Consider the following 72,089-nt stretch of genomic DNA (forward strand, 5'->3'; position numbering starts at 1 on the left):
CCATACTTAATTTCCTCTAAATTTATCTCCTTTTCCTTCAAGTCTACTATTACTTAAACCATGATGCTGCTAGGGGATGAGAGGAAAAGAACGGAAGGGAAGGGGAGTGGAGAGAAAGGGAGGGGGGCGGGAGGGGAGGGAAATCCATAGAAAGAGAGAAAAATAGTAGGGTCCTTTTTATTTAAAAAGGAGAGAAAACAGAGTGATATGGGAAGACAGAGGAGTTGGAACACTAGATTTTTGTCCCTTCAAAATTATATGTACTAGGCTCAGTTTGTGTGCCTTGCCAGAGCTTTACTCTGTCTTTGCTTTCTGTTTAGAGTGGCCCTAGCAATAGCTTGCCTTGTCCCTGTCATCATGGAGCCAAGTAGGTTATTGCTGCTGCCCTGTCCACTGTTAGAGATTAACTAGTTAAAAAAAAGATCATCCTATCTGTGCCCTGGATGATGTGGACCCATAGGACTGTGGCTTTCCCAACAGCTGATAAGAGCAATCCTGTGCTGGGAGTGTCTTAGGTTGGATTGTGGAGGAAGCAGACTCCGAGAAAGGGATTTGTATGCAGGAAGTTTATCTGGGGGGCTCCACCAAAACAAAATTGCTGATAAGGAATTGAGGGAAGCTTGCTTGCCAGACTGGGCATAGGGAAAAGTTTGAATTTCAGCCTAATCACAATAATGACCTAGGCCATAGGGAGCTCTGGGGCTGGGATGGTCCTTCAGAGATGTCCTGAATTAAGGGAATGGGAAGAGCCTTTGTTCACCCGTCTCTCATCAATCAGACATTGGATACGGGCTATCCCTGGGGAGGGGAATTACCTTAGAAAAAGTAGTTCCCTTTAGCCAAGGACAGGGGTTGGCCTGTGGGCCATAGCCTGCCTGCCTCCTTTTTTTTTGCAAATAAAATCTTATTGGCGCACAACTACACTTATTCAACTATGTATTGCCTCCAATTTCCTTCACACTACAATGGCAGACTTCAGTAGCTGTGGCAGAGACTAAATTGCCTGCAAAGCATAAAATAGTAACTATGTGATGTTTTACAAAAAAGAAAAGAAAAAAAATTGTTTACTGACCCTGGGCCTAGGGCAATTCCCTGAGAGGTATCACTATGAGCCATTAGAACCCAACATTCCTGGCAACTGGAGGAAGGAGCACGTAGGTCCTACACACCACATCATCCACTATAGGAAATTAATACCCCACAAAGCAAACTGGACTAATGAAAGATAGTGGACAGATGGGAGCCAGAAGATAAATTCTCCTTTCTTCCACCATAATGGACTGTTCTGAGATGTAATGGTTCTGACAGCCTTTTTGAAGATGTCTCATAAGACTAAGTAATTGCCTACACTTGTTACAAAGCAATGGCTAGTTTAAAAACATTGAATCCTTGAATATTTTTCTCCTGCCCTCCCTACTTTGGTACCTCCTTTCCCCTCACTCCTATTTTTTTTTAATTTTCTCTCTTCAATAAAGTTTAGCACATAAGCTTTTTGCCTCAGACTGTTTCCTAGGTAACCCAGGATAAGACTTGTAAAATCAAATATTTAGAATTTGGTATGGAACTAGTATAAGGTTAGAATTGTGGGACATTCAGAGGAATGAGGACATATTCTGCCTGTCATCTCATTCCCAATCTCAGGATACTTTTCAAAGATAACTCTTCTCCAACCCCCAAGTACCTATTGGGTGTAAACTTTGTCCTAAGGTTACTCTGAAGTATTAATACTTCTGCCTTTCTTGCTCCCATTTGCCCACAACCAAGATAGAATGCTTGTCCTTCTTCCCGAGGCTTCTGCTCCAGTTCTGGGAAGCATGTTTATTATATACGATATTCTTTTTACTTACCCTGAGGGTATTCCTGTTGATCTTTCAGGGTATCACCATTCACCTTGTGAGTTATAAAACCACCAAGGAAGAAAGAGTAGCTCTAGCCAAGATACAATTTTTAAGAAGACACACAAAACAAAATGGAGAAAAAGGGCCCTCAGGCTGTTCTGCACTTCTGAAGTATAGCTCTAAAAAATAAAATAAGCAGGCCACACACAAGGAAGCAAGCTAACTTTGTTTTGCTGAGAGGACTCTTTTCCTTGGGTTAATTCCAAGAGGGAACAGGCACCGAGTGAGTCACAGAAAAAGTAGGACAGAGTTTGCCTTTCAGGGAATGCAATAGTGTGGGCGTAACCACGGCCCCTCGAGGATGCTCAGCAGGCACGACTTCCTGAAGCTCAGGCTATGTCAGGTAGAAGCCTACCGTGCAGATCTCCCACGGCCATGTGAACTTGCTCCAGTTCTGCTCACATGCCTACCACAAGCTGAGTTTACAGGAGCTCAGCTTTGTGTTTAATCTGTCTTCTTGGTGAAGAGCTTGGGTGGGGCAAGGTTGGATCTATGGTTGATAAGGGAACTCCAAACCAGGAGTTATAGCCATTTGTGGGGCAGACAACATAGAAATTTAAGTGGCATGGGTTGAGAGCTGCTCAATGAGATGTCACCGAAAGGGTATCCAAAGTGGGTCCTGAGACCAATGTGTGGCACCAAAGGTGGAATATGCTAGAAGAGGAATTCAAGGAGGAGATGATCCTAATGGGAAAAGGAAAGTAACCCTGGATGGTACCAGGTACAGAAAGTCACTGCCCTTGGCTGGGTATTTATGGGCCTCGGTGGTTTCATGTGATTCAAAGGATCAGTGGCAGCAGAGACACTGTTCTAAAGTCACATCATAAATTTCAGGGAGGGAGATAGACTCACAATCTGATTAACTCATGATGTAGTAGTTATTTTGTGGCAGCTTTTTCTTCCCAGAAGCGAACTCTTTCTTCAAATGCAAACTGACCAGGAAACATAATAGATAAAGCAGATAAGAGAGAAGAAGCTATAGTTAAGATTGAAGTAGTAAAGATGAATTGGTTAGATATACCTCCTTCCACTCCAAAATCTGGGCCTCTGAGGCCTTTCTATGCCATTTCTAGTACTCCATGTGATATTCTTTGAAATAAAAATTCTATGCTAACTGAGAGCAGGTGAGTAGGAGTTTAAGGTAGAGCATTGGTGGAGTGGGATGAGGAACACAGTTCCCATTCTTCCTGCCACGGATGAATTGATAAGTTGGATATTCTAGAGTGCAATTTCTACCTTTACAGTGCCCATGGAGAACACGTGTAAGTGTTCATAGTTCTAGTCATTGTTTTGAAGACACTGACCATCTCAAATGCTGCACTTCAGTATCGTGTGTGTGTGTGTCTGTGTACAGTAAAAGAAAGACCTATTTCCTGCTTTTTATCCTCCAGATAAATTACTCAATACTTACATACCTCATCAGGACAAGACATCCACAGTGATGACCTTTGATCAATGCAGGATCTTAACATTTTTTCTGCATCATCAAAGACTAAATTATCTTCAAAGTGGCTTTAGTGCTAAATGCATTTTATTATATGTCACTTGTTTGAAAAACTGTCACTTTCTGTGAGATGTGGTTAGTAACGATCTACTTCTACTTAGTGGACATTTCGTTCCTAAGAGTGTAGATTAAAAAGAATGTATTTGTGCTTGTTAGAACATCATCTCACAGCTTCTCTGTCATCCCTAAGAACGCTCAAATCTCCTGTCCTTGTTCCCTTCTCTACTTCACTTGGTGAAAATTATATAGCATTTTATTTTGCTTCCTTACTTTGACCATGTTCTTTTTCATCTTTTTTTTCTGCTCTGGGCTTTTTAATCACCCATCTTTTTTCCCTTGTTGACAAATGCAACATATGTTTTCACCTAGTTACCAAAACCACCCACTTCAAAATCATACCCTTTGTCAAAATGAATCCACATGCTTAAGGAAATTCTTCAAAGAGCCCTCATATGTCTGTGTTTAATACTGACCTGTTGGCTTAGAGACTTCTATAGAATTGCCATCCTGGAATTTCTTTTCATTGCTTAGTTTATTGGCTCTCAAATCTTCCCCATATTTCTTATTCTTGAATTCTTTCTATTTTTGGTTTTGCTAAACTACATCCTCAAATAACTTATTTTTTTCAGAAGTATATGCAATTACTAAACTTCCTCAGGCCTTTCCCATCTAAAAATTTCTTTGTTTGGTTTCTAGAACTGGTTAATAATTTTCTGGGTTATAGAATACTATGCTGAAAAAATGTTCCTTCAGGACTTTGAGACATTGCCCTCATTGTCTTCTAGCATCTAATGTTTATAATATTAGTATCATTATGATTTCTTTTTCCATTCTCCACTGACATCCCACCCCCTAAAAGCTTTTGGGATCATGCCTTTGTCACCATCATTCTGAGATTTTAGTTATGTGACACAGTGGGGGCTTTTCTGGGTTTATTCTACTGGACATTTATAGGACTCTTAAAAATTGAAGATATGATTTTATGAAACTCTGTGAAGTTTTCTTCTATTATTTCTTTATTTTCTTCCCTCTATTTTCTTGCTCCATCTTCCTGGAACTCTGGTTATATAGAAATTCAACTTCCTGGATGTGATCTTCATATTTCTTAATTTTTATTGTATTTTTTCTTTCTTTTCTTGAGTATATTTAACATGTTCTATTTTTAATTTTCAGGAAAGTTTCTTTTTCTATATATGTTCCCTTTCATAAATTCTATTCTTATTTTATGTATGCAATATTTTCTCAAATATCTCTGAGGATTTTAAATAGCATTGTTTTAAACTATCTTCTTTTTCTTGAATTATCTTTTTCTTCTCGGGTTTTTAAAAAAAAAAATTACATTGGGTGATTCTATTGTGAGTTGGTTTTGTCAAATGCCACGTAATCCTAGATTATACATTTGAAGTTAGAAATGTAAGAACGCATTGCATTTTTTAAAAGCAGTTGTTATTGATTTCCTCTGGTGCTGTGTCAGTCTCCTTCTCTGCCTAAGAGGGAAGGTGTATCATCCGTGAAGGAGCTTTATTTTGGATGGTAAAGGGACAGAAACAAGAGAGGCAGGTTGAGTATCTCTCCTATTTTCAAAAGAAGAAGGCCTTTACTATATGGTACCCAGGAACTATACAAAGTCTGCAGACCATTCAATTCCTTTATAAGAGTAATTCTTCTGTTTGAAAGTCGAGATTGTCTCCCCTTATGGGGGTGTTGGGTGGCATACCTGTTGTAGCTATTTCTGAGATGGTATTTCCATTAGTCATTGTGAGTTCCACTTCATTTCCCACTCCACCTCTTTATACCCGATAACTCCTAGCTCAGAATCCCTCCATCTTCAGAGGCTATGCAGCTGCCTCTTCCCCTTCTGCTTTCTTCTGTGTCATAAGCTATGGCATCCACCACTGTTTCATCTGTCAAAATAACTCCTTATGCTTTCAGTCTTTCAGATACTTGTCAAAATCTCCGGTCAACCCCTGGCCCTTTATCCTCTCTTTAGTTCTGTATAGAAGTATTCTCTTTTATACTTCTTTACTGTCATTTCGGTGGGGTTTGGAAAGAAGAAGTAAAGTCTGCCATTCTGAAGAAGCCTGAATTAATTTTAGATAAACATTCTACTGAAGTTGGCTCCATGGCAAAGAGAATTATAGAAAGGAGTCAGGCTATTTATGCTAATTTTTATGTAGTAGTTTCATCTTTTAAACTCCCAGAAGTTCCCTTGATATTCTAAACATTAAAATTCTGGTTGACACACTCTATTACTAAATTATACATGATGTGAATTTAACAATCGTATGCAAATATTAATTGTTATTAAACTATACTGTGCAATTAAAATCTGTATGAACATGTTTACAAAGTTTATAGTTTACAAAGTATTCACATATATCTCAGTTGAGCATCATTATTAGCCTTTAAGGTAGACATATCAGGTTTTATTAGCTGCAAAATAGTGGTTAAGAGAATCAGACTGCTTTGTTCCCAGTCCTGGAGTGGCTACTTAACTTGCTGAAAACTATCTTAATCTTCTGTAAACTACTTAACTTTCCTTGTAATCAATTTTCTTATCTGTAAACTTAGATTAATATTAACTCTCTCAAAGGGTAAGGAAAAGAAATTATAATACCTGTAAACATGTAGAAATGACATATAAAAAGTGTTCAAGAAATATTCCATATTGTTATTGTTATTATTATTTTCTTTATCATTGTCTCATTACCTTTTACAGATGATAAAACCACATGGCATGAGTCAAATCACTTTTAGACTCAGTAAACTAGAAACAGATTTTGGATACAAATTCATGTGTTGTGACTCCAAATTCAAGTTATTTCCAGTACACCATATTGTTTCAGCATGTATGAGAAGATTAAAGATCTTATAAAGACTGTTTAAATTGGAGATGGTCATAAAATGATTTCTCCTGTCTTTAAACACTAACCAAAGATGTAAGGCTATACAAATCCTATGGATGAAAGTGAGGTATCTATTTAAAATGGACATTCAAGATATTTTATCTGTGCTTCCTTAAAATTAGTTTATTAAATCTTAGCCACAAAGTCTCACAGTTATTAAGCAAACATTTGCATTAGTTAACGGAAATCCTTGAGAATATGAACCAGACTGTTCATCTTTGCATTCTCAATGCAGTATAAACAAAACTTATGTAAAAGTTCAAGCTCAGTGATATTTGATTAAACTTACTTAAACAATGGGGCATTAGAAACAATACCAAACTCATATACTCATTTCTGTGTTCTTGGGCCCTTTAGAGGCATTTAATTTACAAAGGTGAGACTGTCACTGCGTGTACTTTTTAGGAAAGTTCATAGCATTACTTTTCTCTGGATCTCAGATGAGCTGAACTATCGACACATGAACACACAGAGGGTAAAAATTAAAAACAAACCAAAGCAAAAATCCCAGCTAGAGGCCCAAGTGATCAAAAACCTTCCAATGCATGCATTATCATCCACTACTAGTTACTCTCATTTCTGATCCTGAGAAGAGATTTGAGGATATAGGTTCTAAAATATCTTTGCTTTGTTTTTTTTTTTTTTTTTTTAATTTTTTTCCTTCTGCTTTTATGATGTGGACACACGCCAGAGTATTCCCACATATTCTTTCTGAAGCTTCAGGGCAGTGGAATCAAAGCCTTCCAGGGCAGGGAAGTTTTGTGTATGGCAGAAAGAAAAAAGATGATATATGAACAGGTTTGGACATTCCAGGGATATTAATGGTATCGCGTGAAAATAAATAAGTATTGCTAAATAGCATGCACATTTCTTTTATCCTTCTTCATCATATTTTTCAAAAATCCAATGTCACAGAGAAAAGATATGTTTTAGCAACAGAAGATGTAGACAGAAAAATTAGCGATAATTTTTTTTTTCTTATCACAAGGCACCAGAAAGGCACAGATTAGAGTCTTGGAGTTAATACACTAAAACCATATACAGTATAACATTGAAACTATGATAAACCTTCAGTGAATTTCACAGGTAACACAGGAGAGCTTCCAAATCATGATGCTAACTTGCATATATTTTCTAACAGATGGTGTGGTTGTCCACATTTTTAGGTGTGTTAGAAGGATTTTTCAGAATGTAGCTTACATCTATTTGGTGTCAATTGATTGAGATTGTCACAACTCGGTGTCCACATTGAGAGTTATTACAAAACAGGGTCAGATTAACTAGTGGACCAGAAATCCCAATACATTATTGATTATAAAAAATATTTGGGGTTCCTGCAGGACCTGAATTAAAGGCTGATTAGAGCTCCAACAGAGCTGACTGAGAAAGGACAGCCTTGACTCTTCCCAGTTCTCATGTCAAGAGTTGGGGAACAGAAGGTCCTACCAAAACAATATCTCAGTATGGCAATATTTAAGGTGGGTGTACTAGCCCACCTTAAATTTATTTCTTGCTACTGACTACCCTCTGACACTAGCTCTGTATAGTGTTCTCCCAAGAAAGAGCCGACAGCCAGACATAGCTCTAAAACATCAGCAGCTACAGCGGACGTCAGAAGTTCCATTTCTAAGGACTTGGCACAGAGGTTTGAGTTTGCCATTAGATCATACCTACTTCAGCATTTTGTTACTAGAGTTCCGTCAGAGGTTGGTTTCTTCGGGAAGCCAACTCTGAGTTGGAAATTAGCATACAGGAAGTTATTAGAGGGGGCTCTTGGGAGAAACACCAGTAGTAGGGAGGGGAAGGAAAAGGATTGCGCAGAGGGAGAATCAAGCTGCAATGAAGTCTCAATGGTAGATCTCAGCCAGCTCCACAGGGAAATCTGAAGCTGGGATGGCCTTTCAGAATTATCCTGAGCTGGGCCCAAATGAACAGGCGTCTTAAGGTCACACACTGATCAGTCATTGGGTTTGGGTCATCTCAGGAAAGGGACATAACCTTGAGCCAAGTGTTTCTCATTAGCTGAGGCAATCCTAGGGATGACGGAGGCTGACAGCTGAGGGCCATGTGCTGAAGGTACTCTCAGCAGCTGTAATACTAAAGGGGAATCTGACAGAGCAGGAGCATTGCCATTTTGGACAAGTACCACCATTTTAAGTTTCACCTTGATCAAAAACCACCAAAATCCAAAGAGCATCAGCCTAATGGCTAAGGTCAGCATGACCATAAACCACAAATAACATCTCCAACCAGAAACATTCCAAAGCCCTTCCCAACCAGAGACATGCCAGCCCCGAGATAACTTCCCCTCTGGCCAGGAAGATGTCAGTCTCAAGATAACCTCCCCTCTGCCCAAAGACATTCTAACCCTGCCATAAATGTCTCCCCGACACAGAAACATTTCAAGCTTGTGATAAGCCCTCTCACCCTAAAACCAATATATACTCTTAGTCCATAAGAGAGAATGCTCCTGACTGAAGTTGGCCAGAAGCCCCTCTCAGGTATATTTCTCCAAAATAAACCTGTCTTTGACTGTTGAGCCATTTTTCATATTTCTTTCCTCTTTCTTTAACTCTTACATGTGGTGCCAAAACCTGGGATGGGTGCTGGGGGTAGAGGCTCTCTTGCAACCCAGCAAACAGTGGACCATGGTAGCTCATCTCACTGGATCCTGAGAGTCTCAGGCCATCCACCCCATCTTGTCTCTCACTTCATTTTTCAAGCAATTTGCATGAGGAAGAAAACTAACCTGAAGGGCACTGCGAGGCTCTGGCCGGGGCTACTCCCCAGTGGGTCCTCAAAACCCTCAGGTCTAGGGAATCCACCTCTGACCACCTGCAATGGGTATTTCACTTTCTTTCCTCCTCCTCCCTCATCCTCCCTTCTCTCTCTCTCTCTCTCAATCCCTCATGCAGTTCCAGTCTAAGAGGCCCTTTGCCAATTCCAACAAGGACATCCAACATCAGACACTAATCCAGACAACTGGTAAGATCTGCCTTCCACTGGCTTTCTCACAGTACCTGGGAAAGTCAGGTCTGCAGTCCTGGTCCTCAGAGGACCAGTGGGACTAAGCTACAAGAAATCTTGGGGATACACAGTTTCTTCTCAGCTTGACCATCCTCTTTAGAAAGAGGACTCTGGGTCTCTGCCTTTTGTGTGGGGATGCCTAGAACAAAAACAGACACCCTCAGTTTCTGCTCACCAGTCCACATGGGTGCCAAACAATCCCACATTCCTACGTCCTCTCCACTGGGCTGTCTCCTTCACAACCTTGCCAAACTTGGCTTATAGGGAAGCATAAAGCCAAAGCGTTTAGTCCTTTATTGCAACACAGCCTGGCCCCGATACAAATTAGATAATGACAACCAATGGCCTGAAAATGGTACCTTTGACTTTCAAATTCTCGGGGACCTTGACAACTTTATAACCAGGAATGGCAAATGGCAAGAGGTTCTCTATATTCAGGCTTTCTTCTACCTTAGATCCTGACCCTCCCTGTGTCAAGCTTGCATCCCTCATGAAATCCTCCTTCTTAATGAAAACCCTCTCTGTGTCTCTCCTTCCTCTGAAACCCCTTCCTCCAAAACTCCTTCCCTCAAAACCCCTTCCTTCAAAATCCCTTTTGACCTGGCAGATAAACCCCCTCTGTACTCTCATCCCCCTGCATTCGCTCCTTGCCTGTCTGAACCTTCTGCTGCTGTGGCCCCTCCTGCCCCCAAGCCTTTAGCCCCAAACCCTGCTCCTCTTCGTTCTCCACCTGTTATCCATTCAACAACTACCAATCAAACCACCTCGGCCACTCCCCCTCTCTGGGAAGTGGTTGGGGTTGAAAGTATTGCTCATGTTTATATCCCTTTCTCCATGCCTGATTTGTTGCAGATCGAACAGCATCTAGGATCTTTCTCTGAAAATCCTTCTCACTATCTCAGGGAATTCCTGCATGTAACCCAATCCTTTAATTTAACTTGTCATGATATTTATATAATTTATATAATTCTAACCTCCACTCTCAGTCCTGATGAAAAAGAGCACATCGAGCTTTCATCTGAAGCCCACGCAGGTGAACTCCATAACTAAGCCCCTATACAAAATCCAGTGGCCAATGATGCAGTCCCCTGTAGAGATCCAGATTGGACTTATCAACATGGAGTCAATGGCATCAGGCAAAGGGACCATATGATTACCTGTCTCCTCACGGGCATAGGCAAAAATGCCCATAAGGCAGTTAATTATGAGAAACATAGAGAAATTACACAGGAGCCCCAGGAGAATCCTGCCCTTTTCTTATCACGCCTCACTGAAGCTATGCTAAAATATACCAATCTGGACCCAGAATCTAGAGAAGGGCAAACTTTTCTCCACCTCCAATTTATTTCCCAATCCTCCCCAGATATCCAGAAAATAATTACAAAACTTAGAGGAGGGTCCACAAATATCTCAGCAGGACCTCCTAAATGCAGCCTTCCATGTCTTTAATAGCAGAGATGAGGAACAAAAAATTTTAAAAATACAGACATCTCCGTTTAAAATACCAGATGCTCACCTCTGCGGTCCAAAAGTCAGTTACATAAAAGTCTCCCAATACCCCAAAGGGAAACTCTCTCACCTCTCTGGGAGTCTGTTTCTGACATGGCAACCCTGGACACTGGGCAAAGGCTTGTCCTAATCGCCAGTGCCCCACCAAAGTGTACCCAACTTGTGGTCTTTGGGGACACTGGAAAATGGACTGCCCCCAATAGGGACATCCTCCCCATTCAAGTATGGCTCATAATGAGGCCCCCCAGCCATCACAGGAGGAAATCTCTTCACTGCTGGCACTGACAACAGAAGACCGAGGGTGCCCAGGATCCTCCATTCCCACGTACAGTGAGTCCACGGAACCCAGGGTAATTGGGACGGTATCCAGTAAGATTATTTCATTTCTCCAGGATACTGGGGCGAGTCTATCAGTATTAACTAAATATCAAGGCCCATTAGAACGTTCATCCATTTCTGCTGTTGGCATGAAGGGCATACAAGAAACCCCATACAAAATGCCACCTCTATACTGCTCATTTCAGGGAGTCACCCTCACTCACTCTTTCTTGGTCATTCCTCATTGTCCCACTCCTTTGCTAGGAATGGACATCCTACACAAACTAGGGGGAATCACTCATTTATGGGCCCTACACCAAAGCCACAAAGCCACACTTACTTATTATTATGTCAAGAACAAAACCCTTCCTCAGACACTCCACATCAAATAGACATAAAACCCAAATTCCTCAACCAGGTAAATCCCATAATATGGAACATTGACTCCCCCATAATAACTACCCATCATTCTCCAATTCAAATTTCACTGAAGGATCTTAAGTGCTATATAGTAGTCCCACAATATCCCCTCAACCCTAATGGATTTCGGGGACCCAAGCCCATCATCTCCTGACTTTTGGCTCCCAATATTTTAATCCTTACTCATTCTTCCCACAATACTCCTATTCTCCCAATCAAAAAACGGATGGCTCCTATAGACTGGTTCAGGATTTGCAATAAATCCACTCTGTTGTTTTACCTGCTTATCCTGTTGTCCCAAACCCCTACACCCTCCTATTGAGAATTCCTCCCAACACTAACTATTTCTCAGTATTGGACTTCAAGGATGCCTTTTTTACTATTCCTCTACATTCCTCCTGTCAAAAACATTTTGCTTTCACTTGGACCGACTCTGACACAGGCTACTCCCAACAACTCATCTGGACTATCCTCCACCAGGGGTTTAGAGACGGCCTTCACTATTTCAGTCAGGCACTTCAGTTGGACCTTTCCCAACTACCTCTACAATCTAGCATCTTGCTTCAGCATGAGGATGATTTACTTCTTTGCAGCCCCTCTCTAGAACATTTATTCAACACACCACCAGGCTTTTAAATTTTGTGGCTGAATGCGGGTACTGAGTGTCCAAAAGGAAGGCCCAATTAACCTCTCCAAAAGTCTCATACCTAGGATTAATCATAACTCCAAATACTCGAGAAATTCTGCCAGCATGAAAGCAAAGCATTCAACAAATCCCTTGTCCTAAAACAAAAAGGGACTTACTTTCTTTCCTTGGATTAGTGGGATATTTCCAATTATGGATAGCAAATTTTGCCATTATTGCTAAACCCCTTTATGAACACACAAAAGGAAATCTTGACCAACCACTCACTCCCACTGCAGACCTTTATCATGCTTTCTCTCACCTAAAACATTCCTTATTACAAGCCCCAGCTTTAGGCCTTCCAAACCCCCTGAAACCCTTTCATCTATATTTACATAGTTCTCATAATCAGGCCTTTGGACTATTAGCCCAACCCATGGGAGATTCCCTCCAACCAGTGGCATATTTTTCAAGACAACTAGACCCCATTTACAAAGGCTGGCTCCCTTTGCTTAAAAATTTTGGCCACAGCTTCTCTGATTATCCCTGAGGCACAAAAACTCACATTCTATGTACCCCTTCAGGTATATTCTTCTCACAGTCTGCAAGATATGCTCAGCCATAAGGTGCTCACCTCCATCTCATCCTCTTGCTTGCAAGCCTTACATTCAATTCTCCTCCAACCCTCTATCTCTCTTCATAGATGCTCCCCCATAATCCCACCTCTGTTTTGCCTTCAACACCAATTTTGGACCCCAATCTACACTCATGCTCTGATTTAATTGAAAGTTCTCTCACCATGTTTCACCACCTTACTTCCACTCACATAGAGGGAGCCCCAGATTGGTTTATAGGTGGCAGCACATCAAAAAACCATCCCCTCCAAGCAGGATATGCCATCACTGAGGGATATCATGATGATACCCACTTTCTCTCACCTACAAGAGTCATAAAGGCTGCCCCCTTGCCTTGGGGCACATCCTCTCAAGAAGCAGAATTAGTTGCCCTAATAAGAGCACAAACCCTAGCAAAAAAAAAAAAAAACCACATAAGTTAATATATACACCTATTCTAAATATGCATATAACATCATCCATTACAATGCCCAAATTTGGAGTGAGCAGGGCTATCTCAAGGCTAAGGGAACTCCTATCATTAATGGAAAACTAGTCCATCATTTACTAAAGGTAGCTTTACTTCCAGGAAAGGTTGCAGTTATCCATTGCAAAGGACACCAATCAGATGAAAGCCACATTTCTTTAGGAAACCGTGAGGCTGACTATTGGGTAAAACAAACCTCAACCAATCATCCAATCCCTCAATATCTATTTCCCCTCATACAACATATCCCCTCCTTTTATCCAGAACACCAAATACAGCAGCTAGTAACAGCAAGGGCACAATTCAAACCCCAATACTAGTTCATACAAAACAAACTAGTCCTACCTGACCTTGAAAAAAACAACTCTTTTACGGGGCGTTCACAACCTCTTCCACACCAGCCATTCCCCTCTACAGCATTTCTTAAGTTCCCATATACACATAACCCCAGATATAAAGGAACAGCTAAAAGCCATTTCCCATCAATGTTCTGTTTGCCAAAAAGCTTCACCCCACTCCAATACTAGACCCCCTTCTTACCCAACCCATCAAGCCAGGGGACACCTTCCAGGACAGGATTAGCAAATTGATTTTACCCATATACCCCGAGTTAAAAAGGTTCAATTTCTTATATATCTGGATGATACCTTTTTGGGATGCATTCAGGCTTTTCCCACAACCAACAAATGGGCTTCTACTGTCACCTCCAAATTAATAACAGAAATCATACCCAGGTTCGGGGTGCCTCTTTCTTTTCAATCTGACAATGGTCCTGCATTCATCTCTCAAATTACTCAAACACTTGCACAAGCTCTACAAATCACCTGGAAGCTAAACATCCCCTATCGACCTCAATCTTCAGGAAAGGTTGAAAAATGAATGGCATTCAAAAAACACCTCACCAGGTACTCACTCCAAACACACAAAAACTGGGTTACACTTTTACCTTTGGTTCTCCTAAAAATTCGGGTGCTCCCATGTAAACTTTTAATGCTCAGCCCCTTTGAACGCATGTACAGGAGACCACTCGCTCCCTTTGTTCCACCTCACGGTCAAGCACCACCTCTACCAACTCGTCTCGTTTGCATTCTTCTACATACTAGCTGCCATTTCATTTGGGAATATGCTGACAAATACCTGCCACAACCCGTAGCCAACTCCTCTAATCCCTTCCTACAGCCAGGAGATTGGGTCCTGGTAAAAGGTCCCAGCCCTACCCCTAATACTCCCCTCACACCTAAATAGAAGGGACCTTACTAGATCATCCTTACCAAACCCACAGCAGCAAAACTGCAGGGACTCCCTAACTGGATTCATTATACTTCTCTCAAGAAAACTGACTTTCCTTCACTACATACCCAAACAACCAAATCTAAAACCCCTTCAGCCTTCTCTTGTGTCTCCCCAGGACCCATTTCCCTTCACCTCACCCGAATCCTGAGGAAAAGGAAAAGAAATTCACATAAACCGCTTACGTCTCTTTCTCCCCCAAACTTTCACTTCCTAACCAACCTTGTTACAGAACTTCAGTGGTACCCTTACAAAACTCCCATTATATATCCTGATCAGCTCCTTATTACTCTATGGGACCTATGGCTTGAGGCCATATGGCTTGAAGGAACTTTCCAGGAGTTTTCTCCTACCTAGGTAACCTTTTCTCTTTTTGCTTGTTTTTTTTTTTTTTTTCAGTATAAATTCCCTAAGTACATCAACCTCACCAATACAATCACTCCTCACTGCTCTCAAGCTTGAATGCTCTATAAACCTTACACAGTCCCTCTTGCTGCAAGCTAACTCTTCCTTTGCTCCAGAATGCTGGATGTGCTTATAGCTGTCTTCCTTAGCTTACTCAGCCCTTCCTGCACCCTTTCATGACCTTTTAACAGGGAGCATAACCCTAATTTATAAACTCCAAAAAGGAGCTTCCTTTTTTGAAAGAGCTGACACACTGGTTGGCGATTATCCTACTTCCAGGGCCAATCAAGCTAACAAATTATTTCAAACCTATTACAACCCCCTACAATGCCTTAAGCCCCAAGGCCCTCCTGTTAAAGGGCCTATAACTAAACACACCCTCCTTTTACAACAAGCCTCACTTTGCTTTTCAGCCTCTGAGGGAAATCTCCCTGTAGGATTCTTAACACCTAGCCAATGCAACTGCACTATCATTATTATACACCTCTCTGACCATCAAACTAACCGAGTTGACTACCAAGTATCACCTGAAGCAAACAAAGCATTTCTACATCTGGCTTGTTTTACGGCCTCTCCCTTAACCAATACCTCCGGCCTAACATGTGCTGTCTCTGGGGCCCACCTTTTTCCATGGCTCAATATCAATGGTGCAGTGTCCAATCACATTAAATGTGTAAAAAATAACTCTTCTTATATCTCTACTATAGTAGGTGTCTCCCTGGCCTCCTCCTTGTCCATCTGGAGTAATGAACCACAAGAAAGAAAAAAACACCCATTTTTAATTCCCTTATTCTCTTTCCATATCACTGCCTGTATTTATGACAAAGACCTGTTCTTTTTTGTGTGGCACCAACACATATCTTTGTCTCCCTACTAACTGGACCAGAACCTGTACCCTAGTTTATCTATCTCCTTCCATGGGACTAGTTCTTCCTGATCAACCTTTGCCCATCCCATCCACGTCATCCCTTTAATGGCCACCTTGGGTATAACCTCTGGACTTGGATTGGGAGCAAGCAGATTAGCCACCTCCATAACATACTTTAAGGCTCTTTAAACAGAACTACAGGACTCATTAGAAGATATAGCCCAAAGCTTTATAAGAGTCCAAGACCAACTAGACTCCTTGGCTGGTGTAGTCCTCCAAAACAGATGGGGACTAGATCTTATAGCAGCTGAAACGGGGGCCTCTGCCTCTCATTAGGGGAGGAATGTTGTTTCTATCTCAACCAAATGGGCCTAGTAAGAGACACTGTTAAAAAAAAAGACTTAAAGAAAGGGCTGAAAAGCTAAGGAAATACCAAAACAACCAAATAGATTCTTGGTTTGGAAACAAAATCACAGCGTGGGTCATCCCATTTCTGGGACCTCTTCTAATAATAAGCCTAGGACTAATGTTCTTACCCTGCCTAATTAGTCTTTTTCAAAGATTTTTAACTGACAGGATCATGGCCATTTCACAGACAACTATCCCAAAACATCTACAAATGGTGTTACTACCGCAATCAATCTGAGACCTGAAAACGCTCCATCCCCCCATTAGCAGGGAGTAGCCAGAAAGAACACGCTCCTTCTCATCTTTTTTATAACTACAGAGTCTGGATTGACAGAGCAGGAGCATCACCATCTTGGACAAGTACTGTCATTTTAAGTTTCACCTTGATCAAAAACTGCCGAAATCCAAAGGGCATCAGCCTAATGGCTAAGGTCAGCACGACCATAAACCACAAATAACATCTCTGACCGGTAACATTCCAGATCTCTCCCCGACCAGAGACATGCCAGCCCTGAGATAACTTCCTCTCCAGCTGGAAAGATATCAGCCTCAAGATAACTTCCCCACCACCCAAAGATATTCCAACCCCACCATAAATGTCTCCCCGACACAGAAACATTCCAAGCTTGTGGTAAGCCCTCTCACCCTAACACCAATATATACTCTTAGTCTGTAAGAGAGAATGCTCCTGACCGAAATCAGTCAGAAGCCCCTCTCAGGTTTATTTTGGAGAAATAAATCTGTCTTTGACTGTTGAGCCACTTTTCGTGTTTCTTTCCTCTTTTTTTTAACTCTTACAGAATCTAGGTGGTGGATCACTGCATTCACTACAAGGTCTAATTTTGGAGCAGCCAAATCTCAGTTCAGTCATAAAGCCTGGCCTGAGATTTGAAGAATGTACTACTGTTCCCAGACCAAAACGAGGATGGGGTTGCTTACTCTCACAGCCCAATAACGAGATGCAGGTGAACTGGGAAAGAAGAGAGTTTATTTCTGTAACTAGGTACATGGAGAAGGCTGGGAAAATATCACCAGACCAACTCAAAATTACAAAGTTTTCCAGAGCTTATATACCTTCTAAGCTATATGTCTATGTGTAGGTGTGCATTCATCTAAAGACATAAGTGATTAACTCCTTCTAATCTATAACTAAGGTCTGAGTTTTGAAGACCTTCCTCTGGAGCCTCAGTAAATTTACTTAATCTAGATGGGTCCAGGTGCCAGGGTGATTACCCTTATCTTGTCTCCTGCTAAATCTTGGAGGTTTGAGGAGTTCCTTTAGACCACCAATAAAACTTTTTTGTGGAGGTCTGGGGAGTTTCTTCAGATCCCCAATAAAAATTTGCTTAATCCTAAACAGGTCCTGTTAAGAATTCCTTTGTTATCTTGTCATTCTTGAAGGCCCAGAAAAGGCCTGGGCAAAACTCTTGGTGTGCTTTTGTTACCTTCCAGCCTTTGAATAACGGCACTGGCTCTATCAGCTTTTAATATTTAACATCACCACTCAGTCAGTGCTGAAACAGTTATTATGGAGGCCTGGGCTAGTGAGACCTGGCCTGCCATACTACCCCCTGTCATGCATCCTGCCTATGTGTGAGAGGTAGAATTTGTCCTTGTTTTATATTAGGTTTAAAAGCAGAAAACTATCTGGCTTTGATAGATGCTACTGCCCCATACAGAGCTCCAAGATAGTGCTAACAAGAAGAATGTTAAATATAGCTAATATTGAATGGGTGTTCACCATGTGCCTGGTGTTTTTCTAATCCCTCTCCACGTGTGACTTCATAAAATCCTCACTCCAACCCTACGAATAGGTAATTTGGCATCTCACTAATGAGGAAGCTGAGGAGACAGAGGCAGTGAGGGGACCATGAGTGCCTTCTCTTCTGTCACTCAGAGAAGATGAGGAATTCAGGGGTGGTGGGCTATCCCAGGTACATCACTGATCTTTGGTATTCTCTTACACCATCTTACACTCAGGTGTTACCAGGGGAGCAAGGTGTACTCTATGCATCTTGAAAAGATAAAGTATCAGCCAGCAGATGTGTTGGGTGCTGGTCTGAGGCCAGGCTTTCTAAGAAACGTCATACTCTTCTGGAAGGCTTTTCTGAGTTCTAAATACAAGAGCAGCCCCAGACCAACTCGAAAACACACTTCAATCTGTTTTCAATCTAGGTTCCCTGTACATAAAGAGACAGATCTTGTTGCTATATACAAACTTAGTCTCCCCTTGGCTTTATAAGCCCTGGGTGATAATTTCATCTCTGCTGCTAATGAGACAAAACCTTGCCTATAATGGGAAGCAGTTGGACTAAAGGGTCTTTAAGGCCTTTTCTAGCTCTAAAAGTTTTATGTTGCTATTAAAGTCAACAGTAATTAATAAAGGGAGTTCAGAAGGAAAAAAGAATCGGAAACACTCCGCAAATATAAAAGTGTCATGTGTTACTATAAATAACTGAATGTGGTTCTTACCTGTGGTCTAGATTCACAAGACAAAATTAATTCCTTTCTTTTATAAACTTGGCTATGTCCTAGAAGTTTCAATGCATTTTAAAATTAAAATGGAGATTGGCTTTCCATCTAAATCCTGCCTGCTGTCCTCCCATTTCATCTCCTACTTTGCAGACTTAGTGATGATGAAAACACCAAGGACATCCTCAAAGAGAAGGTTATTTGAAGCAGCTGCCACTCAAGTCTTGCCCTTTGGGACTGTCATCTTTTCACTTTGTCTTCACCTGTGCCCCTCACAGCTCACGGAGCTAAAACTTGAGGAGCCTCAGGGAACAAGCTGTATTTGAATAGGTAAATTATAGAGGAATTATAGAACACGATTTGACAGGAGGAAAAACTGCTCAAGTGCAACTTCTCAGTTCCGTTCTACAACATCTGTTGAGTACAAGGCACTGTGCTTGGAGATGTCAGACACATGGGCACAGCTGCTATCTCCAAGAGGCCCTCAGTCCAGTGGGAAAAGAGAGATAGATTCAGAAATGTCAGAGAAATGATTGGTTTAACAGATGTAGAGAAAATGTGTGCAGATGAGAATAATAATAATAGCTATCACCTACTGAATACTTACCAAAAGCCATGTGTTTCACTAGCACTTTTTTGTTTTATCATTTCAACAACCAGAAATGGAAGGTATTGTTATTATTATCCTCAATTGATTGTAAGATAACAGGCTTAAAGAGGTGAAATGCTTTGCCTCAAGTGACTCAGCTAATATATGGCAGAGCTTGAATTCAAATCCAGATCTTTTTGACTTCAAATCCTTCACGGTCATTTACTGTACTTTTCTGCCTCCCCCAAGGCAGACACCCACTATTCTGACTTAGAAGTTTGCGGGATGAATTATACTGAATGTGGAAGACTGATTGAGACATGCAGTAAAAATAGGAAGACATATATTCTGGATAAAAGGAATAGCCCAAAGAAAGCTGAAGATACGGAAAAGTCCCAGGACTTTGTGGGTGGCAGTGGGAATGCCAACTATACCAGTGCTGTGGGGAGCACAGTGTATAGCAAGGTGTGGAGGAGGGACTACAGAAAGGGTTGCATTGGTGAGATGGGAACAGACTGAGTATAGCTGTGATTTCCATCTAGCAGCATACCTGTGAAAGTTTCTCAACAAATCTTTGTGCAGTTCTGACATTCAATGTAATGTATTTTTGCAAAATTGTATACACATCACACACACACACACACACACACACATGCACACACATGAGTAGTGAGATCTGTCCCACAGAGTTGAGCTCGGCTAATTAAAAAGTTATATTGTAAAGCAGTGGTTCTCAAACTTGAACGTTGGCCAGGCGTGGTGGCTCATGCCTGTAATCCCAGCACTTTGGGAGGCTGAGGCGGGCGGGTCACCTGAGGCCAGAAGTTCGAGACCAGCCTGGTCAACATGGTGACACCCCGTCTCTACTAAAAATACAAAAATTAGCCAGGCATGATGCCACATGCTTGTAATCCCAGCCACTCCGGGGGCTGAGGTAGGAGAATCGTTTGAACCTGGGAGGCGGAGGTTGCAGTGAGCAGAGATGGCGCCATTGCACTCCAGCCTGGGTGACAGAGTGAGACTCCGTATGTAAGAAAAAAAAAAAAAAAAAAACTTGAACGTCCAGAAAAATCCCCTGGAAAGCTTGTTAAAGCACAGAACGCTAGGCCTTAGCCCTAGAGATGCTGAATCAGTAGGTCTGGGATGGAGTCTGAGAATTAGGACTTTTAACCAGCTTCTGGGTGATGCTTATGCAGCCAGTCTGAGGGCCATACTACATGGCACTGATGTAGAGCAGGGTGTGACTTTGCTGTGAGTGCAAGGTAAGAGGTTCAGCACTTGAATATTATAGTCATAAGCTTCCTGTAACCCATGTCACACATCTGTGCTCCTCTCTCCCTCTTTGTCCCTGTATGCTGTTCCGTTTCAGGCCCTACTCTGCAGCCATAGTGGTCTTTCAAAAACATGAGTTTGATCATGTCACTATTCTGTTTAAAAATGTTGGTGGCTCCCATTGCCTTTGTGTGGCATGTGAATCCTTTCATAGCCTTTCTTACCTCTTTAGTCCTATGCATTCTCCCATACAGAATACCTTGCAGCTCCCCAAAGGAACTACATCTCCCTACCTATATCTGGAATGCTAACTTCTATGAGTCTACCTCTCATCACTTGGTTAAATTTCATGTCTCCTCTAGGTCTTATCCTCGATATCAACTCCAAGTGAAGGCCTTTCAAGACCTTAGGTGATGTCCCTCGAGGACCTCTGTAAAGCACTCTTGCACAGTATAGAAATGACCTGGTGACATGGCTGAGCTCTCCCATCCATAAACTGGTATCTCCTTGAAGGCAGGCACAGAGCCTTGGCACCTAGTGTATAAATAAATAATTTAATAAATTATAACATGATGTTATGTGAGATCTGGCAAAAATAAACCATTATGTCTGTTCTTCCTAAAGCAAAGGATTGTGTGCTTTCTTAGAGTCTGAGCTACCATGATAAAAACTCGCTCACAAATAGCATCAGAAAATGACAACATGCCATTAGTAACCCAGAAGCAGCTGTATGTGTTTTGTATTTTTTTCATCTGGGCTTTACAAACCACAAAAGCAACTGTTTTGCCTCCACAAAGAACATGTTTTTAACAGCACACTGTCCCAAAAGGATACTCCTCCCTCTGTTGCATTTTGATCTATCTTGATTTAATTTAAAGTTTGAAAATGGGGTCTGACCTTATCTATCAGTGGTTGAGCCATTGTCTTATGGAAATGCAGTTTGAAACTCATTAATAGGGTAGCCTCTATATTATAACTTAGAAGCTCTGGGTTATCACTGATGCTTGCAATTGCTATGGAAACCGGGTTCATATGCACCTTTCAAAGAGTCTGCTTTAAAACAGGAAAAAAAGATGAAGAAAAAGCCTTCGTGAAAGAATAAGATATTTTGTATCCAGCATGCATAAGCAGGTTCAGTGATGCAAAAATGCTCTGCCTACACAATGATAAAAACAATTTTTTATCTTTTTCAGGAGCTAATAATGTATAACCTTGTCTTAGAGAACTGTGTTTATACTGGTAGAGAAGAATGCTCAAGGCAGCTTTCCCCAGTGCCCACACATAGACACACAAACACAGACACACACCCACAGTTTTCAGTTTTCCTCAGACTTTTTGCAATCTGCATTCTTAATTCCTCCAAAGGCCTCTGTACATGCAGCTTTGGCTGCTAAAGCCCACCCAGTGTGGACTGGCTGAGAGCTCAGTCTCTTCTGCTTCCCCTTGAATGTGTATTGAATGTTGCATCTGTCTCTTATGGGCTGAATTTTTCAATTATAAAATGATAGTGCTAATTTGATCAAGTTTCTTATTAAAAATTCTTGGATGTATTCCTCCCCAAATTTGAGTTTTGGAGGCTTCATCCCTCATCTCCTTGCCCACATTTCTCCCTAATAACCTAAGTGTGGTATTGTGTTAGGTAAACAATAGTGTATCATCTTGTGGAAAATGATTCTTTAGACACACCTCCCTCCCTCATGTAGAACCATGTGTTATTCCCTCCAATGTTTTCATCTGCTTATCTCCCCACTTGTGAGTCATCTATTATTTTCCCTTATCACTTCTGCAACCCCATTCCTCCCCTAACTGTAGCCAAATGTGAGCTGGGTTTCCTTCTCTTCTGAGCAAGAACAGGTCATGAGGGCTGAGCTTTCTGTCTTCACCTTCAGACAGAAGGAACTTGGAAGAAAGAAGAACGCATCTGCAGGCAGCTGTTCACTCCGCAGGCATCTGGAAACCGCTTCTTTGCATTCAGATAGTTATGTAACCCCACATGTTGGAAGGCTGAAGAGACCACCATACTCAAAATGGAAATGACACTGTTGCAACACATAGAATATCTGAGAGAAGAAAGGGTTTCTAATGTCTTGACTATCTATGATATTCCATAAAGTTAAGGGATTGATGTGCATGGGCTGGGAGGACTGAGGAACAAAGGACAGAGGTTGAAGTAGGTATGAAAAGGGTCTACTAACTACTTTAGAATTTGAAAAAAACTATTGATACCAAATCTGCCCACGCTCTGTACAAAAAACAAAACAGACATTGGTGCAATTTTAACCTGATAATGCATGAAAAATGGCTATTTTTGATGAGAAAAAGTTCAGTCATTTCTTTGTAAACACAAAGAAAATTAAGAGAAATTGTGAAGTTACTATAAGAAAATTCAACAACTCTTATAATATATTCCCTCTCAATTAAACAGCAAATCACCCTAAAGTGTTTTTCAGCCTGAATATTTATCAGCCTAGATAATCTACTTTAACAATTATGTTTTGCATTTTTAACAAAACCTTTTCTACAAAAGTTAGTATAACTAGAAGTAAATATAAATTAGTCCCCTTTCAAGTCTTTAACATATTAAAAAGCTATAGAATATATACATTAACCCATGGTTTTATAAAAGGAATATGGCTTTATAAAATTAAAAGCAATATCAGGATCTGTATTTGTGTTAAATAATTACAATAACATCAAGCAGACATTTCCCACTTAATCTATTACTGTCTAAGATTACCATTTAATTCTGCATTACGATTTAACTAAGTAATTTAGTACTCGACACATGCGCTACAGAAAACAAGAAGCAGTGTATTACAGTAACAAGGTTTGTATTTCACAAACAATTGCAAGGGTGAAGCAGATATCTTCTAAGCGTCGCATATTCACAAACAATTGCAAGGGTGAAGCAGGCATCTTCTAAGGGTCGCATGACTGGGTTTGCAGTCCACCGGTCAGAGGAGCTTCCTCTGATTCTTCCGCAGCAGTCTTTTCTTCGTTCGTGGCTTGTGGCGTTTCTTTGTTTTCATCGTCTTCACTTTGTAGGTCTTTCCACATTAATTGTCTAGCTAATTTGATGTTCAATTCTTCGTTGTAGTGAAGCCTTCTTCTCATTTCGAACTGCCGCTTTTTCTCCTGTTTGTGGAGGAGGATTTTTCTCATGTAGGCCTCGCTGCTCTCTTGCTCCTCCACCTCACTGCCGTGGTCCGAAGCATCGGTGGCTTCCTTTCCTTCGACACCACACACTGAATCTTCTCCTTCGACATCGAGCACTAAATCTTCCCCATTACCTTGCACACTCATGTAGGAAGTGCCGGGCTCATTTGCCTTCATTAAATCGTAATCTCTGTACGTTGCGCGGTGTGCCGCAAGGATGCTTGATTCGTCCCACTTTTGGGATTTCTTTCTCTTCACATCTTGAACATTCCCTCCAGACTGCTGACCAGAAGTCGCCACCGAGGAACCCGACGAGCTTTTGTTTTTCAGGATCCCCTTGATGGGCCGGTGCGAGGAGGTGGAGGCTGACATTTTGCGGAGAGAAGGGCTGCGAGAGAGTTGAGCCGCTGAGCAGCCGTCCGCCGCCCTCCAGTCTGAAACTGCAGCGCGGTCTGTCTGGGCAGCAGGTCCCAACGCCCTAGTTAAAGCACCAGGGCCCTGGTGTCACAAAGGGCGCTGCGTATGACGTCACGATGGTCGCCGCCTCCACCACCGCTGCCGTAGTTACCGCTACGGTTACCGCTATGGTTACCGCTACCGTTGCGGTCACCGTTGCCGCTACCCCTGACGTCACCGCTACCGTCACAGCTACTGTTGCTTTTGCTGTTGCCGCTGGCTTTACCGCTGACGTTACTGCCTCGTGGCCCATGCTAACGTCATTTTTTTTTCTCTTTTAACGGAAAATAAGGTAGGAAATACCCTTTGGTTGTATATGGAAAGGGGAAGCATTGTTTTAGAAACTTCTATACACCCTGTCTGCCCACAGGAAAGCTATGTAAAATATTTCTCATTGTGGGTCACTGTCAAAACTTTGAAAGCCACGACTTTGGTTGGAAAGATGAGAGGCCTCAGCTAGAAGGTGATGACCTTCTGCTCCTCCCTCCTGTGCCCATCCACACTCTCCCTCCACCACGCCTACCTCGGACCTCCTCTCTTCTCCCTGTCTTGGTGAATGACCCCAACATAGAGCTAATTATATCAGCTGGGAATCTGCGTGTCCTCCTCAGTCCCTTCATGTTGCCCATTCTCCAATCCAGCCCCCGGATGTGACCTAAATATTTCAAGAGGCTTATTTGATCTCTTCTGCCACCACCCTGTTTCAAATCACCATTTTCTCTCATGGCAACTTCACTCACAGTCATTGAACTGGACCCCCAGTATCTCCTCCTCCTGCTGTCCAATCTCTTATCCATCCTCAAAACACCCATCAGATCTTCTTCATCTCTCTTTCAAACCCTTCAACGGCTGCCCACTGTTCTTGACATAAAGACCCAAATTCAGAGGAGGCTGAAAACAGCTGTTATGATCTGCTCAGTTTACTCAGGTGTCTATCTGGAGCCTTCTCCCCTTAAATTCTTCCCACTCTACCTCCAGCTTTCTATTCTGATCTTCCAATTATGGGAGCATTCATGAACCTTCCTGTCCAAGAGGTTCCCCCCCCCCGCCCAGGTTCTTCGTGCAGCCTGGAGCACCCTTTCAGATTTCAGTTCAATCATCATTGACTTTCAGAGGCCATTTCCTGACCCCCAACAGCAAATAGACCTCTCTTTGCTTTCATGGTGTCTCTTATTCTCTGTGACAGCATTTTGAGTCATTTGTAATTTCTTATCTGTGTACACTAGATGACAAACATCAAAACATAAAAGGAAGTGACAAAGATTCTCTCCTTTGACCAAACATTAATCAGGCTCCTCTAAGCCCTCTGCTCAACTAGGCCTAAACTTGGGCTTGTAGCATCCAGTTTGAGCAAGAATCCTACTAAGTTAATTTAGTGAAAATTCCCCACCACTGATATCTGACTTCCCTGAGTAGCTGATCAAATTCCTCATGCCCCACACTAGATATCTTGTCACCCTGTTGGGTCAGTCTAGCAAGAATTCCCCTTAGCCCTGATGTTTCCTTTCAGTAATTTTCCATTCACTGAGTCTCCATCCTGCCCTTTACCTATTCTTGTTGGAGTGGGAGTCAATGCCAATTTTATTCCCCTACACAGACCCCATTGCAGTGGTCCGTGTACCTACTGTGATAGTCCTCCATGGAATAGAGTCTTTCTTACCATCTTTAACAAGTGTCATGAATAATTTTTTTAACAGTTATGTTGGCTGTGACTCAGATAAGATCAGATTCACCATTGGACCCCTGGAACTCTCATCCAGAACCTGAAGTATGCACCTTTGAAACCTTTGTCTTCACTCTTGGCTGACTGATCAGGAATCCATTGGTAAGCCCAACTCTTGAGCCAGTGCTCCAGATGGCAGTCTGTTGAAGCATGGTGAGGATACATTTTGATTCTTATGATTCTGAGTATACTCTCTGAAGCTGGGTTAGAGTCTGAGGCTTTTTATGAAAGGCACCTGAGCTTCCTGCACTCCAGCCTGGGTGACAGAATGAGACCTTGTCTCAAAAAAAGAAAAAGAAAAAGAGAGAAAGAAGGCATCTGTTAGGCTGGAAGTCTTTCTTCCTGGCTCTTTGTTTGGAGTGGAGTTATATATATTCTCTGATTCCTGGGCCTGGTCCTGGCTAGAAAATTCTTCCTGTCTCCCACCCTTATTTAATTACTTCCTGGCTCCCTGGCCTGGAATATTTTCCTGACTCTTTTGTTTCAAGTGAGGATCCACTCCACAACTACTGGGCTGGAAATTTTATTTTTTTCTGGCTCTTTGTGAGGCCTCTAGAAATTGTTCAGTTGTCTGAAACTCCTCCTCTTGAACCCCTGCTGAGGCCAGCTCTGTCTACTTCCTTTCTTATTGGCATGATTTTGCTGAGGATTATTTGGAACTCCAGTGGCCTCTTTGAGGAACTTGAGATCTCCTCAAACTGGCTCTTCTATGGTCTCTTCCTTCCCATTGCTTCTTCCTCTTACCACCTTCAATCCTCCCTTCAGCTCCCTTGAATTCTTTGATATGTTCCCCTCAAACCCCTGCCTGCTCCACTTCTCTGTCCACCCCTGCTAGACATTTTCCTTCTCGCTCCAGCTCAACTCCCTCAGTCATTTGAACTTTAATCCTCCCACGCACATCAGGGCCTCTCAAGGGACTCAGAGATACCTAAAAGCCACTATCTGAGGCTGAAAAAAAAAAAAAAAGGCTAATTAGAAACAGACTGGATATTTTATCTACTCAGATGGACTCTGGAATCATCTAGACATTTGGCTGACGTGCCCTCAGTCCCTGATCTCAAATTTAGTCTTCAGCCTTTATAGGATTACATATCAGGAAAAAGAAAATCTTGGAGGTCCTTAGAGGTCTCCACAAAACTTCATAAAAAGCTTTAGCTCTTTTTTTTTTCTTCAGCCATTTACATTTTATTTATTCCTTTTAACATGTTCTTTCTTAAAACAATTACGTATTTTATAACTGATACTTCATCATATTCTTTTTTAACTTTCTTTTTTATTGTTTTTTTTTAAGTTCTGGGATACATGTGCAAAATTTGCAGGTTTGTTACATAGGGAAACATGTGCCATGGTGGTTTGCTGCGCCTATCAACCCGTCACCTAGGTATTAAGCCCAGCATGCATTAGCTATTTTCCCTAATCTTTAGCTCTTATTGAGTAGGTAACCTCAGTTTGTCCCATTTTTGTCAGAAACACAATTTAGATAAAAATATAAGGGGAGATAAACCAGTGAGTTTTGTATTACTGTGTTGCCTGATTCATGGCTAAAATTTTAGAATAAAAGGTATAAGATCTCTCTTTGCATCTGTATGTTTATATATGCTTGTATGTATGCATGCATATTATATAAATGACATTTCCCTACTTCCAGATGGTATTACCAAATTAATTTATAAAATCCCTCAAGGAGTTCTATTCAAATTGGCTTACAAGATAAATGAGACATATAAACTAAATATTCCTAAAACTCCCAGAAATATAGGAACTAACTCAAATAGTTTTCAATTTTATATGACTTGGGTAAATCTTTGGGAAATTAGATTACTTTAATATTGTTGGCTTAATTTAAAAAGGGTATGTCCTCTGAGTTATCAGCATTAAATATAAGATGAGCATACATATTTATTCTACCTGGGTTTAGCAGTATGTTATCTCTACTAAATATTTAAAGTTATAAAAATTATAAATTTAACCTAAGAATGAATGAAGAAGTGCAGTATCCATCACTTCATGCATATCAAGCAGAGCAGTTAAACAAAAGCCCATGTATTTAACATTTTTAGTTTTTTGTTTTGTTGATGCTTGCCTAACATGCACATGCTATAAAATTAGCTAACAGAAAAATAACTTGAAGTGATGTTTTAGCCTTGTGTGATGTTATAATTATTATAACCTAAAAACAGTTTCCAAATATTTGGTGATGTGAAACCTTAAGAGTTATCCTAATTTAAATTAGGTAATAGATATTAATTAAATAACTAGATCATTTCTAAGCAAGATAAACTATTAAAACACTACTAAATCTAAGTTTATGTCTATATACTTTTGGGTTCTTATTTTCACATGGAATAGAGAGGCTAAAATATATTCGGGCCTCTTAGTAAACATGAAAAATTGTATTATAAAAAAATAGCCTATACCTGTAAGAAATGTGGGAGGGCGTATTCATAAAATTTGCTAATGCGCTCATACAGAATCCTGGTATGTGACAGACTTCACAATTGTCCACTTCCCAGTTTTTTTCTGTAAAATAAATATGAATGATGGCTAAAAAATATTATCTGTCTATATATATATAATTAACACCACTGGAAATAATAAGACTGCAGGGAAACAACTTTGTATGCAAAATATACAAGGGTAGTAGGTTACATTTTTAATAAAGTGTATAAAATATGAAAAATGCGTTTTCATTAAGGAAAAAAAGAGTCATTTTGTCCTAAAGTAAGATGAGTGATTGTTCAAAATGAGAAAGGGGAAAAGAGTAGGACTGAAGCTAAATACATGTTTTTTAAAAGTTGTAGAAGTTGTGGAAAAGGAATTTTATGTGTAGTCAAGATCCTGATATTTTTATAAGGATTTTTTTTAAGCTCAATAATGTACTAATCCAAATCTATAATTTGGTTTCCGCTCTGTTAAAAGGATAAAGTTTTCTTAAATTATTGTAAAAGATTTTTCTTTACCTGTTGAATAATTCATCTAGGAAGGAAAGATGCTATGCCTTATGTAGATAAATTTCCTGTGCTTCATGTTGTCTTTATCACATATTTAATTACTTTTGAAAGCAAATCTTTTCAATATTAAAAAAGCTAGGGTTATTTTTCTCGAGTATGTTACTTACTATATTTACCTCTGGAATCTTTTATTGCCACTTTGATTAAATGGATAACTAAGTATATTTCATAGCGATCTGTAATCCTATTTAATCAAGTGCTCAAACCTTTTGACGTTTTTGACAAACTTCCCAAAATCAAATTCTAAATGATATCTTTTTGACTTGGAACTAACTGACATTTACCAGAGGGCTCTCTTATTAAAGAACTTGTTCTTTCACCTTGTAAAAGAGAGATATTAAAGTAATTAGGTTTATTTCATATGTTAAATTATATGAGAAGCATTGTCAAATAAGAAGTGATGCTTAACCTTCTATAGATGATATGTATATGAATATAACTTATTAATATGTGTTTCAGAAGTTGTATGAAATTCCTAAAAATTTGTCAATGCCCTTACTGACCACATAATGGTCATAATTGCAGTTATTATCTTAAAATGCTGTATGCCACAGAACTAACCAAATTTCTTGTCAAATGAACTCTCTCCAGATCTTTAATCATGATCATTTTAAGTCTTCTGTCACTCACAGATAGTTTTTGTTTTACTCTGATTCTTCTCTGAAAGCATCTACAATCAGCTACAGGCAATAAATTTCCATGATGGTATCAATTGAATAACTTTGCAGACATGCCACTTGACTGAGTAAGAACTTCCAGACTTAATGAAGAAACTGATAGACTCATAAAACTGCTAACCCTAAATCAAGGAAAACAAGGATTTGTGACATGGGACTGAATGAACTAATGAGGATGTTTATACTTTTGTATATTTTTGTTTTAAAACATTGCTGGTTCTTTAATGTTAGTTTCCAGATTCAAGGACCCTTTTCCTCTTTTCTCTTAAGCTATCTATAACTTATAGCAGTTTAGTAGATTATACTTTTGTGAAAAACAATGAATATTTATCTTTCTCTCTACCTTATCCCTCCCAGAATTTGGAACCTCTTATTGAATATTCTCATTTTCATGGCAATATAGTTATTTGCCTAAGTTCAGTAAGAATATGTTTTCCTTGTAACTAGACACAACTGGAGAAATTGGTTATATTACCAAGATTTTGACCAGAATGTCATATTAGGGAATAATGGGTATAGAATTAGCTTTAAGGAAATAAAGTTGACTTTATAGAGCCAATGCTTACAAAACGCTCTTGGAATAACTGGCCTGGTACCTGCCTTACAGGGTTCCCAGCATTACAGGTGAGTGAGGGAGGTTACTTCCTGGAAGACTGTATAAGTCAGGGTTCTCTGGAGAAACAAAACCAACAAAAATACAGATAGATAGATAGATAGATAGATAGATAGATAGATAGATAGATAAGAAGAGATTTATCATGGGAATTAGCTTGCATGATTATGGATACCAAGAACCAGGAAAGCCAGTGGTGTAATTAGGTTTGAGTTTGAAGGCCTCAGAACCAGGGGAGCCAATGGTGTAACTCCCAATTTATGGCAGTAGTCTCGAGAACCAGAGGGATGCTGATGTAAATCATGGAGTCTGAAGGCTCAAGAACTAGGAGCTCTGCTGCCCAAAGGCAGAAGATGGATTTTCCAGCTCAAGAAAAGAGAGAGAATTTACCCTTCCCTGCCTTTTTGTTCTATTCAGGTGGGCCCTCAAAAGACTGGATGATGCCCACTCACACTGGGGAGGGTGGGTCTTCTTTACTCAGTCTACTGATTCAAATGCCATTCTCTTCCAAAACCACCCTCACCGACATACCCAGAAATAATGGTTTACCAGCGTCCGTTAACCCAATCAAGTTGACACATAAAATTAACCATCATGCAGGCCCAGGAACCTCAGGGTACCTTGGGGACCTCGAGAAGAGAGGAATTCATCTAAATCCAAAGATATTGCAGGTGAAATTTGGTAGGAAATTCTTGGCTTGGCTTCATAGCCTTGAGAAGGTTTTAAAAGTCTACTTTGAGATTACTTATGAAAAGTTCCAGCAAAGCAGACTCTAAAAGGCCTATGTGGTTAATTACCATTCTTTTTGTATTTATGTAGATAGGCAGGCTGAAGCTAATGAGATTGGATTTATTTTACAAACAAGGGAGATGACTATAGAAAGAAATTTTGTTTCAGTGGAAAACTATAGTGCACCCATTATCAGATTATAGTCCTGTTCATTGTGTTTGGTTTTATTATCTACCTGTAAACTGGACTGGATTCTGAATTTTTCTAGTTTTCTTTTTCTGGTTATAACTCTCCAAACTAATGCTTCCAATTTTTCTCCCACCCTCCTGACTTGGTATCACTGAGACCAAAAACTGCCCTTTCCATAAAGTCCTGCAAATTGAAGCTGGACTTGATATAAACTTCAAATGATATAAAACATAGCAGATCATCTGTAGGTAATGATCATTACTTCATAACTACTGCTGTGTGGCCCACTTAGAAAGTTCACTGAAACACCTGATGTCATCAGCAAAGACATTAAAACTGCAAATCAAACCAAGAAATTTCTCATATTGCCACTGCTGTCCTCACTCCCCCATCTAAAAATGTTTTGAGCTTAAGTCTAGAAATCTTCTTGACTACCTGCCTACTGGATTCAACAACTGTTTCCAGCCATAATCTTTGTTTTTATTTTGTTTTAATAAAAATTCCCATCATTAAATGCCTGACTTCTTGCACCATTCAGCAAATATCTGAATGTTTCTTCTTTCCTGGAACAAGAGAAGAATGACAAAGACTCTCTCCTTGATCTAACTTTAGTTAGGCTCCTCCGAGCCTCTTATTGATTAGGCCCGAACTTGGACTTCCCTCTATCCTTGTAGAATCCAGTTTGAACAAGAATCCTACTGTTCTCAGACCAAACCAAGGGTGGGGTTGCTTATTCTCGCTGCCCAATAACAAGATGCAGGTGAACTGGGAAAGAAGAGAGTTTATTTCTGTAACCAGGTACAGGGAGAAGGGTGGGAAACTATCGCCAGATCAACTTAAAATTACAAAGTTTTCCAGAGCTTATATACCTTCTAAGCTATATGTCTACATGTAAGTGTGCATTCATCTAAAGACATAAGTGATTAACTTCTTCTAATCTATAACTAAAATCTGAGTTTTGAAGACCTTCCCCTGGAGCCTCAGTAAATTTACTTAATCTAGATGGGCCCAGGTGCCGGGGTGATTACCCTTATCTTGTCTCCTACTAAATCATGGAGCTTTGAGGAGTTCCTTTAGACCCCCAGTAAAAATTTTGTGGAGGTCTGGGGAGTTTCTTCAGACCCCCAGTAAAAACTTGCTTAATTCTAAACCGGTCCTGTTAAGAATTCCTTCGTTACCTTGTCATGCTTCAAGGCCCAGGAAAGGCCTGGGAAAAACTCTTGATGTGCTTTTGTTACCTTCCAGCCTTTGAATAAGGGCACTATCTCTCTCACCTTTTAATATTTAACGTCACCACTCAGTCAGTGCTGAAACAGTTGTTATGGAGTCCTGCCTGTTCAGCTGTTAGTGAGATATGGCCTGTCGTACTACTAAGTTAATTTAGTGAAAATTCTCCACCATTGCTACCTGACCACCCTGAACAGCTGATCAAATTCCTCATACCCCATTCTCCATATCTTGTCACTCTGGCCTGCCTTCAGCAAGAATCCTGTTGAGTCAGTCAATAAAGACTCCTCCTTACCCCTGATGTTTACTCTTACTGATTTTCCATATACTGACCCCCCACATTGCTCCTTGGCTATAAATCTACACTTGTCCTTGTTGGATTGGGAGACAAGCCTCCTTTCTCTCCCTTACTGTGAGACCTCACTGCAGTTGTTCCTATACATATTGTGATAGTCCCATATTGATTAGTCTTCCTTGCTGTCTTTGATGAGTGTCATATTTTTTTAACACATACTTTTTTTAACAGAAAGTTTCTGTTTTGCTCACTACTATTTTTATCTTTGTATTTCCATGACATGATGCTGTACCTGGCACATAGTAGGTATTACAAAAATATTTCTTAAGTGAATGATAAGTGATAGATGATAAGGTATTGGGAGAATGAGATTTTTGAGTGGAGGAAAAGGAGCTCCAGAGCCCTTATAGTCAGTTAGAATTTGTCCAGTCACTCACGCGGACATATGTGGAATTTGGAGATTGTTACGAAAAGTTACTTTGGCACATTTTCTGTCCTTCATAGGCCTCATTTTTTCACAGGCAGAAATATCCTTTGAAAAACAAAACAAAAAAAAATTAAGATCCAGTTTCACATTTTCCCCTCCAGGTAGCAGTCACAAGAATTTTTTTCCTTCTGATAACATTTTGCTTCCTCTTCTCTCCCTCAAGGTCTTTCTGCGTTTTAGAACACAAAAGCAAAAGCATGAAAGAATCATAAAACTTTTACAAGGGCCTTAAGCACCTTAAGTTCAAGTTGTCCTGTATTCTCTAAAGTCCTACTAACTTCGGGAACTCTGCAATCACTTTAAAACTGTGTTATTCATTCCAGAAAAAAATGTACTGCTAACATACTCTTTGAAAAAAGCTGTATTGTGTGATGAGGGTTTTCAGGGATTCAAAAGCTGATATTCAATGCTATAGGAAAACCCTCTGGTATGTCAGGACAAACAAACAAACCTTCATTATTCAGAAATACTTTGGGCTCCTCTTAAAAAGCCTAACTGAAAGGCATCACAGACCAACACACACAAGACTTGTCCTCCTTGCTAGTGGGCACAATGGACCTGTACATGTTAAGCTGTAAACAGGATGTTTAGGGAGACACCAATTCTAGTGCACTGGACGTTTGCCTTTGTGTGTACACAGCACCCACCCCCTACATGTATATTGTGATGTGAATATACAAGCTGCTCAATATATAATGAGTCAGCCATCCTGGAGTTCTTGCGTTTTCTGAAACTCATCATTCAGTGCACAATGGTAATTCAGGCTAGTGCAGGAGCACTGTGATTTGTGACCAATTACGTGGGTCACAAACAAAATCATTTAAGGAAAAAAATTAGGCATTGCAAATTTAGGTTACACATTATTTTTAAATAATTCTTTTTCATTTACCATTGGCTAACTTTCTCCTTAATGAAAGTCACTCTAAGAAAAACCCAAATTTTGTGTTCTTGTCATCAAACTAAAAATTCTAAATATAGTCAACACAGAAGGATACATGTCACTATTATAAGCCTAAAAGTTAGAAAACATCAGCCATCTTTCCAGCATACCTCTTTACACAATTTACTGTTATTGCCCTGCTACAAGGGATGAGCAGATGTCTGAAGTTCCATTGCACCACATCTCTCTGCTCCCCCTCGCCACATGCTGGGGTAAACTACACCTGTCTTACTCAGTGACACATTATATGCAATTTAGATACAGGCCTAGAAATTTCTGCTTTCAACAGATATTTAGTAGCCCTCTGTATTAGTCCATTTTCATGCTGCTGATAAAGACATACCCAAGACTGGGAAGAAAAAGAGGTTTACTTGGACTTACAGTTTCACATGGCTGGGGAGGCCTCAGAATCATGGCGGGAGGTGAAAGGCACTTTGAACATGACAGTGGCAAGAGAAAATGAGAAAGATGCGAAAGTGGAAACCCCTAATAAAACTGATCTCGTGAGACTTATTCACTACCACAAGAACAGTATAGTAGAAAGCCCTCCCATGATTCAAATTATCTCCCACCAGGTCCCTCTCACAACATGTGGGAATTATGGGAGAACAATTCAAGATGAGATTTGGGTGGGGACACAGACAAACCATATCACCATCCACTATATTTCCAGTGGGAGAACCTTTGTTGTGTAGAAAAAACTGCCTTCTTGTCACACAACCAGGAAAAGTTAGGCATGCAGACACTTTGAAGGGTGAGTGGGAATGGAATTTATTGGGTGAAAAGGGGGAAAAAAAACTCTCAGCAAATTGAGAGGGGTTCCTGTTAACAGGCCCCCATCTCACAGATTTAATCCCAGGTTACAACAGAGGAACAGGAGAGGCCAGGCTCCTCCCCACTGCAACGGCACAAACTTCCCGAGGCTCCACCCTGTCCTCCCAGTGCACGGCCTGGTGGGAGTTTCTCTGGGAACCCCTTCCCACCTGGCTGTCTCATTCCCCCCTCTAAAGAAGTACATCTAACTGCCATTAGACTAAGGATAAGGATAAGGACGAAGACCAATTTTAACTGCTTTCTGCTGACGGGGCACTTTTTTGGGGAAAACGGCAGTCAGAGTTCCCTCAGAGGCCTATCTAAGGTTTCCCAGCAGAAGTAGCCATCATCAGAGGCTCCGATTCCATGATCGTTTGGAGTTTGATGGCCTGAGGGAAAGAACAGACAAACCGGGTTATTAAAAATCATGTATCAAAACGAAACAAGGGGAAGAGTAAGGACAGTTCCAAGGCTTTTTACTGGTTTGCACAGGGAGAGGGAGGCCAAAAGCCCGCCTGGTAATAAACTTTACCCTTTTGCCAGAATGTTGGGCTTCCAGGTTCCCTTCCCCTGAGCCCAATCCTAAGCCAACCAGCGTAAGATCTGGGAAATTAACTTTTCCCATTTTGGAGGATGCATCTCAGGGGAGTGTCTTGTAGTACAGAGACACAATTACCTATCAGTGAAGAGAGGACAGAGAAGGAAAAATGAAAAAAGAAGGTTTTTTCGGAGGAGTCCCAGGGTTTCAGGATACATTTGAAAGGGGTACAGACTGAAGATTAATTGCTACTCATCTAGAAAGAGGGGGGCAGGTATCTCTGGTTCCTTTCTCTTCCTGGAAAATACTCGGAGTATGTGAGGGAGGGAAAGTGAGTTGTTCCTCTTTCTTTCCTCCATCCTTGTATCCTCTAGTCCTGGCAACCATGACAGGCTGCTATCCATGGGTGTTAAAGCGGCTTTCACCCATGTTAACAGGAGAACCTAGGGGGTGGGTGTATCTGCTCTTACCCATATACACCCTATCTCCCCTGCTGTCAGTAGCCTTGAATTACTTCGACCTCATTTATGCCATGGATACTAATGTGACCTTTATCCATGAAACGGGAAGCTTGGCTTAATCGGCAGCAATTAGCCCTGCTCACCTGCATTGTGCCTTTTAACTTCCATTATCATCTGCCTCCAGATCCCTCAGATGCAGTTTTCTTTCCTAGAGCTTTGACCAGAAGCTTGGAATTGAGTTTGGGACAAAAATGTGCCTCCAGGGGGTTGCATGGACTACTTATCATAAGCCAAATGCTAAGCTGAAGCTGTGGAATTGAATCTTCCTCCAACAATGGAGAGAAAAGGATGCGTTGTGAAATGCCCAGATAACTGGTGGCTATAGTTATGCTTGCTAAGATTTGGGTGCATGGTGCTTGACTTTAGTTAATTCCCTCGGTCTTAGTCTCCCAAAAAAGAGACCTCTGGGTGATGGGCAACCTATTTAGTCCCATCACCTGGCAGGATTTGCAGGATAATTTCTCAGAACTAGAATATTGATCCAGATTTCTACATTACTCACCCCTTTTCTTCTTTCTGAGCTGCAGCCAGAGTTTGCTGGTTGGTTCACAGGAATAAGCAAAGTTAGTCTAAAATGTAGGCGAAAACTTAAAAATGACTAATGAGTTTAGAATTTAATGACAAATGTATAAGTTTTGAAGCATAATTTCTCTCTCTCCAGTCCTCATTTTTGTTTAAAAAACAAATCATGACAAATAGGACTAAGTTTTTTGCAAAATAGACTTTAGCATTATAGTTGACATCATTATGTGCATAAAATTCAGCAAGAATAACTATTTTTACATACTTGAGATTCCACAAGGAATCTCAGATAAGACCTTTTAAAGTGGTGCCCAGCCATGGGTTTGTATCCTTAAATACCTGTGAGTTGGGTGATCCTCTCCTCTTAAGGTCCCAAGATAAACTTGGAGCTCCTTGGCCTGTTAGAAAGTGACATCCTTTACTGACCACAGGTCAGGAACTCTGTACAGGAACTGTGTAGGCAAGGGTATGAGGCCAGTTTTCCCAAGGGGCTTTTATCAGCTCTGCAAGTTGAGCTTGACTCCTTAAAGGGAAGCATACTCTTTCAGTCAAAGCCTTGGTAAAACAACCAGTTGCTACAATTGTGTCCTGTTGCAAAAGAAAATGGATTCTTATTGCACTGATGCAAACAACTATATTGCCATAAGTTAAGAATACTCACAGATAGTTTCCAAATTCTAGAGGAACCAGGCAGAGAGAAACAAACATGCTCCAAATTTTGTTCACAAGATTATATCTCACTCAATTATTAAAGGCCATAAATAGTTCAAAATAAGTTTCCTTGACTCTGAAAAACCAAACAATGATCAGCAATATTCCAAGCAAAAGTCAAAAAGATTGCTTCAGTTTTCTGAGTTCGGTCCATTTAGTTGACTCTTATTTTGCTGGATATTCATGAACATTTGAGCTCTTCATGAATCCTGTATATTTTTCCTTTATTCCAATGTCACAGTCTCCAAAGTTATCAGAAACCTATATTTGAGAGCACCTGTCAGAATCCTATAGCTTATTATAAACCCTCTTTTGAAAAGGATCAAAACAAAATAACAATTGTTTGTAAATAACAGTGTCCAGGGTAGTAACAGTTAGAAATGCAATTGACAAAGAAGTTTGGTTTACAATAACTTAACATAACAACCTTAATTATGATTGATAGCATATACTTTAGACATCATAGTTTTAGAAATCCCATACAATTTTGGAACATATATTAGTATTGTTCACCAAAATATAACCTAAAGAAGATTGAACACCATTTTGGCAATCCCATGTACCTAAACATGTCAAATAATCCTGTTTACCTCTCTTTTGGATACTCCAGGGGCCCTCTGAAGCACCCAAAAGCCAGGCATCAAGAAAGACAATTTTGAAACTGAAATCTAATTTTGGGAAGCCTGTTAAGTGTTAGAAATTTAGAACACTTGATGTTATGAAATAGAATTCCAGATTACCATGAATTATTTATTTTGCCAAAATGATGACTCACAAATTTTAAAAAAGCAAAAACCTTTTATAACCCTTTACCAGTTTTTCTAAAGACCAGATTAGTGCTTTAAGAGTACCTTGTGTTTTTATTTCGATGTTCAATTTACAGAAAAACCATATAATACCCTTTTGAATTTAGTCAATATGTTCACACACAGAATTTTTGCAAGAATAATTTTTGCAATCCTTCCACCACTTGTTTGAACTTTTAGCTTTATCTTATCTAATTTAAAACAATTATTTACCCCTGGGCAAGAATTTACATTTCCATGCCTTTTTAATAATCTTTTACTAAAAACACATTTTACTGTTCTTATACACCTCACATGTAAATCTATTTCCAGTAGTTTCAATTACATGTTATAATGGTAATGCCTAGCAATTTTTAACTTAAATGTAAAACAGGGTAAGTTGTTTTAATTATGTACTAGGGGCAGCCAAGGTTTGACTCCTTCCAGCTTAATTAAGGGTGTGGTTCATTCCATATGTCCCCAGGCCTTACCAGTTGTGAAGCAGGCAAGTCAAGTAGTTCTCAAAACCCCAAAAGCAGTTTCTAACCTTAAAATATTTAGCAAAGCTAGCACCTGACCTGCATAATTTAGTCCACCTATTTATATTTTGATGACATCTGCTTTTTACCAATAATCTTTAAGGCTGTTTTTATTTCTCAAAGATTAAAGTCATGTGAACTGAAAGGTACCACAGCTTTTATCTTCCCTTTAGAAAATATTTGATCCAAGAGCTTATCTTCCTTTAGGCCAATTAATTAGAGCTCTTTTTATAGGCGTCACACACAGAGCACATATATAACTACACAGACAGGAAGAAGAAAACCCAGTCACCATAAAATCTTTTGTTTGCCAATCTCCTAATTGGATTATTGACCTCTGGGTGGAGCCCTTTAAGAGACAGTGCTAGGAAAACATGCAGCTTCTAAGGCCTAATAAATAGGCATAGATGGAGCAAAAACAGATTTTGAGAGGGATCTATTCGCTCTTAATTCCTGAGGTTCCATGAGGAAAACTGAGGTCTCTCCCCTCTAATGTGTGCTTTAAGAGTGGCAAGGCAAAATGGAGAAAAATAATTCAGTTGATTGAGAAAAAAACCTTTTTCCAGCAAAACAAGATCAAAGAAAAACGTAAAGGCCTTTTAAATATACCTATAACTTGGATATCCACTTTTAATTAAGCTGAACACTCTTTAAGAAAGTCCTTTTGGCCAGGTGCAGTGGCTCATGTGTATAATCCCAGCACTTTGGGAGGCCGAGGTGGGTGGATCACAAGGTCAGGATATCAAGACCATCCTGGCTAACATAGTGAAACCCCGTCTCTACTAAAAATGCAAAAAATTAGTTGGGCGTGGTGGTGGGCACCTGTAGTCCCAGCTACTCGGGAGGCTGAGGCAGGAGAATGGTGTGAACCCGGGAGGTGGAGCTTGCATTGAGCCGAGATCGGGCCACTGCACTCCAGCCTGGGGGACAGAGTGAGACTCCGTCTCAAAAAAAAAAAAAAAAAAGTCCTTTTAACTCCCCTATTACCTGAATTTAGTCGCACCAAGTGGCCAATATTTCTGGCTTTCAAACTTTACTAAAGGCTCAGAGAAAGGAAAATCCAAGGCAATTTATGGAGGGGAAGAGAATCAACAGATAGCAAATGTCACACAGATATCAAACCAGAAAGGACTCATTCCCTAAGCCAAGATTGAACCCTGGGCTGCCATTATAAAATGGCAGAGGACAAAAGAAAGGCATTGCCACATGGTTACAGGCCATGCTCCCAAGGATATAAAACAAGATGGAGGCTGACCACAAAGTTTGCTACAGAACCTGCAGAAAGACACACAAAGCACACCAGATTGGCTACAACTCAAGACCAACTTCACAAATCTTTTTTCATAATGAAAACTTTACAGAGAATATAAACAGTGATCTCCATCATTTCTGGCCCAGCAAAACATCTTCCAAAAGGAAAAAAAAAAAACCTCCCTTAAAAGTAAACTGCTGGCCGGATGCAGTGATTCAAGCCTGTAATCCCAGCACTTTGAGAGACCAAGACAGGTGCATCACCTGAGGTCAGGAGTTCGAGACTAGCCTGGCCAACATGGTGAAAACCCATCTTTATTAAAAATACAAAAAATTAGCTGGGCATGGTGGCAGGTGCCTGTAATCTCAGCTGCTTGGGAGGCTGAAGCAGGAGAATTGCTTGAACCGTGGTGGCGGAGGTTGCAATGAGCCAAGATCACGCCATTGCACTCCAGCCTGGGCAACAGAACAAGACTCTGTCTCAAAAAAAAAAAAGAAAAAAAAAAAAGTCAACTGCTGACAGGGTAGAAAAAAGAAGAAGATTCCTGGGGAAGAACCTCTTATTCTTATGCAAATAGGTTCCTACACCAGGGAGAGAAACTTAATTGCTGCCCAAAGGAGTTGGACCCCTTGGCCAGGTTAGGGGAAGGCTCCCTTGCCATGCATCCCAGTCCTGGCCAGGAGGGGAGTGGGGGAGGCACCGTTCACTGGTCCATCCCGCACGCACCTGCAACCATTGGGGTGCGGTGGTGCGCAGTTTCCTATACCCTCAGAAGAGGTCCAAGGAAAAAAAGGCTTAGAAGTGAAAGGAAAAAAGATTTTTTGGTTTGCATAGTACTCACCCTTCCTCAAGCTCCATGTCTGGTTGCCAAAAATGTTGTAGAAAAAACTGGGTTGTTGTCACACAACCAGGAAAAGTTAGGCACACAGACATTGTGAAGGGTAAGGGGAAACAGAATTTATTGGGCAAAAGGGAAAAGAGAAAACTCTCAGCAACGCTAGAGGGGTTCCTGTTTACAGACTCCCATCTCACAGATTGGGTCCCAGGTTACCACACAGGAACAGGAAAGGCCAGGCTCCTACCCCCTGCAAACGGTGGGAAATTCCCAAGGCTCCACCCTGTCCTCCCAGAGTGCAGGTCAGTCAGAGGTTCTCCGGGGACTCCTTTTTTACTCGGCTCTCTCACCTTCATCTGAAAGCCACAAAACAATGGAGTTATGCTTCAGTAGTCTTCATTGTGTTAATATTTGGTAAGTACATCTAAAGATACATTTTGTTCTGTCATGACAGCTTTTTAAATAAATAAAAACACACATCACTGATGTGTAAAATGTAATTTTAACTCTCAACTGTTTGCACAGGAGCCATGTATTTGGCAGAGTGCTATTGTTAATCATGACAGTAGATCACTCCCACAGCTTTGTTTCTTCTGCTAAGAATCACATCTCTTCTTCTATAGAGACATTCCCCAAATGCCCTAAGTATAAGAGTTCGTTCAGAAGGAGAACCCAGCTAGAAACAAAAAAATTCTCAACCAAAGGTGGGAATACCTGTGAAACCAAGAGGCACCACAAACAAGAAAAGCATCCTAGATGTCCCACTGGGTGCCATTAGTGAGAGGTTAGTAAAACACTGAGAAGGCAGTGGACTCTTCCGGGAGCAATCATGCTGCCAGATGTGGAGATTAATACTCATTCAACCATGTGGTATCTGAAGTCATGCATCAGTACATCCAAGAATTATATACGGTACTTGGAGAATTATGTTATATACTGCATGGTATCAAAATCAAAATGCTATTTGGTTTTGCATCTACGTTTCTTGCCCAAACTCTTTGTCATACTGCAAACACAAGTTTCTGATATTCTACCAAATGGATCTCTCTTAGAAGCATACTCTGAACAAGGACTCCAATGCAAGTAGTTTACTTGGGAGGAGACTTGCAGAAAACACAGGTAGGGGAGTGGAGAAGTAAGACAGGGAAGGGAAAAGGCAAAGAATATCTTGTCAAAGCCGTTAACTACTGTGGGTACCTAGAGCTTAATCCTGGTGCTAAGCTCTGGGAGTCAGTGTAGGAGAGTTACCTTCATGGCCCCATCTCGACCCACAAGTGAGGGAACTAGAGTATGTTTATACATCAGTTGTTGTCATCTTTACATAAGGGCTGCTGGGAGAGGAGATGGGCATTAATTCCCTAGCACTGGCATCCCAAGTGTTGATTTTCTGGGTGGTCACTTGTTTCCAGATTTATGCAAGCACATTGCTTGAGAGCAGATGATAAATGAGCTAGGACATCAATGAGAATTTCTGATGTTACACAGTAAACATCAACTTTCTCTTCCTCCAAGGGGATAATCTTATTTTGAAATGTTAAATAAAAAAGAAAAATGTCATCAATGGGAATGTCTTCCAGGAGTTACACAGAAAGTAATGTCAAAGATAATCAGAAAATAGGCCTTGCAAAGATTGGTTGAAGTCTTTTAAGTAGAGAAGTATTCTTCCTAATCAGAAACACTGAAATGTCTTGCTTTTATGAAAATGAAAGAAGGCCGGGCACAGTGGCTCAGGCCTGTAATCCCAGCACTTTGGGAGGCCAAGGTGGGCAGATCACTTGAGGTTAGGAGCTCAAGACCAGCCTGGCCAACGTGGTGAAACCCCGTCTCTACTAAAAATACAAAAATTAGCCAGGCGTGGTGGGTGCTTGTAGTCCCAGCTACTTGAGAGGCTGAAGCAGGAGAATTGCTTGAACCCAGGAGGTGGAGGTTGCAGTGAGCCGAGATGGCACCAATGCACTCTAGCCTGGGCGACAGAGTGAGATTCCGTTTCAGAAAAAAAAAAAAAAAGAGAAAACAAAAGGGTGTTCATCCTTTTGCTCTTGATCCTGCTTGGTTATAGAAGGAGCTATTGATAAAATAGAAGATGCTCTTATCAACTATTTTTCTCCGTAAACATCATAAACATCTACATAAACATCCTGTTGGTAAGCTCCGGGAGTCAGCGTAGGAGAGTTACCTTCATGGCCCGGTCTCGACCCACAAATGAGGGAACTAGAGTATATTTATACATCAGTTGTTGCCATCTTCACATAAGGGCTGCTGGGAGAGGAGATGGGCATTAATTAAAGTATTACTTTGGCTAAGAAGGAAATCCTAAAAGCCATGCCATACAAACTCCTTATTGCCTAGCTGAGAAGGCCGAGGACCAGAGATGTATGGTGACTTGCCCAGGGTCACACAGGTGGTTACTGGCACAGCAGCCTTCAAGTCAAGGTCCTCAGGGACTGCCATGGCAGTGCACTTTTCTATTACCTCCACACCCCCTCAAGAAGTGGTGGGAACCAAGGGTCCTAGCACTTGTCTCATATTCAAATCAAATACCTACACTAGTTTAGATAAAATCCCCTTCTCATCTCTGCCTCCTTCACCTGCACTATTCATCAGTAGTACTGGCACAACTGAAGTAGCAAAACCACCCCTTTCAGAAGAATTAAAAACCTGAACCTCGTTCTCTGAATAGCAAGTTAAAATGAAGTGTAATAGCAAGTTAAAATAGCCAATTCAACTTGAGCAAGTTCAGCTTAAGGCACAAGTGGAAAAGTTTTTTAGGCAAAGGATCTATAGGTCAGCTGACTGAGTTTTCTAGTTCTGGCTGAGCCATAGTCAAATTAGGAAAACAATTATGTGATCCAGGGCAGCAAAAATCAATTTTACCAGCAACACTGAGATTCCTTGAGGCAGCCCTTTAAAGATGACATTAGAGACAGGATTATTTCCCATGTGTACAAATATGGCTGGGAAGAATAACACACACACGGAGATATAAGCTGATGTGTGATTCATTCTATTCTGAAAACAAATTTTCCTGTTATTATATATCTGTATTTTTTAGAAAGAGCATTATAAAAACAGCAAGAGAGTGTAATCGAAAAAGAAATGAAACGCCGCAAGTCTTTTTATGATGTTTCACACACAAAAAGAAAAATAACTCAGAGAATCGTCAGATTTCTTAGAAGATGCAGTAAACATATTGTTAGCATCCCCATGACTCACTAACAAGATGTTGTCTGCAGGGAGGTGGGGCCGGAAAGCTGTCGCCAAATTCCAGTCAGTGATTTATAGTATTTGTGACTACCACATGCAAAGAGTGTCAGCTGGCAATTTATTCTGGCTGATGTAATTCGACAGAGTTTTCGTCTTTTCTGACAACCAGTCCGGTAAGTAAGGTTAACACATTTCACCTCTAATAATCAGAGGTAAACCTAGCAGTGGAGTTTTGTTCTGTCTTATTCATGCCTATGTGTTGGTTGTGTTTAAACAGATCCAGCAAAGCAGTTCATGGCAGCCATTCAGACATTCAGACACTGTGACAGAAAGGAGGGAGTCAAAGGGAGTAGAACAGTGGTTGTCAAACTTCAAGGTACATCACAATCCTCTGGAGGACGTGTTAAAACACAGATGGCTGGCTTCGCCCCCAGAGTGGCTGACTCAGTAGGTCTGAAGTAGGCCTGAGAATTTTCATTTCTAATGAGTTCTCAGGTGATGTTGCTGTTGCTGGTGGTCCCAGGGCCACATTGAGAACCACTGGAGTGAAACCTGGTCCTGTCCCATCTGGCAGGTGACACAGACAAATGGAGGTCCACAGCTGGAGCCAATACTCTTTACTCTCTGGAAAGTTGAGTGAGTGCAGAAGTATGAGAGAGAGGAATTCATTCTGCCATAGGTACCAGCAAGGATATAGATATAGATATAGATATAGATATAGATATAGATATAGATATAGATATAGATATAGATACAGATATATAGTGACTTTTGAACTAGGCACTGAGGTGGAGAAAAATTTCTCCATGGGGAGAAGAGCCAGGGAAGGGGACTTCAGGCAGAGGATGGGTAAACGCAAATGGTCTTTGGGATTGACCCTAATATGCTGGAGTAATAGAATGGCTACTCCTTTTATAACTATCTACATGAAAGGGCCCATAAGTCTGTTTAATCAAACATTCGCATTAACTACCTGAGGTAATTGCACATGTAGAAAAAACAATAAAAGAAGTTGACAGGGAGGGCTTCCTGGCATTCACTCCAACTGATTCTCCGCTGTTGTCTGCATTTTCTCAATGCAAACGAGAGTTGCATGAATATTTTTCTTCAAAGGCAGAATAAATTTCTCTTAGCTGAGAGGGCTTGATTATGCAGGGAAGCTTGGTGTCCTCTTTTAAAATGATCAGAGTCCAGCAGTGGCTTATAGGCAGCTTCAATGGTGCCAAACAAGCAACAAACATGTGTAGGTTGGATCCATGTCCAAGCTGAATTACCTTAAGCAACAGTCATAACCTCCCTGAACCTTAGTTTACTCATCTATAAAATGGAATAATAATATCTTGCCCCTAACATATGTTACCTGGGACAAAATAAGAAAGGCAGTCCTGAACTGTAAAGTGCTAAGACAGTGATTATCAGAATGTGCTCTTGGATGGCTTTCAGCCTTTGATGTTCAAAGATTTAGAAAATCTGTTTGAGTGATAGTTATGATTATAATTGCAGACTTTACCATAGAAGACTATAAAAAAGAACCTGGAATAAACGGCTTGCTGTAAATTTGTTCATTTGAAGACAAAAATATTCATATATGTGGTTTAATTTAATATATAGAGACTGTTTATTTCCCCCCACTCTTTGCCCTCCCCTCTCCGTGCAGCAGAATCTGAATTTATGCCTGTGTGTATTGCTATCCAGAAAAAATGGTTGCATGTTCAAGTCTTCTTTGCATCTAGGTGTGACCATGACACTAAGTTCTGGCCAGAAAATGTCTCATCTGGATCTTTTGAAAATTGTTTCTACAGGGAGCTAACTTAGCCAGGAAAGATGCTCTTTTGTCATCCTTACATTTGCCTGATGCTCACCAGGAGTGTGGATATAATGGCTGGAGCTCCAGCAGCCTTCTTGGATCATCATACAATATAAAACATGGGAGCCACAAGCTAGGATGACAGAAAAGAATGAAGAGCCTTTGACCCTTATGACAGGCAACTCTCTTTTGCCTAGCTCCAGACTTCTTTTTTTTTTTTTTTTTTGAGACAGAGTCTCCCTCTGTTGCCCAGGCTGGAGTGCAGTGGCACGATCTTTGCTCACTGCAAGGTCCACCTCCCAGGTTCCAGCCATTCTCCTGCTTCAGCCTCCCGAGTAGCTGGGACTACAGGCCCACCACTGCGCCTGGCTAATTTTTTGTATTTTTAGTAGAGATGGGGTTTCACTGTGTTAGCCAGGATGGTCTCGATCTCCTGACCTCATGATCTGCCTGCCTCGGCCTCCCAAAGTGCTGGGATTACAGGTGTGAGCCACCCTGCCCGGCCTCCAGACTTCTTTTAAGTGAAAAAAACAACAAAAACAAAAAACAAAAAACAGCTTTTATCTGACATATTCAACCATTATTATTTTCCTATATTTGTGGCTGAACTTTATCTTATTCAATACACATGACTTAAATTACCTGTTGCTAATGGTTGCAGGACTTCATTATTGCTGCACTGTTACATCGCTACATGTGTGACAGTTGGTCTCCTCTGATGCTATTGGCGTCTCAATTCATATTCTCCAGATGCATTAAAAAACATTCGTGATCCAAGAACTGTTCCATCTAGGTGCTGAGGGTCAGGCTTAACTTGACTCCCTTCCTAGTATCTTACCTGTCAGTAGACTTTGATGGTACGTATTCATAATATATCCTGATACCGAATTCAAGGCCTTTTTTTTTTTATTTTGATATGGAGTTTCGCTCTTATTGCCCAGGCTGGAGTGGAATGGTGCGATCTCAGCTCACTGCAGTCTCCACCTCCCGGGTTCAAGTGATTCTCCTGCCTGAGCCTCCCGAGTAGCTGGGATTACAGGCATGTGCCACCACGTCAGGCTAATTTTGTATTTTTAGTAGAGATGGGTTTTCTCCATGTTGGTCAGGCTGGTCTCAAACTTCCGACCTTAGGTGACCCGCCCGCCTTGGCCTCCCAAAGTGCTGGAATTACAGGCATGAGCCACCGCGCCCAGCTGGCCTTTTTATTTTTTATTTTTTGAGACGGACTCTCTCTCTGTTGCCCAGGCTGGAGTGCAGTGGCACGATCTCAGCTCACTGCAACCTCCGCCTCTTGGGTTCAAGCAATTTTCCTGCGTCAGCCTCTCGAGTAGGTGGGACTATAGCTGCCTGCCACCACACCTGGCTAGTTTTTGTGTTTTTGGTAGAGACGGGGTTTTCACCATGTTGGCCAGGCTAGTCTCAAACTCCTGACCTCAACTGATCTGTCTGTCTCGGCCTCCCAAAGTGCTGGGATTACAAGCATGAGCCATCATGCCCGACATCAAGACCTTTTTCTTTCCTTCCTTCTTGTGTCCTAAAGATTTCTTGAGAGACCCTGTGCCCTGATGTTTCCACCTTCTTCCCTTCAAATGCTGTTTGAAGAGAAGATGCTGATGTATTCCTAATTATGTTAATACTGCTCAATGTGATCATTTTCCCTAGGGGGTTGTCATTGTAATAGGCAGTCTATTCATACTCAATGTAACATTGGGGTGGCGGTATTTTAGGCATCTGATAGTGGTTGTGGGATATATTCTTTTGGACAGTGTAATTTTCCTGGCACCCATGAGATCTCATCTCGTAGATGGTTCCCTGAAGGTAAGGCTGCCCATATTTGTCCAAGAATGTTTCATTCAACAGCCAATCTCAGTGGCTCTAATGGCCCAATTTTCCCAGACTCCAATTAGCACTAGATGAAAAGTACTTCATATGTGGGGATCATATTTCTGATGTCCTTTGTTTCTCCCTAGCTCCTGATACACACAGTAGGGACTTGATAAATGCTCTCATTAGTGAATATCAGAGATCAATACAGGTGCATCCATCAGGCAGTGATTGTTTGGGGTTGTTACAGCAGATGACTGCCTTAGCCCTAATAGAAAATCCTCCTGCAGTGGATGGACACTACTTTTCAAGGAGATCAGCCCCTATCTCAATGGAAAATGCTTTCTTTAGATAATTGTGCTCAAAATGGTATATTTTATCTGGCTTTTTGAGAAATATGCACTTAAAAGGAACAAAACAGAATATTGCTTCATGGCTCAGGCAATATATCTCTGTCTCTGTTGTTTGTTTAAGTCTTATTGGGATCAGTCGTGCTGTGAATTATTCCATTTCCCATTTCTCCCTGCCGTTATACTTCCAAGTGTTTCAGAAATAAAGCCAATTTTTTTTTCATTTTACTTTTTTATGGGAAAGTGAAAGTATTGAGTATGACAAGGCCTGCCATCAACTAATGAGAAATGGCTCCTGGGGCACTTATGACTATTATTAAGATGATGTTTTCCCTTCTGAGTATGAGCAAGAAACTGAGATGCATGGACTGTAAACCAAAACAATGAAGGAACATAGAGAATACAGTAGCCACAAAAATTGAGTTTATAAATTTAGGCTTGGGTTGCTAACATTTTCAAAGGCATCTTGAAAAATTTCCTTTAAAGAAAAACAGAGAAAAGCAAAGAGACATGAGGGAAGTGAGACTCAGTATATCATGAGGTTTATTACTTTTCAGTAGGCTTCTTGCATTAGTGACACAATCTTTCCACAAAGAAAAAAATTTCCTCTTATTGTTTATCAAGGAACCTGTAGAAAAGTCATTTCCAGATTAGTTTCCAATGACAAGATGAAAATCATTAGCATGATATGCACGCATAAGTAATGCATTGCTGCAAAATGAGACTGGATATCACACTGCGGACATGGGGTGATGTATTAGAAAGCCACTGTAAAGTATTGAACAGTTAAAAGCACCATTTTCCTTGTTCTTTTTTTGACAACATAATGAAAAGTTTCAAAGCACTGTTATCTTTCAGATTATAGTACCAGTTTATTTTTATAATTTCTTTTCTCAATAGATCTTTAGGTATATGCCAAAAGTTACAGGGATGAGAATGGGTATGAACATAAAAACTCAAAATCAAAACTGTCACAACTAATGCTTGGAATCTTGAAAGTTAGAGCAGATCCTGAGTTATGAATTGCAATTTTGTGTGGAAACAATCTATCAGCAACTGAATGCTGAGTAGCAACTGCTCTCCAGAAAATAGCTTGCCTCCTTTGGTATAGCTATACTTAAAGGATGAAAGGTCATCCAAAATTGTAGAGGCATGGAAGCAGGAATATATGGTCAGGCTTTATTGCAGATGCTGACATCATATCTGGTCCTGTCATTTTTACCTACATTTCCATTTAGAAGGAATTCAACATTTATCTAGGCCAGTGTTTCTCAAACTTTGATATGCTTATGAATCATTTGGAGATCTTGTTAAAATGTAGATTCTGACTCAGCAGGTCTGGAGTGGGTGCTGAGATTCTGCAGGTCTAACAAGCTCCCAGGTAAGGCCTCTCCTGCTGGTCTGTGGAGGACATTTTGAGTAGTAGCAAGGTATAAGATCAGTTTTGGTATTTTTGCCTATAGTTTTTAGATACCCTAGTTTTTGTAATTAATTATGTCACAGGTAAGTTGTTAGCAATACTAGTTAAATAACCAAGATTTCCTGCCAGTCTATTTCTATGATAGCTGCATCTATGGTACACTTCTATGTGTATTTCTATGCCTATTTTATCTATACCTTTCAATGGAAATAATTCAAGGTTATCCCCTTAATAATGTTACTCTCCTTGACATCTAGCTTCTGATATGATATTCTTAGTGAAAGAAAAAAAAAAGGTAGATTCCTGCCAGACAGTTACACATAGGTCTGGTTATACCTCTTGGAATGTATTACACATGTGAATGTCATCTTCCGTAAGTGTAGAAAATATTGGGAATTGCTAATCTAGTTCAGTATTTCAACTGAAGCTTTTATTTCCTTTATAACGTGCCCGTTGCTTAATCTTGGCTTGACAGTCCCAGTGATGGGCAACTCCACATTCTAAGTCACCATATTACATCTTTGAAGAGCTCTAAGGATTAGAAATCCTTCTTTATATTGAACAATCATTTTATTGTCTTGTAGCCTGTATCTATTGTTGTAATCCTATTATTTAAAATGGAAAGGAGAAAATCTACATTTCTTTATGAGAGGTTATCAATTATCAGCCATCAAACCTGCCCTAGGTTTCTTGTCTCCAAGTTGGAGACACTTCAGGTACTTCAACTCCATTATAAATGCATGATGTGAATACTCAGAGTGGGCATATGGGATAAAATATGCTTTTTTTTTCTGCTCCATATCCCCCATTTCCAGATGTTCCTGTGTCTCCTCTCAAACATACTTTCAGGAAAGGCTGTGAAAAGGTTTTCTCCCAGCTTAGTTTCTCAGCCATCTATTTCCCTTCCCTGAGTAGCACATTAATCCTACGTGTCTGTGTGTGTATTTCTTTTGAACATAAATGCGTATTAGTGCACAAAACGTTTTTTAGGGGGTGACATTTACAGTGCATTTAATTGATTAAATGTGCTTTAATTCATTTAAACAGTCCTTATAAAAGACATGTGGACTATTTTCAATATTTTACTCTTAGAAACATTCTGCATGAATACTTGGAATTGCTTAGTCAATTGCTATATTCATTTTTAATTTTGACAGATACTGACAAATTGCCTTATGTAGAGTTCTAACAAACTTAACTCCTAACGACACTGAATGAGAGTGTCTGTTTTCCACAAGCTTACTACCACAGTTTGTTATAAAGGTTTTAGTTTTTGTCAAACTGGAGGATAAAAAAATGTCTATGTTGTAGTGGCCAAAAGAAACCTTCCCCTTCACTCTCTGAATGTTCACTGAAAATCAACTGACAAAAGGAAGATTAATAGGAGAAAAGACTTACAAAATGTATTAACATGCACACATGTACACGAGAAACATAAAATATGAAAGCTCAAAGAAAGGGCCAGATGGTTGTCTCTATTATACCATCTTGAAGTTACAGAAGAATAGGGGATTGGAGCATGGGGAGACAAGTTAAGGGAGGGAGAGAGAAAGAAAGGCAAGGAGTAAAGGCAGCCTTGTTATGTAGATGAAGACTCACAGGTAGCAGCTCTCAGAAAAAATAAGTGGCAGCCTGTGGTTGAGTTAATCATTACCAGATCTGGATAAAGGGGAGGACCTCAGAAAAAGTCTGGCTGTTTATTTCACTAATGTAGATTTTTCTCTACAGATGCAAATCTACTCCACAAAAGAAAGCTTTTCAGGGCTATTCCTGTCTGCAGGCCCTCTGAATAGCCATCCCAAAATATGTCAAAAAAGTATATTTTGGGGTAAAATATTTTTGGTTTTTATTAGTCCCCCATTTAAAGCTTTATTTTTAGAAAGTTTCACATATTAAAGCCCAAGTGAGTAGCTTTAGAGAGATTCAGATAAGAGATGTGAGATTGGCAATATGGGAAGGACAACGCAGATTGGAACAAGTTGCCCATATCTTCTCAAATCAGTCTTAGTCCTGCGAATAGGTCAGTTCTGTTAAATAGCTGTGTCTCATTTCAGAAGGTGATATTGCAGATGAACTCTCAAAGGGAGGCCTCTATTTATAATGCAGACAAACAGATCTTCAATAAGAGGTATTTCTGTGGAAACAGAAGAAAAACAAAGACTGATGTCTAGAGTAGTCTATAAACTAGTTTTTTCTAGAGTTTCTGAAAGATCCTCAGTAGAAGTGGGCAAGTCGTAGCAATATGACAGATTTTCCCGGATAGTACTTCAAATCAAGTGTTGCCGTGAACTTTGGAGTAGTTGATGCATCAGTGGGAATTAAATCTGTTTCTATGTAGGTTGCTGCGGTGATCTCTCCCTAAGTTTATATAAACTTGTCTAGCTTCAGTTTATAGGATTTAAAGAAAAGAACAATTTTAATTTCTAGTGATTTTAAGTCAGAAAAGTGGGAGGAAATTTGGAAACATTAGTCTGGAGATTCATAGCCAGATACTAGAGGGAAATAAAATTTAGGATTTAGTCCAGATTACAGATAAATAATAATTATGGTGGAGAACATATACCAAGGCATATCAGAATTATAAGACTCTCATATAATTTTGGAACACATTATATTAATAACACATTTATACAAATATATCTCAAGGAAAGTTAAGCATAATTTCTTATTTGACAATGCTTCCTACATAATTTACCATATCAAATAAGCCTGTTTATTATTCAAAAAGTAAACCAAAGTATTTTATTATTTCTTATTAATACTATATGAAAATCTTATTCAAAAAGAAAAACCAAATTCTAGTTGTGTATTAGTGTATTTTTGATATTACGGCTCAATATAAAAACACTTAAAATATACATATTTAATTTTACTCAGTTTAACTACACAAGTTTTTCCCCAATTTTTGATATTCATTTAATTTTATCTATATCTTTTTTCTTCATTTTGAAACTACCTTTAAACGACCTATAAAATAGATAGAATTATTTTTTTCTCAACAAGCAGAAATCCTCATGCCTTTATAACTTTTCTTACCAAAAACATAACTTGCTTTTCTTGTACACTTTACGTAAAGAGTTATTTCTCTTATTTTAATAGCTTTAATCACATATATCAATTTGGATTTTAGCCATATAAAAATAATATGTCAAAGGATATAAGCCTAAACTTATATTTAATCATCAATGTTTCTGTATGTTAACTTACTTAGAAGTGATTATCTATTACTTAGTTACATATTAAGTAATTACTAATGATTATCTATTACTTAGTTACACATTAAGTAATTACATGTTAATAACATTGACTTGAAGATCTTAAATTACTGAACAAAATTTTCAAATGATGACAGTTACCCTTCCTAGTGTCTCCCCCAGTTGTGCTGGGTCCTGAATACCCACGTGGCACCTAGGATAGCTATGAAGGGCAGGGCCTATCTGGATCTTGAATTTGCATACCAGGTGTAATGCTCAGGAGAGGGAACAGAGATGTGAAGAGGATGTGTTGAAGATCTGACCCCTCCTAGCATGGCCAGGAGGCACATCTGGGCCAGAGAGGATGGGACTATATTGAGCTTAGCTCTGCCCTGTAGCTGTTGGTCCAGGCACTGAGGACATGCATATGTCCTCAGGCCTTACCATGGCCATCTGTCTAGACCTCAGAATCTAGAGGCTCAAAACCAAAGATATAAGCTCACAGTAAGATGTGTACCAGGCTTTGTGGGAGCACAGCAGCCAGCCCTTATAGCTTTAGCTTATAGACAAAGTAAGTAAGTATCAAAAACACTACAGAATGAGCAGTTTTATGACTTTAAAAAATGTAGTAGAGACAGCATAAGCTGTCCAACAGTAGACACAGGTAAAAATGTCTGAATTATATTTGATACTGACAATTATGAAGACATTCTTATTTTGTCAACAATTTTAAAACTAGCTTTATTTACCAAAGATTATCTCAGATTACATAGAAATACCACATACACATAACACACATAGACATATAGACATACAGACACAGCCAGAAGCATATCTTGTAGTGTTCATTAAGATTCTTTAGTTGCCAGCTTCTTTCTCCCATTCAGGTAATCAATCTTTCAATTACTTGTTTCTTGCCCTAAGCAATTGTTAACTTGGAAACCCTAAATTTGCCCTTCTAAAGGGATGATTTTTGGGTAAAACAAGGTAGAAAATTTACATATCAAAGACATTGAACTTAGATCTAAACATTATTATTTGCCAAGACAAAGAAGGGTATAGTTAAAGGCCCAGTTACGGCAAGATAGCTAGGAAAAGTACCTTAAACAAAGGTAAGGTTTATTATGTAAAGTTTAAGTCAATGCCTTTCTCACAGTAAAAGCTTCTAGTGGTTGAGCTACAGAGAGGGCGATGCTCTTGCACGTGAAAATTTTTTTATATATGTAAATTTGTTTGACAAACAGCTTAAAAATAGCCACCCAGATGTCAGAAGGTTGTGCTTTGAAGATCAATTTAGTTGGATAGGTGGATTTTTAATTTAGTTTCTGTTTCTTAACGGTATTACTGAATTCAGGGCAGAGCCCATTAATAAATAAAACTGAAACCACCACAACTTTAGATCTCCATGAGGAAGACAGGTGACATACAAAAGGTTCAGTGGCACTTTGGCTGTGTTCCTCAAGGAGTTTCAGAGCCTCCAGAAGTCTCTTTTAGATTCCTTTATGTGATAACCAGAACTCTTATGTGTCCTTTCAGTAATTTTTCATCCATTGACTACCAAATGGAAGAAATAGAGACTTGAAGGGGGAACATATCAATGACTAAAGGAAAGTGGACAAAAGATCAAAGTTGGCAAAAGAAGGAGCCAAGGCAAATAAAAGGATGGAGTCCTGGAGAAGCCAGTTTGGAAAGCTTCCTAAAAAGGCCGGTGAAATTTTACATTTTTTGTTTGTTTTGAGCAACAATTATGCCAACAAGAAAGGAAGCAAACAGAGGGACTGAACACACAATTAAAAAGAGGTTTCAGGCCAGGTGCAGTAGCTCACGCCTATAATTCCAGCAGTTTGGGAGGCCAAGGTGGGCTGATCATTTGAGGTCAGGAGTTCGAGACCAGCCTGGCCAACATGGTGAAACCCCGTCTCTACTATAAATACAAAAATTAGCCGGGTGTGGTGTTGCACACATGTAATCCCAGCTACTCGGGAGGGTGAGGCGTGAGAATCACTTGAACCTGAGAGGCGAAGGTTGCAGTGAGCCAAGATTGTGCCACTGCACTCGAGCCTGGGCAGTAGAACCAGACTCTGTCTAAGAAGAATAAAAAAATAAAAATAAATAAAAAGAAGTTTCAGTCAATTAAAAAAAAATTTCCATGGGAGAAGTAGTATCCAAAACAGTACAGAGAAGTATATACATATGTGTGTGTGTGAATATATAGTCTGAATATCAGCTTTTAATTAGGCCAATTTGTGACCATAGAGCTCTTAAAAAATATTGTCAAATCTCTCATGATCAGATTTTAGTTGGGACAAAACAGCAAATATTCCTGGCTTTTAAACATGTTTTCTCTTCTTTCTTTTAAACCAAAGATATTTACCAACTGGCTGAAAACCAAAATCAATTAGCCTTTTGTGACTTAACCAACGACACAGGAGGCATCTCCAAAGAAGGGCAAAGAGCGGTTTTTTTTTTAAACAAATACAGAGCCCCTGCAAAGACACCTAGAAGAAAAAACAGGCTTAGAGACAACCAGAAAAACAAAAGCTATCCATAGAAAGGGAAAGGATCAGTAACAACTGGGTACTACAAAAAGCTAAGAGTCACACAAATATAAATTCAAAACAAATAATTCAAACTAATTCTTATAAATGTTTTTTTTTTTTTTTTTTCTCCCAACTTAAAAGATTTACATCTCCAAGAGACTGATTCCCTGACAGAGAATTGAAACCCAGGCCACAGCCGTGAAAGATTGGAATCCTAGCCACTAGATTACAGGCTGGAGTGCTTTTTATGTAACTCCACCAGGGAATTCAAAGCAGGCAGTTAGAGCATACAGAGGATTTTAAACTTCGTTTTAAATATCATTTCTGCCTTTTTGTGATATTGCCAAGGGAGTTTCTAAAAGCTATATTCCTTTTGTATCTTTTCATAGCTACCTATAAGACAGCTGTTTAAAACAATAGCACTCTAAAAGGTTTTTTTTTAATATAGCTAATTTATTTATTCCATAAGTGACTTAAGTCAATGAGTGTTCTTAATGAAAGTCCCAGAGGTAATTTCTCAGGTTTAGAATACCATGGACATAAGTGGTGTTTTTAAAATGGCACAGAAGATGCAACCCCCCATGATCCCAAAGAAAAATTTACTGCCAGATATAAGCTAAGATAGCAAAAGAATCTTGTTGTTATAGATGGTTAAGGATGGTGTCTCCAGTATTTCACAAATTCATAGGGGGCTGCCAGTCATGAACCCATTAATCCATGACATCAGGTAGGCCTTCCTGGGATTGGACTTTCCCAGGACTAATCAGGCATCAAAGGTTGAGACAACAAAAGCCCCTTTTGGACTGGACTTCCTATTATGACAAACTTTCCTGAGAGCTTACCACATTCAGAACAAAGAGTGTGCTCCTTAATATCTTATGTGTCTTGGGGTTCTTAGTCATTTCAGACTGGCAACTGGACGTTACCCAAAAATCACACCCTCTGATGGAAGAGACCAAGAGAATGTTCCCTCTTGGTCACATGTCAAGCTTTCAAGGACATAAAAGAAGATGAAAGGTCCTCTATGACAAATGACACAGAAAGACAGTAACAAAGGAAAAAATAAAGACTACTTCTGAGAGGAAAAGTATCAGACAATATAAATGTTCATACCAAAAAATACACCTGAGTTGCTACACTTAAGACTAGTCTGTATAAATGTTTTTCTCACATTAATCTTAGTTTTAGAAAAGGAGAAATACACAGTTATTTTTACCATTTGCTTGACCAGATTCTACAGATAGACTTTCAGGAATCTGACTGGTAAGAAATTCTTACCCTTCTGCTGGCTTGTCAGATACTGGCTTCCCTTGACTGTGGCTTCCAGAAGAGGAGAGGAGTTTTAATTATTCTGTTCGTAGTGGCAAAACTGTAGGGGCCAAGGAAAGTCTGTCCTTTTGTCCTCTGAACGTTCAATGAAAGTCAACTGACAAAAACAGCAGAAGAAGAAAAGGCATGCAAAATTTATTAACATACACATGTGCATGAGAGTCATACAACATATAAAAATTCAAAGAAAGGGCCAGATGGGGCTGGGCATGGTGGCTTATGCCTGTAATCCCAGCACTTTGGGAGGCTGAGGTGGGTGGATCAGGAGGTCAGGAGATCGAGATCATCCTGGCTAACACGGTGAAACCCTGTCTCTACTAAAATACAAAAAATTAGCCGGGCATGGTGGCAGGCACCTGTAGGTCCAGCTACTCCAGAGGCTAAGGCAGGACAATGGCATGAACCTAGGAGGCGGAGCTTGCAGTGAGTCAAGATTGTGCCACTGCACTCCAGCCTGGGCGACAGAGCGAGACTCCGTCTCAAAAAAAAAAAAAAAAAACGAAAGGGCCAGATGGTTGATGATTTTTTTTAAAAATTATACTTTACGTTCCGGGGTACATGTGCACAACATGCAGTTTTGTTAGGTATTTCTCCTAATGCTATCCCTCCCCCAGCCCCCCACCCCCCAACAGGCCCGGGTGTGTGATGTTCCCCGCCCTGTGTCCATGTGTTCTCATTATTCAACTCCCATTTATGAGTGAGAACATGCAGTGTTTGGTTTTCTGTCCTTGTGACAGTTTGCTGAGAATGATGGTTTCCAGCTTCATCCATGTCCCTGCAAAGGACATGAACTCATCCTTTTTTATGGCTGCATAGTATTTCATGGTGTATATGTGCCACATTTTCTTTATCCAGTCCATTATTGATGGACATTTGGGTTGGTTCCAAATCTTTGCTATTATGAATAGTACTGCAATAAACATACATGTGCATGTGTCTTTGTGGTAGCATGATTTACAATCCTTTGGGTATATATCTAGTAATGTGATTGCTGGGTCAAATGTATTTCTAGTTCTAGCTCCTTGAAGAATCACCGTACTCTCTTCCACAATGGTTGAACTAATTTACACTCCCACCAACAGTGTAAAAGCATTCCTATTTCTCCACATCCTCTCCAGCATCTGTTGTTTCCTGACTTTTTAATGATCACCATTCTAACTGGCATGAGATGGTATCTCATTGTGGTTTTGATTTGCATTTCTCTAATGACCAGTGATGATGAGCATTTTTTCTTATGTCTGTTGGTTGCGTAAATGTCTTCTTTTGAGAAGTGTCTGTTCATATCCTTTGCCCACTTTTTGATGGTGTTTTTATCTTGTAAATTTGTTTAAGTTCTTTGTAGATTCTGGATATTAGCCATTTGTCAGATGGGTAGATTGCAAAGATTTTCTCCTATTCTGTAGGTTGCCTGTTCACTCTGATGATAGTTTCTTTCGCTGTGCAGAAGCTCTTTAGTTTAATCAGATCCCATTTGTCAATTTTGGCTTTTGTTGCCATTGCTTTTGGTGTTTTAGCCATGAAGTCTTTGCCCATGCCTATGTCCTGAATGGTATTGCCTAGGTTTTCTTCCAGGGTTTTTATGGTTTTAGGTGTTACATTTAAGTTTTTAATCCATCTTGAGTTAATTTTAGTATAAGGTGTAAGGAAGGGATCCATTTTCAGCTTTCTACATATGGCTAGCCAGTTTTCCCAGCACCGTTTATTAAATAGGGAATCCTTTCCCCATTGCTTGCTTTTGTCAGGTTTGTCAAAGGTCAGATGGTTGTAGATGTGTGGTGTTATTTCTGAGGACTCTGTTCTGCTCCATTGGTCTATATCTCTGTTTTGGTACCAGTACCATGCTGTTTTGGTTACTGTAGCCTTGTAGTATAGTTTGAAGTCAGGTAGCGTGATGCCTCCAGCTTTGTTCTTTTTGCTTAGGATTGTCTTGGCTATGAGGGCTCTTTTTTGGTTCCATATGAACTTTAAAGTAGTTTTTTCCAATTCTGTGAAGAAAGTCAGTGATAGCTTGGTGGGATTAGTGTTGAATCTATAAATTACTTTGGGAAGTATGGCCATTTTCACAATATTAATTCTTCCTGTCCATGAGCATGGAACGTTCTTCCATTTGTTTGTGTCCTCTTTTATTGCGTTGAGCAGTGGTTTGTAGTTCTCCTTGAAGAGGTCCTTCACAACCCTTGTAAGTTGGATTCCTAGGTATTTTATTCTCTTTGAAGCAATTGTGAATGGGAGTTCACTCATGATTTGGTTCTGTTTGTCTGTTATTGGTGTATAGGAATGCTTGTGACTTTTGCACATAGATTTTGTATCCTGAGACTTTGCTGAAATTGCTTATCAGCTTAAGGAGATTTTGGGCTGAAATGATGGGGTTTTCTAAATACACAATCATGCCACCTGCAAACAGAGACAGTTTGACTTCCTCTTTTCCAACTGAATACTCTTTATTTCTTTCTCTTGCCTGATTGCCCTGACCAGAACTTCCAATACTATATTGAGTAGGAGTGGTGAGAGAGGGCATCCCTGTCTTGTGCTGGTTTTCAGAGGGAATGCTTCCAGTTTTTGCCCATTCAGTATGATATTGGCTATGGGTTTGTCATAAATAGCTCTTATTATTTTGAGATAAGTTCCATCAATACCTAGTTTATTGAGAGTTTTTAGCGTGAAGAGCTGTTGAATTTTATCAAAGGCCTTTTCTGCATCTGTTGAAATAATCGTATGGTTTTTGTCATTGGTTCTGTTTATGTGATGGATTATGTTTATTGATTTGCATATGTTGAACCAGCCTTGCATCCCAGGGATGAAGCCAACTTGATCGTGGTGGATAAGCTTTTTGATATGCTGCTGGATTCAGTTTGCCAGTATTTTATTGAGGATTTTTGCATTGATATTCATCAGGGATATTGGCCTAAAATTCTCTTTTTTTGTTGTGTCTCTGCCAGGCTTTGGTATCAGGATGATGCTGGCCTCATAAAATGAATTAGGGAGGATTTCCTCTTTTTCTATTGATTGGAATAGTTTCAGAAGGAATGGTACCAGCTCCTCTTTGTACCTCTGGTAGAATTCAGCTGTGAATCCATCTGGTCCTGGACTTTTTTTGATTGGTAGGCTATTAACTATTGCCTCAATTTCAGAACCTGTTGTTGGTCTATTCAGATATTTGACTTCTTCCTGGTTTAGTCTTGGGAGGGTGTAGGTGTCCAGGAATTTATCCATTTCTTCTAGATTTTCTAATTTATTTGCATAGAGGTGTTTATAGTATTCTCTGATGGTAGTTTGTATTTCTGTGAGATCGGTGGTGATATCCCCTTTATCATTTTCTATTGCATCTGTTTGATTCTTATCTCTTTTCTTCTTTATTAGTCTTGCTAGCAGTCTATCTATTTTGTTGATCTTTTCAAAAAACCAGCTCCTGGATTCATTGATTTTTTTGAAGGGTTTTTTGTGTCTCTGTCTCCTTCAGTTCTGCTCTGATGTTAGTTATTTCTTGTCTTCTGCTAGCTTTTGAATTTGTTTGCTCTTCCTTCTCTAGTTCTTTTAATTGTAATGTTAGGGTGTTGATTTTAGATCTTTCCTGATTTCTCTTGTGGACATTTAGTGCTATAAATTTCCCTCTACACACTGCTTTGAATGTGTCCCAGAGATTCTGGTATGCTGTGTCTTTGTTCTCTTTGGTTTCATGGAACATCTTTATTTCTGCCTTCATTTTGTTATTTACCCAGTAGACATTCAGGAGCAGGTTGTTCAGTTTGCATGTAGTTGTGTGGTTTAGAGTGAGTTTCTTAATCCTGAGTTCTAATTTGATTGCACTGTGGTCTGAGAGACAGTTTGTTGTGATTGCTGTTCTTTTACATTTGCTGAGGAATGTTTTTACTTCCAATTTTGTGGTCAATTTTAGAATAAGTGTGATGTGGTGCTAAGAAGAATGTATATTCTGTTGATCTGGGGTGGGGAGTTCTGTAGATGTCTATTAGGTCCACTTGGTCCAGAGCTGAGTTCAAGTCCTGCATATCCTTTTTAATTTTCTGTCTCCTTGATCTGTCTAATGTTGACAGTGGGGTGTTAAAGTCTCCAATTATTATTGTGTGACAGTCTAAGTCTCTTTGTAGGTCTCTAAGAACTTGCTTTATGAAGTTGGGTGCTCCTATATTGGGTGCATGTATATTTAGGATAGTTAGCTCTTCTTGTTGAATTGATCCCTTTACCATTTTGTAATGACCTTGTCTCTTTTGATTGTTGGTTTAAAGTCTGTTTTATCAGAGACTAGGTATGCAACCCCTGCTTTTTTTTTTTGCTTTCCATTTGCTTGGTAGATCTTCCTCTGTCGCTTTATTTTGAGCCTGTGTGTGTCTTTGCACGTAAGATGGGTCTCCTGAATATAGCACGCCGATGGGTCTTGACACTTTATCCAATTTGCCAGTCTGTGTCTTTTAACTGGGGCATTTAGCCCATTTACATTTAAGGTTAATATTGTTATGTGTGAATTTGATCCTGTCATTATGATGCTAGCTGGTTATTTTGCCCATTAGTTGATGCAGTTTCTTCATAGCATTGATGGTCTTTACAATTTGGCATGTTTTTGCAGTGGCTGGTACCAGTTGTTCCTTTCCATGTTTAGTTCTTCCTTCAGGAGCTCTTGTAAGGCAGGCCTGGTGGTAACAAAATCTCTTAGCATTTGCTTGTCTGTAAAGGATTTTATTTCCCCTTCACTTATGAAGCTTAGTTTAGCTGGATATGAAATTCTGAGTTGAAACTTTTTTTCTTTAAGAATGCTGAATATTGGCCCCCACTCTCTTCTGGCTTGTAGGATTTCTGTGGAGAGATCTGCTGTTAGTCTGATGGGCTTCCCTTTGTGGGTAACCCAATCTTTCTCTCTGGCTGCCCTTAACATTTTTTCCTTCATTTCAGCCTTGGTGTATCTGACAATTATGTGTCTTCAGGTTGCTCTTCTTGAGGAATATCTTTGTGGTGTTCTCTGTATTTCCTGGATTTGAATGTTGGCCTGCCTTGCTAGGTTGGGGAAGTTCTCCTGGATAATATCCTGAAGAGTGTTTTCTAACTTGGTTCCATTCTCTCCGTCACTTTCAAGTGCACCAATCAAATGTAGATTTGGTCTTTTCACGTAGTCCCATATTTCTTGGAGGCTTTGTTTCTTTTCACTCTTTTTTTCTCTAATCTCATCTTTACGCTTTATTTCATTAAGTTAATTTTCAGTCACTGATATCCTTTCTTCTGCTTGATCGAATTGGCTATTGAAGCTTGTGTATGCTTCATGAAGTTCTCGTGCTGTGTTTTTCAGCTCCATCAGGTCATTTATGTTCTTCTCTACACTGGTTATTCTAGTTAGCCATTCCTCTAACCTTTTTTCAAGGACTTTAGCTTCCTTGCGATGGGTTAGAACATGCTCCTTTAGCTCCTTCTGAAGCCTACTTCTGTCATCTTGTCAAACTCATTCTCTGTCTAGTTTTGTTCCCTTACTGGCAAGGAGTTGTGATGCTATGGAGGAGGAGAGGCTTTCTGGTTTTTGGAATTTTCAGCCTTTCTGCTCTGGTTTCTCCCCATCTTTGTGGTTTTATCTACCTTTGGTCTTTGATGTTGGTGACCTACAGATGAGGTTTTGGTGTGAATGTCCTTTTTGTTGATGTTGATGCTATTCCTTTCTGTTTGTTTGTTTTCTTTCTAACAGTCAGGACCCTCAGCTGCAGGTCTGTTGGAGTTTGCTGGAGGTCCACTGCAGACCTTGTTTGCCTGTGTATCACCAGTGTAGGCTGCAGAACAGCAAATATTGCTGCCTGATCCTTCCTCTGGAAGCTTTGTCCCAGAGGGGCACCTGCCAGATGCCAGCCAGAGCTCTCCTGTATGAGGTGTCTGTCAGCCCCTACTGGGAGGTGTCTCCCAGTCAGGCTACAGGGGGGTCAGGGACCAACTTGAGGAGGCAGTCTGTCCATTATCAGAGCTTGAATGCTGTGCTGGGAGAACCACTGCTCTCTTCAGAGCCGTCAGGCAGGGACGTTTAAGTCTGTAGAAGCTATTCTCAAAGCTGCCCCTACCTGCAGGTGCTCTGTCCTAAGGAGATGAGGGTTTTATCTATAAGTCCCTGACTGGGGCTGCTGCCTTTTGTTCAGATATGCCCTGCCCACAGAGGTGGAATTTAGAGAGGCAGTCAGCCTTGCTGAGCTGCGGTGGGCTTCACCCAGTTCGAGCTTCTTGGCAGCTCGAACTTTGTTTACACTGTGAGCATAAAACCGCCTACTCAAGTCTCAGCAATGGCAGATGCCCCTCTCCCCACCAAGCTCCAGCGTTCCAGGTCGATCTCAGACTGTTGTGCTAGCAGTGAGAATTTCAAGCCAATAGATCTTAGCTTGCTGGGCTCTGTGGGTGTGGAACCCACTGAGCCAGGCCCCGAAGGGAATCTCCTGGTCTGCTGGTTGCTAAGACCACAGGAAAAGCATAGTATTTGGGCAGGGGTGTACCGTTCCTCCCGGTACAGTCTCTCACAGCTTCCCTTGGCTAGGAAAGGGAAATCCCCCGACTCCTTGCACTTCCCAGGTGAGGCGATGCCCTGCCCTGCTGCGGCTTGCCCCCCATGGGCTGCACCCACTGTCCAACCAGTCTCAATGAGATGAACCAGGTACCTCAGTTGGAAACGCAGAAATCACCCATCTTCTTTGTCAATCTCGCTGGGAGCTGCAGACCGGAGCTGTTCCTATTTGGCCATCTTAGAAGAGAGACCAGTTGATGCTTTTATTACATCTTGAGATTACAGGAAGAATAAGGGCTTGTAGCATGGCAAGACAGGTTATGAGAGAGACAGAGAGAGAGAGAGAGAGAAAGGCATAGGGGCTTTATTATATAGTTGAAAACTCACAAGTAACAGCTCTCAGAAAGAATAGATGAAAGTTTATGTTTAGTTCAGCTCTCCTAGATCTCCTAAGCTAAGTGGAAGAGGCTCAGAGAAAACCCGGCTGTTTATTTCATTAATGTAAACTTTTCTCTACAGATGGAAATCTACTCCACAAAAGGCAACTTTTCAGGGCTATTTGTGTCTGTAGGCCCTCAAAATATGTCATAAAAATATATTTTGGGGTGAAATATACTTTGATATGATTATTAATATAATCTAATTATATTAATACAATTCCTTTAATATAATTTTAATTATATTAATATAATTCCTTTAATATAATTTCACTTCTTTTAAGGGAGGCTGAACATCTTATTTATTTAAATGTTATTTTATTATACATGAACTACCTATTTATATCTGCTGCTAATTTTATTAGATTATTCATCTGTATTTTATTGATTTGAAGAAACTATTTATTAGGCTAATATTGATATATTATTAGCTCTTTGTCTGTGATGTTAATTGCAAGAAATTTTCCCTAGTTGTCTTTTTAAAACATGGTTTTCTATTTCAATTTTTTTTTTTTTTTAAGAGTGATAACAATTTTTATTTAATGATATCTCACCTCTTCCAAACTCTAAGTATTGTCAAAGAATACATTGCTTCTGAAGGAAAGCTCCATGAGTAAAGGGGGAAAAAAAACCTGTCAGTGAAAAATATTTAACGAAGCAGCATCTTATTTCATTTGGTGACACATTCATGGCACCTTATCTTTTTTCCTTAGAATTAAAATTCAGAAGTGAGGTTTGCATGGGATTTTATATTAATACATCTACTTGAGATAATAATAACTGATTACATGTATGTATAAATATGGAGAAATTTATTGAGTTATACACTTAGGATTTTTGTATTTTATGTATATAAATTAGACTTCAATTTTAGAATATAAATTAAATCTGATGCTAATGGCAAATTGAGAATATTTAACCAATCTCTTAAGGATGGCTTAATTGAAATAGAAAATGGGGACACAGTATTTTTAAAATCCTCTTTAAGCCATAGGAGAACTACTAAAACAGTAAGAAACAAAAAACAAGTAAACAAAAAAGCTGGCCAAGATCTAGGACAAGACAGAAATTCAGAGATGCAACTGGTGCCATAGAGGTCGGTCTGCTTTTCTCCTGGGGACGTTTGATAATTTTGCCTGGAAGAGCCAACTGCAAGAATGAGAGGCAAAGAGGCTGAAGAGTGCTTCTTTGTTGTTTGTTTGTTTGGTTTTTTTTTGAGACAGAGTCTCGCTCTGTCACCCAGGCTGGAGTGCAGTGGTGCGATCTCGGCTCACTGCAACCTCCACCTCCTGGGTTCAAGCAATTCTCCTGCCTCAGCCTCCCAAGTAGCTGGGATTACAGGCACGCGCCACCATGCCTGGCTAATTTTTTTTATATTTTTAGTAGAGACGGGGTTTCACCATGTTGGCCAGACTGGTCTTGAACTCCTGACCTCATGATCCGCCCGCCTCAGCCTCCCAAAGTGCTGGGACCACAGGCGTGAGCTACCGCGCCCGACCTGAAGAGTGTTTCTATTACTTCACAGGACAAAAGGGACAGAAGTTGGATACCAAGGCCCACCATAGCAGTGGTACCTAGGAGTAGAAGAGAAATAAAATAGTCCCTGAAGCAACATAAAACTTTTTCTTTGAGACAGAGTCTCACGCTGTCACCCAGGCACAAGGGCAGTGGTATGATCGTGGCTCACTGCAACCTCTGACAGCCAGATTCAAGCGACTCTCGTGCCTCAGCCTCCCAAGAAGCTGGAACCACAGGTGCACGCCATCACACCCAGCTAATTTTTGTATTATTAGCAGAAACAGGGTTTCACCATGTGGGCCAGGCTGGTCTCGAACTCCTGGCCTCAAATGATCCGGCCGCCTCGGCCTCCCAAAGTGCTGGGATCACAGGCGTGAGCCACCGCACCCAGTCTAAACCAGCTTTAACTAATTTCAGTCTTTACATCTGGAATAAGGTGATGCAGGATAGCTACTGCCCCCAAACATCTGGAAGAAGCAAAAACAAATCCTCTCTAGGAAAAGAAAACAGCCTCCTTGATTAAACGTTATCTTTTAAAAAACAACTTTTCAAATACAATTCAAGCATACAATAAAATATAACCAGCCACATAAGACAAGACAATATGAAAGAAAAGAAGCAGAAACAGGCCAAGCCCAGTGGCTTAGCCTGTAATCCCAGCAACTTGGGAGGCCGAGGCAGACAAATCACCTGAGGTCAGGAGTTCGAGACCAGCCTGGCCAACATGGTGAAAGCCCATGTCTACTAAAAATACAAAAATCAGCCAGATGTGGTGGTGGGCACCTGTAATCCCAGCTACTCAGGAGGCTGAGGCAGGAGAATAGCCTGAACCCAGGAGACGGAAGTAGCAGTGAGCCGAGATTGTGCCACTGTGCTTCAGCCTGGGTGACAGAGCAAGACTCTGTCTCAACAACAACAACAACAACAACAAAAGCAGCAGCAGAAACAATAAACAGTAGAAACAGACCCACAGGGGCTCCAAATACTGGCATTATCATATACAGACTTTAAAACAACTATACTGTGGAAGGAGAATTGTGCCACCATGACGAAATACAATGTGTAGACCCCGTCTGGAGCCTGGGTTGAAAAAAAATTAAAATGTTAAAGAGTTGTAAAGATAATCTGGGAATACTGAAAATTGAAGGTGAACAAGGTAGTAGGTGACATTAAGGAATCAGTATTAATATCACTTAGTATGATTTTGTGGTGTTATATATATATAAATGTATATTTGTATATACGTTTTGTGTGTGGGGGGTGGTTGTTTTTTGTTTTTTGTTTTTTGTTTTTTTTTTTTAATTTATTTATTTATTTATTTATTTATTTATTTTACTTTTACCTTTTTTTTTTTTTTTTTAATTTATGAAGTATTTATTGATCATTCTTGGGTGTTTCTCGGAGAGGGGGATGTGGCAGGGTCATAGGATAATAGTGGAGAGAAGGTCAGGAGATAAACACATGAACAAAGGTCTCTGGTTTTCCTAGGCAGAGGTCCCTGCGGCCTTCTGCAGTGTTTGTGCCCCTGGGTACTTGAGATTAGGGAGTGGTGATGACTCTTAAAGAGCATGCTGCCTTCAAGCATCTGTTTAACAAAGCACATCTTGCACCGCCCTTAATCCATTTAACCCAGAGTTGACACAGCATATGTTTCAGAGAGCATGGGGCTGGGGGAAAGGCCATAGATCAACAGCATCCCAAGGCAGAAGAATTTCTCCTAGTCAGAACAAAATGGAGTCTCCTATGCCCACCCCTTTCTACACAGACACAGCAACAATCTGATCTCTCCTTCCTTTCCCCACACTTCCCCCCCTTCTTTTCAACAAAATCGCCATCGTCCTCATGGCCCGCTCCCGATGGTCGCTGTCTCTTCGGAGCTGTTGGGTACACCTCCCAGACAGGGCAGCCGGGCAGAGGCGCTCCTCACCTCCCAGACAGGGTGGCCGGGCAGAGGCGCTCCTCGCTTCCCAGATGGGGCCGCCCGGGCAGAGGCGCTCCTCTCCTCCCAGACGGGGCGGCCGGGCAGAGGCGCTCCTCACTTCCCCAACGGGGCCGCCCGGGCAGAGGCGCTCCTCGCTTCCCAGACGGGGCCGCCCGGGCAGAGGCGCTCCTCACTTCCTCCCAGACCGGGTGGCAGCCGGGCAGAGGCGCTCCTCACCTCCCAGACGGGGCGGCCGGGCAGAGGCGCTCCTCACTTCCCCGACGGGGCCGCCCGGGCAGAGGCGCTCCTCACTTCCCCGACGGGGCCGACCGGGCAGAGGCGCTCCTCGCTTCCCAGACAGGGCCGCCCGGGCAGAGGCGCTCCTCGCTTCCCAGACGGGGCCGCCCGGGCAGAGGCGCTCCTCGCTTCCCAGACGGGGCCGCCCGGGCAGAGGCGCTCCTCACTTCCTCCCAGACCGGGTGGCAGCCGGGCAGAGGCGCTCCTCACCTCCCAGACGGGGCGGCCGGGCAGAGGCGCTCCTCACTTCCCAGACGGGGCGGCCCAGCAGAGGCGCTCCTCACTTCCCAGACCGGGCGGCCGGGCAGAGGCGCTCCTCACTTCCCAGACGGGGCGGCTGGGCAGAGACGCTCCTCACTTCCTCCCAGACGGGATGGCGGCCAGGCAGAGGCGCTCCTCACCTCCCAGACAGGGCGGCCGGGCAGAGGCGCTCCTCACTTCCCAGACGGGGCGACCGGGCAGAGGGGCGACCGGGCAGAGGCGCTCCTCACTTCCCAGACTGGGCGGCCGGGCAGAGGCGCTCCTCATGTCTTCCTCCCAGACGGGGTGGCGGCCAGGCAGAGGCGCTCCTCACTTCCCAGAGGGGGCGGCCGGGCAGAGGTGCTCCTCACTTCCTCCCAGACGGGGTGGCAGCCGGGCAGAGGCACTCCTCACCTCCCAGACGGGGCGGCCGGGCAGAGGTGCTCCTCACCTCCCAGACGGAGTGGCCAGGCAGAGGCGCTCCTCACTTCCCATATGGGGTGGCGGCCGGGCAGAGGCGCTCCTCACTTCCCAGATGGGGCAGCCAGGCAGAGGCACTCCTCACTTCCTCCCAGACGGGGTGGCGGCCAGGCAGAGGCACTCCTCACCTCCCAGACGGGGCGGCCGGGCAGAGGTGCTCCTCATCTCCCAGACGGGGCGGCCGGGCAGAGGTGCTCCTCATCTCCCAGACGGGGCGGCCGGGCAGAGGTGCTCCTCATCTCCCAGACGGGGCGGCTGGGCAGAGGTGCTCCTCATCTCCCAGACGGGGCAGCCGGGCAGAGGTGCTCCTCACTTCCTCCCAGACGGGGTGATGGCCGGGCAGAGGCACTCCTCACCTCCCAGACGGGGCGGCCGGGCAGAGGCGCTCCTCACCTCCCAGACGGAGTGGTCAGGCTGAGGCGCTCCTCACTTCCCATATGGGGTGGCGGCCGGGCAGAGGCGCTCCTCACTTCCCAGATGGGGCAGCCGGGCAGAGGCGCTCCTCACTTCCTCCCAGACGGGGTGGCGGCCAGGCAGAGGCGCTCCTCACTTCCCAGACGGGGCGGCCGGGCAGAGGTGCTCCTCACTTCCTCCCAGACGGGGTGGCGGCCGGGCAGAGGCGCTCCTCACCTCCCAGACGGGGCGGCCGGGCAGAGGCGCTCCTCCCTTCCCAGACGGAGTGGCCAGGCAGAGGCGCTCCCCACCTCCCAGAGTGGGCGGCCGGGCAGAGGCGCTCCTCACTTCCCAGAGTGGGCAGCCGGGCAGAGGCGCTCCTCACTTCCCATAGGGGGTGGCAGCCGGGCAGAGGCGCTCCTCACTTCCCAGATGGGGCAGCTGGACAGAGGTCCTCCTCACTTCCTCCCAGACGGGGTGGCGGCCAGGCAGAGGCGCTCCTCACCTCCCAGACGGGGCAGCCGGGCAGAGGCACTCCTCACCTCCCAGAGTGGGCGGCCGGGCAGAGGCGCTCCTCACTTCCCAGAGTGGGCGGCCGGGCAGAGGCGCTCCTCACTTCCCAGAGTGGGCGGCTGGGCAGAGGCGCTCCTCACTTCCCATAGGGGGTGGCAGCCGGGCAGAGGCGCTCCTCACTTCCCAGATGGGGCAGCTGGGCAGAGGTGCTCCTCACTTCCTCCCAGACGGGGTGGCGGCCAGGCAGAGGCACTCCTCACCTCCCAGACGGGGCGGCCGGGCAGAGGCACTCCTCACCTCCCAGACGGGGCGGCTGGGCAGAGGCGCTCCTCACCTCCCAGAAGGGGCGGCTGGGCAGAGGCGCTCCTCACTTCCCATATGGGGTGGCAGCCGGGCAGAGGCGCTCCTCACTTCCCAGATGGGGTGGCGGCCAGGCAGAGGCGCTCCTCACTTCCCAGATGGGGCAACCAGGCAGAGGCGCTCCTCACTTCCTCCCAGACGGGGTGGCGGCCAGGCAGAGGCGCTCCTCACCTCCCAGACGGGGCGGCCGGGCAGAGGTGCTCCTCATCTCCCAGACGGGGCAGCCGGGCAGAGGTGCTCCTCACTTCCTCCCAGATGGGGTGGCAGCCGGGCAGAGGCGCTCCTCACATCCCAGACGATGGGCGGCCGGGCAGAGGCGCTCCTCACTTCCCAGATAGGGCGGCCGGGCAGAGGGGCTCCTCACATCCCAGACGACGGGCAGCCAGGCAGAGATGCTCCTCACTTCCTAGACGGGGTGGCGGCGGGGCAGAGGCTGTAATCTTAGCACTTTAAGAGGCCAAGGCAGGAGGCTGGTAGGTGGAGGTTGCAGCGAGCAGAGATCACACCACTGCACTCCAGCCTGAGCACCATTGAGCATTGAGTTAGCGAGACTCCGTCTGCAATCCCAGCATCTCGGGAGGCCGAGGCAGGCAGATCACTCGAGGCCAGGAGCTGGAGACCAGCCCGGTCAACATGGCGAAACCCCGTCTCCACCAAAAATACAACAACCATTCAGGCGTGGTGGCGCGCACCTGCAATCCCAGGCACTCGGCAGGCCGAGGCAGGAGAGTCACAGGAGCCCGAGGCAGGGAGGTTGCAGCGAGCCGAGATCATGGCAGTACAGTCCAGCTTCGATAACAGTGGGAGACCGAAAAAAGAAGGAGAGGCAGACCGAAGAAAGGGGAGAGGGAGAGGGAGAGGGAGAGGGAGAGGGAGAGGGAGAGGGAGAGGGAGAGCTATTTCAATTTTTAAAATGTAGTCTATTAATTATTATCAATTGGTAATTAATTATTTTATAGTAATTTATTTATTTGATCTATTGTGAATTTATTCTGATGCATTTGTAATGTATGTATTTAACTTTTAAAACATTTCAAGATGTCATCCGATTGTTATAATTTTTTAAATGAATTATGTTTTTTCTAATTAAGTCAAAATGCCACAATTTTTTCTGTATATTTACACTATATGGACATTCTATTCTGTTGTATTGAACTGTCTCTCACATGCCAATATTGATAACAACAAAAGATAGCATACATGAGATTAAACTTGAAAAGGAATATGTAGGAATCATATAAAATAACTTTAAAATACTCTTAAGAAATCCAAATGAAAACTTCAACAAATGGAAAAGTATACTATGTTCTTGGATAAGGACACTCAATATCATCAAGGTATCAATTCTTCTTAATTAATTAATTTAACATAATAAAAACATTAATAGATTTTTGGGAGGATAACCAGAGAAGCTGATCCTAAAGTTTATGCTGAAAAATAAGTGAGTGAAAGTGACCCAGGATTTTTTCTCAGTCACTTGTTAGCTGGAGACCCCCAACCAGACCTTACTTGGACTCAGGTTCACTGCAGGAGACACCCCGTCCACTCAGCCCGCCAGTCCACACCCGCCCACGCTCTGGCACGGATCCTGTAGGTGCTGCAACTATGCACTCAGATCCTGGTGGGAGGGGGTGTGTAAGTGAGTGAGTGTGGGGTCTGTCTGGTCGTTTCAAGCACCAGTACAGAAGCAGGCTCTGTGCAGTGCTTGAGGCTGGGCCAGGCATATCGCAAGCCACTCCTGTGGTGGACTCCAGCATCCAGACAAGGGAATGTGGCACCCAGGAAGGGGTGCCCACGACCCCAAAGCCCCAGAGAGGGGGTTGCAGCATGCTAATTAGCTCTTTTAGTCCTGCTGTCCACAGCCCGACAGACAGAGGCTTGTTAACAGCTTTGTCAGCCCCTTGCCCTGCTCCAACCCATGGCTCTAGGTCTGGCTCAGCCCCGCTGCTGCTTCTGTCTTGTGGGGTGGCTGCCCTCCACCAGCAGAGGGCAGAGGGCCATGGTGTTACAGCTTTCCCTGTACCCATGTTCAGTGGGTCCCAGGCTCTTGTCCCATGTCCAAGAAGAATGAGAATATGCTGAAAGTCGAAGGGTGAGGAGGATGGAGAAGAATTTTATTGATTGACGAAACAGCTCTCAGTGTGAGGTTGGTCCCCCAGCTGAAGTTGGGTGGTTTCTCCCCCAGTGTGAATGGGTCTGGGGCTTTTATGGGCTCAGAATGGGGAGTGTGTGCTGATTGGTTTGTGAGTATGCTAAAAAGGTTAAATTAAAGATGGGCACAACAATGTAAAAAGCCAATTAGGGAAGGATAGGTATATATAAAATAGGTGAAGGGTGGGGATCAATTAGAGGAAAGCATGCCAAATGAGAAGACAGGTTCTCAATCCAGTCTGAGAATTTACCCAGGACTTGTAGCTTGGCTTTAAGGCTTTAAACTGTCTTTGGCTTGAGGGTCAGATTTCACCCGGGACCTGTCCCTGTCTGCCTAGGATTTGTCTGCCTTCTGTAGCTATCAAAAGCAGTCAGGAAAATTCTGATAAGAAAGTGTGATGAGAGGAGACTAATACTACCAAATATTTGAATGTATCACCAAACTACAATACACACAAAGTATTATATTGGTGCATGTGTGTACACTTTGATATGTATTTCAATCAGTATGTCACCAGCATTTGATTTTAAACTTTTTTTTTTAAATTATGGATTTAGCTATGTTCTTTTTTCAATGATTTTCAAATGCAGGGTATAGAAGAAGGATAGTTTTAGGTGGGGTGGGAGGCTGAGGTGAGACCAGAAATGCACATAAAAAGTATTGTCATCTTATGGACTATTGCTTTTTGAGTACATCTTGACTACATGGTGGTTTTACTAAAATTGAACCATGATTTGCTTCTGAAGGACATTTAAATGACCTAGATTATTTTACCTGACTTTTCTGGAAGTATCTTTACTTTGAAAAAAAAAAACCTGCACTGTCTCTTTTTCTCATTTTAAATTCCTTTTCTGTTTCCTATCATACATATATCATCCAGTGAGATATAGACCATAACAAAGAGAATTGCTGAATGTCCTAGTCCTACAAATTCTATCTTTCAGAAACACATATTCTAAGAGTACTTTTACTCTCATATCCTCTGGAAAGTGCAAATAGAA

The 72,089-nt window shown here is 41.6% G+C and overlaps 1 protein-coding gene and 1 long non-coding RNA gene across 2 annotated transcripts; one reads left to right on the plus strand and one right to left on the minus strand.

Annotated features, from left to right (window-relative positions):
• Positions 1 to 23,426: 23,426 nt before the first annotated feature.
• On the minus strand, positions 23,427 to 24,270 carry PPP1R2C (PPP1R2C family member C). The gene has a single exon (XM_002831555.3). It carries the CDS (start codon positions 24,138 to 24,140, stop codon positions 23,532 to 23,534), a length of 609 nt encoding a protein of 202 aa, XP_002831601.2. The 5' UTR covers positions 24,141 to 24,270; the 3' UTR covers positions 23,427 to 23,531.
• Positions 24,271 to 24,340: 70 nt separating this feature from the next.
• LOC129052913 (uncharacterized) lies at positions 24,341 to 54,192 on the plus strand. Its single transcript, XR_008518052.1, has 3 exons — positions 24,341 to 24,516; positions 25,922 to 26,049; positions 53,967 to 54,192. It is a non-coding gene; the product is annotated as an uncharacterized LOC129052913 (long non-coding RNA).
• Positions 54,193 to 72,089: the final 17,897 nt, after the last annotated feature.

This window comes from Pongo abelii, chromosome X (assembly GCF_028885655.2).
Source record: "Pongo abelii isolate AG06213 chromosome X, NHGRI_mPonAbe1-v2.0_pri, whole genome shotgun sequence".
NCBI classification, from domain to species: domain Eukaryota; kingdom Metazoa; phylum Chordata; class Mammalia; order Primates; family Hominidae; genus Pongo; species Pongo abelii.

What these genes read in the sequence shown, in the direction of transcription:
- PPP1R2C (XM_002831555.3), bottom strand. Translation starts at nt 24,140, where the DNA reads ATGTCAGCCTCCACCTCCTCGCACCGGCCCATCAAGGGGATCCTGAAA.